At 45.5% G+C, this 64,916-nt stretch overlaps 1 protein-coding gene across 1 annotated transcript; it reads left to right on the top strand.

The window, feature by feature from the left end:
- Positions 1 to 17,423: 17,423 nt before the first annotated feature.
- On the top strand, positions 17,424 to 60,597 carry LOC137504603 (uncharacterized). Its single transcript, XM_068233186.1, has 5 exons — positions 17,424 to 17,497; positions 27,497 to 28,100; positions 47,777 to 47,899; positions 50,263 to 51,880; positions 60,515 to 60,597. The coding sequence occupies exons 1-5, from the start codon at positions 17,424 to 17,426 to the stop codon at positions 60,595 to 60,597; spliced, it is 2,502 nt and encodes an 833-aa protein (XP_068089287.1).
- Positions 60,598 to 64,916: the final 4,319 nt, after the last annotated feature.

The raw sequence follows: 64,916 nt of genomic DNA on the forward strand, positions 1-64,916 counted from the left end.
TGAATCCGGGTGATTGACCCAATCAAGGATCGGCCCTTGTGGTTCTTGAAATGTCTTATATGCCGAAAAATGCGGTATGTGAAAATTTGCAAAATATCAACTTTTAAAGGAAAGGAAAAAACTAACAACTGCTCAGGAAAATAAGAAAGTGAATACATTTTTTTAAATTCACTCATTTTGAATTACACCAATCCAAATTTTTATTGAGCAGTAATTGATTCAGATTTGTAGGGGTAAAGTTTGACAATATCCAATAAAGGTGTTAACATTCAGACTTACCTTTATCTTTAGTAATCACATACGTTATATGCATCACTTTTGCAAGGCTAAAGCAAAATCCTAATTATACCAAAGCAAAATCTATCAATAACTGGCTTGTATTTCCCATATACATGAAGTTCCCGACTTACGAACACCCAACTCTTGAACGACTCGCCATTATGAACAATACTAAAATGGGAACAAGTCAAAAAAATTCAAATAGACCTCATAGATTTTGAAAAATAAAATCAATTAAAAAAATTAAAGTAAAATGACATTTTGTTGTGGTACACTATACTATATAGAACGTTACAAATTCGAAATACACATTTTAAAGCAAACCTGTGATCCAGCCCTGGACAAAGGGGGACAGAAGTAGGCACAAATGGGGACAGGGATCACAGGTGGTACAGGGGGAGACAGTGAAGGCAGAAATACACAGTGGAGGTGCAGAGGGGAGGCGGCACAGATGGAGGCACTGAGGGGATAGGGACAGAGGTGACACAGTGGGGAGCAGTGGTGGCACAGAGAGGGACAATGAAGGTAGAGGGGACAAAGGTGACACAGTGGAGAGCAGTGGTGGCACAGAGGGGGACAATGAAGGCAGAGGGGGACAGAGGTGACACAGTGGGGAGCAGTGGTGGCACAGAGGGGGGCAATGAAGGCAGAGGGGGACAGAGGTGACACAGTGGGGAGCAGTGGTGGCACAGAGGGAGACAATTAAGGCAGAGGGGGACAGATATGACACAGTGGGGAGCAGTGGTGGCACAGAGGGGGACAATGAAGGCAGAGGAGAACAGAGGTGACACAGTTGGGAGCAGTGGTGGCACAGAGGGGGACAATGAAGGCAGAGAGGGACAGATATGACACAGTGGGGAGCAATGGCGGTACAGAGGGGGGCAATGAAGGCAGAGGAGGCCAGAGGTGACACAGTGGGGAGCAGTGGTGGCATAGAGGGGTACAATGAAGGAAGATGGGGACAGAGGTGACACAGAGGGGGACATTGGAGGCACAGGGGGGCACAGAGGAGGTACAGGGGACAGAGATGGCACAGTGTTCCGACTTAGTAACGTATTTATGTTAAGTAGGAACCTACAGTCCCTATCTCGTTAGTTAACTGGGGTCTACCTGTACTGCAATACGGAAGCAATGCTACATACTGTGCCTTCACAAGATCCCGGCTACTTAACATCTCAAAAATATTTCATGTTTTTACAGAATGTCTTGGAAAAATGACACAGACGTTAAAGAATTTGTCCTGCTGGGACTCACCAGTAACCCTTATGTACAGTGTATACTTTTTGTGGTCTTTCTGGTTATGTACTTGGCCATTTTACTTGCTAATTCTATTGTTATCCTGGCTACAATCACAGACAGCCGGCTTCACACTCCAATGTATTTTTTTCTTGTAAATTTATCCTTTGTGGACATCTTCTATTCTGCTTCCTGTGACCCAAGGATGCTACGAGATCTGTTATCATCCAAGAAAACCATTTCTCTTGCAGAATGTGTTACACAAATGTACATATCTCTTTCACTGGGGATGACAGAATGCTTATTCTTAGCCATTATGGCTTACGATCGTTATATTGCAATTTGTTTTCCATTGCATTATACTACAATTATTGCCACGACTGTATGCATCAGAATAGCTACGGGAGCATGGGTTTCTGGGTTCCTATTAGCCATTGTTATCGTTGCCTTGACATGGAGTGTAGATTTTTGTGGGCATAACCAAATAAACCATTTTATGTGCGAAGGGCCAAAAATCTTATCCTTAGGATGTGGAAATGTGAGAGTTGTCGAATTTGTCATTTATGTGTTTGGTGTCATACTTTTATTTATACCAGTTAGTTTCATTATCGTAAGTTATATTAAAATAATAGGAGCCATTTTAAAAATAGGTACAGCAGCAGGACGAAGAAAGGCCTTTTCGACTTGTGGTTCTCATATAATTGTTGTGACTTTATTCTATGGAGCGTCTATAGCTAACTATATGAAACCTCAGTCTGAATCGTCACTTGATACAGACAAACTTTTTGCAATTTTCTACTTTATGTTCACACCGCTGTTGAATCCGCTGGTTTATACGCTGAGAAATAAAGAGGTTAAATCAGCTCTGAAGCTTCGCTGGCTAAAGCAATGGCAGATAGGTCATAGAACAATATAGAACTTTCTCAGATCATAAAATTGGGAATCAGTTCTGATACTGATAGCAACAGAAGGGCGCCAGCAAATAGTTTTGTGAACTAACGGTCATACAGAAATTGACATATTTAGGAATGATTATGTCTGACCATACCACCAAATGCCTAGTTATAGGGACCCTGAGCTGTCAATAAAAATGAAATGAACCTTACCTGCGGCTTCCTCCAGTCCACCGAAGGCCAAAAGATCCCCCAGTGTCCTCCTGGCTCCTCACCTGGACCCGCTGGAGCCTCATTTCTTGGCGTCTTTCAGGCTGAAGGTCGGCAGTACACTACCTGGATGGGTATACTACGCGTCATCACACCAGCTGGCGGGACAGTCCTGCGCTTGCACGGTTTTCTAACTCTGAACTGTGCATGCAAAGGACTGTTACGCCAGCCGGCATGATGATGCGTAGTGGCCGGCGTGATGACTCGTAACGTGCCCATCCAGGAAGTGTACTGCTGACCTTCAGCATGAAAATCGCCAGTAACTGTGCCGCCAGCGAGACTGGGAGAGAAGCCAGGAGGACTTTGCGCCCTGTGGTGGGCTGGAGAAAGCCCCAGGTCAGTCCCAATTTTATTTTTATTGAAAGTTTAGGGTCTCTTTAAGAATTTATATCCTAAAAATCTACACGTTTTCAAAAAATGATCAAGGCTACATTTCTACTATGGAATAAGCTTTCCAATTAAAGCATACCTAAAATGAATTTGGTAAAATTAATAATTTTGTTTACATAATTATATGCAACACATTTCAAAGTATATTTCCATTAAAGGACCACTATGACAAACTGTAAAATTTAAATTGCAAGTGTATGTATATGAATAAAATGTACATTTCTCCCCAAGTAAAATGTGATATAAATTACTCTTCTCCTATGTTGTTGTTGCTTACAGTAGGCAGTAAAAATCTGACAGATCTGAAAGGATTTGGACTAGTCCATCTCCTCATAGGGGATTCTCAGACTTATCTTTAATCTTCACAAATGCACTCTCTGGAAATGATCTATACACAGTTGGCAGCAAGCTTTCATACTCACTTGCATGCTATTTTGGCAGTTGGACTGAGCAAGTTTTTTTTTTTTTTTTTAAGAGTTACTGTAATTGCTCTGATGCCTACATAGTCATATGTATATGATGGAGGAGTGTTAGAGCTAAACTAAAACATGCCAGTTACCACATTCCAAAAACCCAAAGACCTTTCAGGAATGGACAGGTTTTAGAATGCATTATTCGATTAGTCAACTTGAACACTCATTTAGAAAGGTTAAAAGAAGAATCTGGAAAAGTGATACACTTCTACAATACTAGATTGGTCTAGTGTAATGATCGCTGCTGCAGCAGCTATTACTGGAAGTATTAGTGCTGCAGCTCAGGCAGTTCTGATCTATTTCCATGCAAGTTGCATAGCTTTGTCTGTCTTTCCCTGCTGTCAGCTTGTGACTGATTATCATTCACCTGTGTGGGAATCTGCATGTCTGCTCCCATTGGATGACCTCAGTATAAAGATCTGCTTCCTGCAGGGTTTCCTTGGGTTTTCATAGCTTCAGCTTAAGCCTGTCTTGCTGTCGCTTTAGCCCCCGATCGTGTTTCTTGTTAAAGATACTTTGCTGGTCTTTGCATCATATACTGGTTCATTGCCAATATATATGCATACCAGCACGTTTATTATTTTCCTTGTATTTGTGTTACGTTAATATATCAGTGTTGCTGATATATACGTACACGAACTGTTTATTTCCTGTGTTCAGTTAGTCAGTTTTCCAGCACGTTTTGGTAGTTTGCGCGTACCGTGAACACCCGTGCTGAGCTAGTTATCCTGTTCCTGGTCCTGTTTGTGGATTGCGTTCATCTCTGCGAAGAGACAACGAATCCTTCTGAATCCTGTTCTGTTACTGTTTGTGGATTGCGTTCATCTCTGCGAAGAGATAACGAATCCTTCTGAATCCTGTTCTGTTACCGTTTGTGGATTGCGTTCATCTCTGCGAAGAGATAGCGAATCCTTCTGAGTCCTGTTCCCTGCGTTACTCCATTCCTAGTCAGCGTTCCTGCTTATGTCATATATCGGTTCATTGCCGATATATACATATGTTAGTCAGACCTTACAAATAGTTTCATTGATAGCTGTAATTGTAATACGCTAGGAAAACATACTTATTGTATATTTATCTGTGTTACGTTTATCTATCTTAATCCTGCTATTTTCTGACTATCCTGTCCTGTCTTTGTGAGGCACGCCATCGCCGCATCGCATTGGCTGCCTCATTCCAGTCTGTCTGGTTTTGGACGCTTGCTGTCGCTAAGTAGCCGCTAGCTAGCAAGCGTTCATTCTGTCTACCTGTTCTGATCTCCTCAGTTCTGGTTTATGCGCTCAGCGCTACTTTGCGCTGAGACGTTATAACGAAAGCATTGTTTGTGGCTGTCAGATCTGCACCGGCTCTGTGCGCCACAATCTCCTATTGGAGTCAGTCCTCCCCTCCACTATACTAGGGATAGCCTGTTTCCTGGTGCTAGTGTGTGTACCTCCTCCACGCCAGCTCATGCGTTGCATGCTGACTGTGGAGAATACACCACCAAGCCTTACATTATGAAAACCCCATTACCAATCCCCATTGTGGGGGGGATTCCCAGAAAGTATGACACTGTTAATTATGGTTCCTGTTCCTTTAAGAAATTTGAAGAACTTAGCTCTGAAACAGAAAATGAGTTTTTCTCTGAATGTGCCAGGTTCCTGACCAATCCTGATCTCCAAGCGACTCCTGTTTCAACCTGGGCACTCCAACTAAGTTATATTTTGTTTAAAGGGGAATTATTCCAGTGGGCATTTGATGTTCTCAATCATTCCGATTTGAAAGATAGACCGCTGGAATTTCTAGCGTTTGTGATCCATAACTGGTTGCGCATAGATCCATTGCCTTTTCCTCTTAATGAACTCCTGGCAGCAGGCCAATCAGCTGCTCCGTCAATTGCTTGCAAGAATGAGCAGCAAGCAGAAAGTGTTACTGATAATTTTCCTGCAGCTTTGAATAAATCACCAAAAACCGCAAGGTCAAAGGCAAAACGCAAACGTTCTAAGAAACGTGTCCAATCTGCAGAATCGTTATCCTTAGCGACTGAGACCTATAATGAGATTCTGCCATTAACAGATAATGAAATGCAATTGTCTTTCAGGGGAGTTAAATGGACTTATGAAACTACTAATGAACTTTCCTCCCTGGCTAGGGAAAATAAAGATTTTTGTTTAAAAGAATTATCTGAGTATGATTATGAGGAGATATTACAGAGTATTGAACAAATCAACTTATTTGTAAAGCAAGGAAAGTTTGCATACACTACAGTTCAGCACTTGCTACAGGTATTGGAGGTTCTTAGGAATAAGGAATCTGCCAATCACCTGCTAATTAACCCAATATATGTCCCTGCTACAATCATATCTGCAAACCATGATCTGCCTGTTAAGTATGCTTGGAATCCTCCATTTGAGAAAGGAGAGATGGAAGCTCTGGTCAATGAATGGAAGAATGATTCAAGTTCATTTTGTCAATTTTACAGTGCAAAAAGTGAATTGGTATTGAATGCATGCATTAAGTCTGCCTATAACCTAATAAAAACTGGTGTGTGTGAGTATGACTTTGTGGCTCCATTGATTGATGTGTGGGAACTGATTTTGGATGATTTTTTTGTGACTCCGAATTCGCAAATTTGGCGTTCTGACCCGCCTGCTTCAGCACCTTTGGCTGATTCAGCAGGTGATTCGGAGCTCTTTTTGTGTGAAATTGAAGTTCCTGCAATTCCACCCTGTACCATGGATAACTCAGTGTTACTTCCCAGTAAAACAGAAGCCACTGATACATTCTTAACCTTGCCCTGCGCAAATTTCTCAGCAGAGAATCCAGAGGTCCTGCTGACTTCCGAGTCCAGCCTAGCCAGTACTCATGACTCTTTGTTTAGTGAAACAGACACCAGAAAAATCTTGCCTGTCTCTGCAAACACTTCTGCAGAAATTACCTGTGTTAATAAAGTTCAACTCCTGTCTGATCCAGCAGATGCGCAAACATTGTGTCTTGATCTTCCTGTTTCTACACCTCGCTCTAGTTTCGTGAATAGCTCAGAGCATCTGCTATGTGAACCTGAAATCGCAGAATTATTACCTTGTTCAGAAAATTTTCCAATAAATTTGCCCTGTACCATGAATTGTGCAGTAGATCTCTCCAATGAAACTCAGGTCACAGAATCATTATGCTGTCCAGCAGGTGCTTCCATGGTTTTGCCCTGCAATATGGACTGTTCAGTGATCCTGTCCAGTGAAGCTGTGGTCGCAGAGTCTTATGCTTCACCCAGTATTTTGGATACTTTAAACCCTCTAGCAGAGGAGGCTGAAGCACTGCTTACCTCAGTTGGTGTTGCAGTAATATTCACTTGTCTAGCAGCTGTTTTGGAATTACAGTCTGCTCTAATAAAACTTGATGAATTTCTGCCCAGCAAAGCAGAAGCCATTGAAATATTGTCCTCGTCAGCAAGTGTGTCAGATACCTTGCCCTGTACACAGTCTGATTTAACCAATGTTGTTGAGTCCCTCTCCAGTGTTGTAACAGCCGAGGAACTCCAGCCCTGTCCTCTGAATGTTTCAGAAGTCTTGCCCTGTAACATGGATAATTCTGATTCTCTGGTCAAAATAATAGAAATCTCAGAATTTCAGTCCGGTCCGATGAGTGTTCCTGAAACCCAGCCCTGTATCCTGAAAGATTCTAGTTCTCTGGCCGCTGTGGCAGAGGTTCCAGAGTCCCCTTCCTGTCCAGGGAATTCCTCAGTTTTGCCTAGTCCAGTGGGGGCTGCTGCAATACTGACTTGTTCTGCAGCGCCTCATGAGCTCCAATCCAGTGTATTAAATGAGTCTCTGTCCAGTCCAGAGGTAGTTGTGGAGTCCCTATCTGGTTCAGTGCATACATCAGAAGATTTGTCCTGTTTTGTTGGTGCCCCTGAATCTGATTTGTTACTGACTTTGCTGGAATCTGCGACATCTAAGTCTGATCCAGCATTCTCGTGTAAAAGTCCAGTGGTTGCGAAGTTTAGTCATGATGATTTTTTTTTTGGCCAGTCCTGGTTTTGGTCCTGCCTTGGCTGACCCTGAGGCTCACAGTTCCTTGACATGCCCAGAGGTTTCTCTTGTGCCGGTGTGCCCAGATGTTCTTTGTGTGCCAGAATGCCCAAGTGTGTCTAAGGTGTTAGCGTGCTCTGATGCTTCCTTAGTGGGAACACGTTCTGATGTTGCCAGTCTGCCTGCATGCCCAGAGATGGTTCTGGTCCCTGAAAGCCCTGATATTGATGTTTGTCCTTGTGGCCCTGACTCGGGAATTGCCCTAGGTTCCATAGGGGTTCTTGATAGTTCTCCATGTGAGCCTAAGGGGCGTTCTGACATATGGGGATCTCTTTGGAGCTTCAAGGTGTTCTGGGAGGTCTCTGAGAAAACCTGTCCTGGTACCTTGGACTGGTTCAACAGTGGGTTTTGTGTTGGTAAAGACAGTACCGGTGGGCATTGCAAAGGCTTTGGCGTTTCTGAACGGTTCCTGGAAGGCGGTGGGTATCGCTCAGGGAATTTCGGAGGGCTTTCTTCTGGAAATCATGGTTCTGATGGGTGTCACACTGGGGCTTGTGGTACTGATGGGCGTGGTTCTGTAGGTTCTGGTTCTGATGGGTCCAGTCTTGTGGGGACTGATTCTGGAATTCGGTCTTGCCGGGCTGTCCCGGTCATCATGAATTATCAGTCAGACTGTTTTGTTGGGAATTTCGGTTTTGAAAAGCGTCTGGAATCCACTTTTAAAGGCGGGGGTACTGTAATGATCGCTGCTGCAGCAGCTATTACTGGAAGTATTAGTGCTGCAGCTCAGGCAGTTCTGATCTATTTCCATGCAAGTTGCATAGCTTTGTCTGTCTTTCCCTGCTGTCAGCTTGTGACTGATTATCATTCACCTGTGTGGGAATCTGCATGTCTGCTCCCATTGGATGACCTCAGTATAAAGATCTGCTTCCTGCAGGGTTTCCTTGGGTTTTCATAGCTTCAGCTTAAGCCTGTCTTGCTGTCGCTTTAGCCCCCGATCGTGTTTCTTGTTAAAGATACTTTGCTGGTCTTTGCATCATATACTGGTTCATTGCCAATATATATGCATACCAGCACGTTTATTATTTTCCTTGTATTTGTGTTACGTTAATATATCAGTGTTGCTGATATATACGTACACGAACTGTTTATTTCCTGTGTTCAGTTAGTCAGTTTTCCAGCACGTTTTGGTAGTTTGCGCGTACCGTGAACACCCGTGCTGAGCTAGTTATCCTGTTCCTGGTCCTGTTTGTGGATTGCGTTCATCTCTGCGAAGAGATAACAAATCCTTCTGAATCCTGTTCTGTTACTGTTTGTGGATTGCGTTCATCTCTGCGAAGAGATAACGAATCCTTCTGAATCCTGTTCTGTTACCGTTTGTGGATTGCGTTCATCTCTGCGAAGAGATAGCGAATCCTTCTGAGTCCTGTTCCCTGCGTTACTCCATTCCTAGTCAGCGTTCCTGCTTATGTCATATATCGGTTCATTGCCGATATATACATATGTTAGTCAGACCTTACAAATAGTTTCATTGATAGCTGTAATTGTAATACGCTAGGAAAACATACTTATTGTATATTTATCTGTGTTACGTTTATCTATCTTAATCCTGCTATTTTCTGACTATCCTGTCCTGTCTTTGTGAGGCACGCCATCGCCGCATCGCATTGGCTGCCTCATTCCAGTCTGTCTGGTTTTGGACGCTTGCTGTCGCTAAGTAGCCACTAGCTAGCAAGCGTTCATTCTGTCTACCTGTTCTGATCTCCTCAGTTCTGGTTTATGCGCTCAGCGCTACTTTGCGCTGAGACGTTATAACGAAAGCATTGTTTGTGGCTGTCAGATCTGCACCGGCTCTGTGCGCCACAATCTCCTATTGGAGTCAGTCCTCCCCTCCACTATACTAGGGATAGCCTGTTTCCTGGTGCTAGTGTGTGTACCTCCTCCACGCCAGCTCATGCGTTGCATGCTGACTGTGGAGAATACACCACCAAGCCTTACATCTAGACTCTATTTTGTATGCAGTTCAGAGAGTATCAACTCCTTCAATGTTGTTCCATATGCATAAACTTGTGATTGTGGCATGACAAGAAGCTAAACAGATTTGTAAAGTTAGAAAAATGGCTAAAAGTATTAGAGACACAGAGGACTGGCAGGCAACTGGCATTGCTTACAAGGAAATAAACCTGGCAGCCTCCATACCACTCTCACCTTGGGTTTCCTTTAATAAAAGGTAACTATTTTTTAATAAGGGGTATTTTTTTAATTGTATTTCTGTGTGTTATTTACGTTTAACCATTTGTTAGAATGGGCAAGGGGTACTAATGTACTCTTGCTATTAAATGAAGCTTTATGATTCCACCAAAAGTCACCCTTTTGGCCCACCATCACATGTAATATTTACTCCCATCTCCTCCCAGGCATTGGAGGCAAGGATAAGCTCCTTTCAATCCGGCAGTCCTGTGAAGTTTCGCTACCGCGATACTTCACCAAGAGCCGCTACTATGAAAATTAACAATGAGGAAGTCAACCACTTACTGCAGACTTCTCATACCACTATCTCCCCCCTTGACCCTGTCCCTTCTAATCTACTCCATCCTCACTTCCTGGATTTGGCCCCAGTCCTCACTGCCCTGTTTAACCTCTCCCTATCCACAGGCACCTTCCCCTCAGACTTCAAGCAGGCCACTGTACTACCCCTGCTCAAGAAACCCTCCCTCGACCCCTCACTACCCTCCAACTACTGCCCTATCTCCCTCCTCCCCTTTGCCTCAAAACTCCATGAGCATCTGGTTCACAAATGCCTGACCCAGTGCCTCAATGCCAAATTCCTGCTAGACCCACTGCAATCTGGATTTCAGCCTGCCCACTCCACCGAAACAGCTCTCACCAAAGTGGTCAATGACCTCACCTTAGCTAAAGCCAAATACTCCATTCTACTCGTTGACCTTTCAGCAGCTTTTGAAACAGTGGACCATCTCCTACTCCTCCAGTCCCTCCAGTGCATGGGAATTCATGACCTCGCCCTGGCCTGGCTCTCATCCAACCTATCCAACTGCTCCTTCACGACCTACTTCAATGAGTACTCATCACCCCCAACCACCTCTCGGTGGGAGTCCCCCAAGGATCGGTCTTGGCCCCCTACTGTTCTCCCTATACACATCCTCCATTGGCAAGGTTATCTGCTCCATGGGTTTTAACTATCATCTGTATGCAGATGACACCCAGATCTACCTCCACACCCCTGAACTATCCACCACTACCATGGACAAGGTTTCCTCCTGCCTAATAGCCATCTCCTTCTGGATGTCCGCTAGGTTTCTGAAACTAAATCTGGACAAAATGGAATTTATGATCTTCCCACCCCGGCCATGCCTGACCCTCCCGAGTGTGAAAGTCACTGTTAACCACACTACCATTCTCCCTACCTCTTAAGCCCTCTGTCTGGGTGTCACCCTGGACTCCGCATTCTCCTTCTCCCCCCACATCCAAAACCTCACAAAGTCCTTCAACTTCCTCCTCTGTAACTTCTACAAGAACCACCTTTTCCTGACCTCTGTCACCATTAAACTCCTCATCCATGCCCTCATAAATTCCCGCCTTGACTACTGAAATGCCCTTCTGTCTGGTCTCCCTATGACCTGTATTGCCCCGCTGCTGTCCGTCAAGAATGCGGCAGACAGAATTATCCACTCCTTCCATCGCTCCACCACAGCGGCTCCCCTCAGTGAATCCCTTTACTGGCTTCCTATTCAGTCCAGAAAAAGGATTCAAGATGCTGTGTCTGGCCTACAAATCTGTTTACAAAACCTGCCCAACTTCATTTCCGATCTTACTCACTTAGCTGCTCACTCACTGTACACCCAGCCTATGGATCTGAGTGAACTCTTGCATGAACTTGACTTACCTATTATCCATGCTCCCATCCAGTGACTGACTAAGCATTACCTTGTACTCCTACTGTGCTGTATGATCTGGTTTGCATGTATTCCTGTATTGTCTTATTGCTTTACATCACCCCTTAATATTGTCTGTAACCTTAACTAAAGTCCAGTGCTGCTTAATATGTTGGCCCTTTATAAATATAATAAATAAAATAAATAGTAGCGGCTGTTAGTGAAATATCGCAGTAATGATACACCACAGGACCAACCACATTCAACGTTACGTGCGTTGCTAAGGAAGCAAAGCGCGTAACTAAGGGTAGGCACACTTCTACATAGCAGCGAGTGCTGCTAAGTAAAGTGTGGATTAGCGAGCACTACTACACATGTCTCTTAAAGGGGAACTCTGTAAGCAGAGTTTCAGACTACCAAATAATCTCCCCGCTATAGGGAGGCTAAAGGGTGCAATGTTTGAGTGGCAAATGCGGAAGTATATCAAAGTTTAAGAGTATATTGGCATGGGGCAGAGGTAGCCATAGAGTATGCAAGGTCTGGGGCGAGTGTGATATACCTAGAGATGTAAGTGTAGGTCATCTACCATACCACCACGCTCACGGGCTTGTCCACTTCTAATGCAGTACGCCTTATTATTGTTTAAAAACAATTAAATTGGTTAAAGGCCATTAACCAACCAATAAACTGGAGTTGGGTACTTAGCTGGCTCAGGAGCTAGGGATGGGTACTAGGCTAGCTGGGGTGCTACGGATTGGTACCAGGCTGGCTGGCTGGGGAGCTAAGGATAGGTAGAGGCTGGATGGGAAGCTTGGGATAGATACAGGCTAGCTGGGGAACTAGGGGTGTATACCAGACTGGCCGGGGATGGGTGCTAGGGTGAATGGGGAGCTGGGGAGCTCCCCATGCCTTTTCTGCACCACCACCAGGGGACAGGGTGATATATGTTGTGTCTGTTGGCCTGACTTTTCTGGCTGACTCTGATTCTGTTGGTGGTATTGTGGAGTCTTTACCTGTTTAGCAAATTCCAAACTATGATGCTCCTGAGTCCTGTGAGAGGTTGATTGTCGCAGACTCACAGTGGTCAGTGGTATTTTGCGTGCCCATGGCCGGGAAAGCTATGTGCATGACGTTAATCATGATGTCAATGCGCAGGGCGCTCTCATTCGTGGGCATGCAATCAAGGATGCGTGCGCCACTGGGTCAGCAACTGAGCGTGAGCCGACCAATGAAGAATGGGGCTCTCAATGCAAGCACAGTGGGCATGACTGCGGGGCCACCTTCAGGTGTGGGGCTGAGGCGATCACCCCACTTGCCCCCCAATAAGGTCGCCTCTGCATGGGGGTATCAATGAAAAGAAATCGTTATGTTTAAATAGTTAAAATGTTTTTCAAGGTGCTGGCAATTTTATTTGCTTTTAAGGCTTTTGATGTAAATGGTTAAGGAGTGCTCATATACTCTTGCACAGGCAACCGGTATTGTTTAAAAGGAAATAAATATGGCAGCCTCCATATGCCTCTCCCTTCAGGTCCTCTTGAAAAAGTGGCTAGGCCGCGATACGCGTGGAGGAGCACTCGAGGGGATCCTTTCTCTGACTTCACCTGTGGACTGGTAATTATTTCTTCACATGCACAATTAACCAGAGGATCCAGTTCAAACTCCTAACCCTAATCTACAAAACTCTCCACAATCTCTCTCCCGGTACATATCGTCACTCATTTCCAGATACAAACCCAATCGCAATCGCAGATCGGCACACGATCTTCTGTTGTCCTCCTCTAGAATCACCTCACATTCACGCTTACAAGATTTTGCACGCGCTTCACCCCTTCTCTGGAATCCCCTCCCACAACACATCCATCACTCGCCAACCTTTGCTACTTTTAAACGCTCTCTAAAAACTAATTTGTTCCGACAAGCATATGTGCTACCTTAAGCCACTTCCCTTTGTCCTAAGACCAAATTGCACTCCTACTAGGTATCCTAAAACACACTGCCTTTATATATTTTATCGTATACTACCCCTCCTCTTGTTTCCCCCCATTCCCTTTAGAGTGTAAGCTCACAAGGGCAGGGCTCTCTCCCCCTTTTGTGTCTTGGAAATCATTATACATTTTATTCATCAGGTTACTTTTATCACTGTCATTACCAATTCTGTATTTTGTATTCTGTATGCTGTATCATTTTTTGTATTTTGTCACTAATTATGTATCTTGTATATTAGTGTACAACATTGTCTGTATTATTATGTACCCCATGTTTGTTTCTTACTTTGTACAGCGCCACGGAATATGTTGGCGCTTTATAAATCAATAATAATAATAATAATAGTAATGCTCATTCTCATACTTGCAGCGTTGGTTGGCATTAGTACTTTTATATCATTGTAGCAATTTAATAATTTTTTTCAGAGGTCATTTTTTATAAATGTTTGCACTGTCATTCAGTGTCTGCAGAATATCTGGTCTATGATATATAGCATTTGATGTAGTCATGGGATTGTTGCATTTAACTGGTTTGGTGTGTTTATTTACACATTATATTACCTTGTTTACTGTCCACTTACGGATATATTATTGGATGCTTGTCTTCCTGGTGATTGCTAACATGATTGTCAGCATCCCCTGAGTGCCTTTTTGTATATTTTTTAAGTGTTTTTAATCATGTGTTAAATAAAGGCTTTTGTAACTTTAAAGCGGAATATAACCCTGCATTTCAACTTTGCTCTAAAATATTATTTACAGCATATTATATGCAAAAAGCATTTTTTTTTACTAGACCAGCATTGGAAGGGTTAAACACAGAGGTTTAAAGTTCCATGGAGAGATATGCAGAAGTTCAGATAGATACATTCTATTTAGTTGAATGTATCTATTGATAAATGTTACACACTCTTTGGCTGTCCTCCAAGCTCCTTCTCAGTGAGAGAGAGTGAGTCACATTCAACACTTAGATACATTTATGTAAACAAAATGTATCTATTTCAGCTTCGGATGCGTCTGCAGAAATCTCCAGGAACTTTAAAGCCCTGTGTAACCCTTCCAATGCTGGTCTAGTAAAAAAAAAATGCTGGTTGCATATAATATACTGTAAATAATGTTTTAGAGCAAAGTTGAAATGCAGGGTTATATTCCGCTTTAACATTTACTGGCTTCATATTTATCCTCAAACAGATGCTCTTTTCTTTTTGGTTTTGGTTGCTTATCTTACATCTGCTGAGGCACCCATCATGGTGTATTGCTGTAGACTCAGCTTGTTTTGGTAATGCACTTCTGATAATCACTTATCTCAAATTAGGAGGTTGTCTGAAAGCAAGCAGCGGTAAATCAGGAAAAACTTCCTTGAGGTGTTTGTCTTTGTGAAGTATCGCTTGCAGGGCTTTTGATATATTCCTCAGTGTCTTTAATCTTGGGTTGTAGGTGACCACTATTGGAACTCTGTTGTTTTCAGTCTTTGGGGGGTACTTTAAATGTTCCACTCTAGATTTTAACGTTGCTCTGTGTCATCAACGATTTGTGGATGATATCTCTGATCTATGACTATATTACATAGCGACATAAGTTGTCTGTCTCTGTCCTCTAAATTAGAACATATTCGGTTATTTTTCAGAGCCTGGCTGTAAACAATAGATTTTTTGGTGTGTTACCGGTGGAAACTATTCCACTTGAGGTAAATATGCCGGTCACTTGGTTAACGGTAGATGGATGTTTGTAAAAATCTATCTTGTATATAAATTGTGGTATCCAGGAAACTGACATGAGAGGATGAAAAGTTGAGAGTTAACTTGATGTTCTTGTGGTACTGAGATGTTTTTGTGGAATTTGATTAATTCTTCCTGTGATGCCATCCAGATAAATAGGATGTCATCTATTAATCTCAAGAAATCCCATGGTTTAATTTCACAAGTTGAAAGGAAGTTTTCCTCCAACCTGGCCATAAATAAATTTGCATACTGGGGTGACATCCTACTTCCCATAGCACTGCCCATTGTCTGTAGATATATATCATTACCAAATGAAAAATAGTTATGACTTAGTATATATTTGATAAGTTGTAGTGTGGGCTCTGTTGGTAGATCATTCAGCTGAAGGAAATGTTGGCAAGCTGCAATACCGTCCTTGTGTGGAATGTTAGTATAAAGGGATTCAACATCCATAGTAGCCAGGATAGCACCCTCTGGGATCGGACCCATGGCAGACAATTTGTTAAGAAGGTCAGTGGTGTACTGGATGTAGCTGGCTATATTCCCTACCATGGGTCTAAGAATGTTTTCTACCCAGCCAGTGTCCCCAAACCAGAGATGGTAGGTCGACCTGGATTTCCTTCTTTGTGTATTTTTGATACGATGTAGAAGGTGCTTATTTTGAGATTATCTGGTATTAATGTAAGTGTGTTAGATGATACTGAGGAAAGTTCATTAAGCATATTCTACAATTCCCTTGAGTATTGTAGCGTGGGGTTTGTTTCTAGTCTTTTGTAGTAGGTGTTGTTGGAGAGCTGTCTGTTTGCTTCTTGAACCTAGCTGGATTTATCCAAAATCACTACAGCTCCTCCTCAGCTGGCTTAATTACTATGTTGCTATTGTTTTTAAGGTTCAGTGTTGTTTTTCTTTCTTGAGTGCTGAGTTTGTAGAGTGACTGTTTTTGCTTGTCCAGTATCTCCAATTTGATTCTTTTCCTGAAGTTGTCAATATACTCTTCTAATTTCTCGTTCCGCCCTGATTTTGGTGTCCAGGTATTGGTTTTTTTGGTTTTGCTATTCACAGGTTTGGTGTCTTCAAATGATGAATAATTAGGTCTGGTGTGAAAAAATTCCTTTAGTAGTATTCTCCCAAAAAAATCTTCCATGTCACTACAAAATTCTATATAATCAAATCTTTTGGTGGGGCAAAAAGTGAGTCCTTTAGATAGAACAGCTAATTCAGTCTTGCTTGGGTTAAAGCTGGACAAGTTAACCACAGGTAAAAGTTTGGCAGTCTTAGGCTCTGAACTGGGTTCACTTGTATCATTCTCCAGAATGTTTTCAGCTTTGAGTCTAAGGTTGTGGAGTTTCATTATTTTGTTTTGGATTAAACAGTTCTGTAATTGTTTGTAGAATATCTGTAATGTAGATTTAATGCTTTCTGGTGACGGTCCTTGCAGCGTAGAATAGAATAAACGTATATTGTCTTGGTTAATTCTCTTTTTGCTGTAACAAACCTTAATGAGATGATTCCTGATCCTTTCCGCTGTTCTGAAGCAGAGTCACTGTGAAAAATGGGTGTTGAAGGTATGTTAAATTGGGTTTCTGATAGTAATACCTTTCTTTCTTGCACTTTGATAGAAAAAAGATGTCACCATCTAGTTGTGCCAATTTCTTCAGTAGGGTCTGTACCAGCCACTGCTCAAGCCTGCCGTGGTCCTTGGGGAACACATGAAGTATGACCTCTTGCTGTCCATTATTGTAGTAGGAGTTGCAGGTCTTCAAAATGCAGAAAGGCATTCTGGTGTGTTTACCTGCAGAAATAATATAGTTGTAATCAATGGAAAATGGCACGTTATGTTATTACACAAACTAAATTTACAAGTGTAAGTGGATAGTTGGTTAAAGTGTACCTGAGATGAAAATAACTAAAGTATTTACAGGTGAAACTCGAAAAAATTCTTCCATTTACTTCAGTAATTCAACTCAGCAGTAAAATCAGCTAGGGAACACAGTAACGATACATATGGAAAGAGGACAAGAGTGCAAACAAAGAACGGGAGATAAAAAAAAAACAACATAGATGTCTTATTCAGTTATCTTTTAGCTTGAGTTGTTTTCTTCACAGGGAATATTTTTAAATCTTATCTTAAAAATAACTTTGAAGCACTTGGCAACTTATTTTCATTAGCTTCTAGTTTGTTGGGGGTGGGAAAACATGTCTTTCACAAATGTGAAGTGACCTGTAAAATAAAAATTAAAAAAAGATACTCGCTGTCAGGCCTGTAGGAATATCCACCCATGAATCAGTTCCAATGCCCCAATCTACCTCCACACGCTTCACCCTATGTGGCGCGTCACCACTTGAACGACAGGTGAGAGACAACACCTACCTGACTTCGGTTACACCCAGGCCTTTAGTGTGCAAGGTATTGGAGCTGAATGCAGGGTGAGCAAATAAACTTCCAGGCCAAACAAGGATTCAGAGTTAGCAAAGTCCAGTAACAGTCCAGGGTCATATACAGGTGATCAGATATATTGCAGTACAGGAGGGCTAGGCAAAGAGAGGTCAAAAACGTATCTGAGGTCAAACCAAGCAGCAAACAGTCATAACGATAATCCAGGCAAGAGGTCGGTTCAGGCAGCAGGCAAGGGAGGTCCAACAACAGGCAGAGGTCAAAATCCAAGTAATCCAATACAACAATTCAATTCAATTCAATTCACTTTATTGTCATTGTGTAACACAACGAAATTACTTTTCATGACAACCCCACGGTGCATATAGGGAACATAGTGATAGTAACAAGGAAGAGAAGAAATTATACAAGTATGCCAGATATTACAGATGTTTAAACAATTTGTACACAGTGTTAATTATTTCAGAGAGGATTCAGAGTTTATCAAGTTTATGGCGGATGGGAAAAAGCTGTCTTTCAGTCTGTTTGTGTGTGTACGGGTTGATCTAAAACGTTTACCTGATGGAAGGAGCTCAAACAAGGCATTTCCAGGGTGAGTGTTGTCTTTGATAATGTTTTTGGCCCTTCTCAAGCTGCGAGTATTATACAAAAGTTCCAGTGATGGTAGTTCAGTGCCAATAATGGCTTCTGCTGTTTTAACAACTCGCTGCAGGGCTTCTCTAGTAGCCTTCGTGCAGCTGTTGTACCAGGCCGTCATGCAATTGGTCAGAACGCTTTCTATAGTGCATCTGTAGAAATTAAGCAAGACAGCGCAGTACAGTGCACTCAGCAACCAGCAAGCTAGACCTATCACGGGCCATATGCAAGTGTCACAGCAAGGTTTAAATACTGACAGCATCCAATCAGTGGCCGGCCACATGCACACAACAGCCAATCACACTCAGGCATTAATCTTGTTTAACTACCTGCGGACCGCCGCAGTATGAATCTACGACGGGCAGAGGGCGCTGCGGTTCTGACCTGACGTAAGCTCTACGTCCCATTGACCGCGCGCCCCCGCCCATCCCCGGCGCTGTCCCCGCTGCAATGTGCTGCCCTGCCACCTCTATGACGGCAGAGCACTGTGAGCCGGGCAGGAGCCATTTTCATTGGCTCCTGTCCCTGTCATTCATGTAAGCCGTTCCCATTGGCTTACATGGAGTGACAGGGTCAGGAGCCAATGAAAGCGGCTCCTGACCGGCGCACAGCACTCTGCCGTCATAGCGATGGCAAAGAGAGCAGCCTGCGGCGGGGACAGTGTGGCGTGACCGGCGGGAGCGGTGGATTTTAGCAGCGATTCGCCGGGAATCGGTGGTTTACTGAACCAGCACCCTCTGGTCCTTAACCACCTTAGCGGTATGGACGAGCTCAGCTCGTCCATTACCGCCAGAGGGTGCCGCTCAGGCCCTGCTGGGCCGATTTACATGAAATAAAGAGCAGCACACGCAGCCGGCACTTTGCCAGCCGCGTGTGCTGCCCGATCGCCGCCGCTCTGCGGCGATCCGCCGCGAGCAGCGGCGAAAGAGGGTCCCCCCAGCCGCCTGAGCCCTGCGCAGCCGGAACAAATAGTTCCGGCCAGCGCTAAGGGCTGGATCGGAGGCGGCAGACGTCAGGACGTCGGCTGACGTCCATGACGTCACTCCGCTCGTCGCTATGGCGACGATCTAAGCAAAACAAGGAAGGCCGCTCATTGCGGCCTTCCTTGTTTATTCTGGGCGCCGGAGGCGATCAGAAGAACGCCTCCGGAGCGCCATCTAGTGGGCTTTCATGCAGCCAACTTTCAGTTGGCTGCATGAAATTTTTTTTTTTTATTTAAAAAAAACCCTCATGCAGCTGCCCTGGCGATCTTAATAGAACGCCAGGGTGGTTAAGGGGGCAGAGGGTGCTGGTCCCGAAGTGGTTAAAGAGACTCTGTAACAAAATTTTCAGCCTTATTTCTTCTATCCTATAAGTTCCTATACCTGTTCTAATGTGGTCTGGATTACTGCAGCCTTCTCTAGTTGCACTGTCTCTGTAATATAACTAATCTTCTTTCCTTTGTCAGGCTTTGTCGACAGGAATGGAATGCTGCCTCAGCTGTGATAGCGAGAAGTTATGTGTACCCTCTGCAGGCCCCCTGCAGCCTCTGTGTGTGTGCTTTGTTTATCCCTCACAGACAGGCCTCTGCTCTCTGTTTCAGCTTGTCATGCTGAGAAACTGTGAGAATCCCTGACAGGAGTGCAGATAATTCACTGGTAATAAAAACTTGTACTATACTGTAACATGATATATATATATATATATATATATATATATATATATATATATATATATATATATATATATATATATATATATATATATATATATATATATATATATATATATATATATATATATATATATATATATATATATATATATATATATATATATATATATATATATATACACACACACACACAGGGAGCGCAGAATTATTAGGCAAATGAGTATTTTGACCACATCATCCTCTTTATGCATGTTGTCTTACTCCAAGCTGTATAGGCTCGAAAGCCTACTACCAATTAAGCATATTAGGTGATGTGCATCTCTGTAATGAGAAGGGGTGTGGTCTAATGACATCAACACCCTATATCAGGTGTGCATAATTATTAGGCAACTTCCTTTCCTTTGGCAAAATGGGTCAAAAGAAGGACTTGACAGGCTCAGAAAATTCAAAAATAGTAAGATATCTTGCAAAGGGATGCAGCACTCTTAAAATTGCAAAGCTTCTGAAGCGTGATCATCGAACAATCAAGCGTTTAATTCAAAATAGTCAACAGGGTCGCAAGAAGCGTGTGGAAAAACCAAGGTGCAAAATAACTGCCCATGAACTGAGAAAAGTCAAGCGTGCAGCTGCCAAGATGCCACTTGCCACCAGTTTGGCCATATTTCAGACCTGCAACATCACTGGAGTGTCCAAAAGCACAAGGTGTGCAATACTCAGAGACATGGCCAAGGTAAGAAAGGCTGAAAGATGACCACCACTGAACAAGACACACAAGCTGAAACATCAAGACTGGGCCAAGAAATATCTCAAGACTGATTTTTCTAAGGTTTTATGGACTGATGAAATGTGAGTGAGTCTTGATGGGCCAGATGGATGGGCCCGTGGCTGGATTGGTAAAGGGCAGAGAGCTCCAGTCCGACTCAGACGCCAGCAAGGTGGAGGTGGAGTACTGGTTTGGGCTGGTATCATCAAAGATGAGCTTGTGGGGCCTTTTCGGGTTGAGGATGGAGTCAAGCTCAACTCCCAGTCCTACTGCCAGTTTCTGGAAGACACTTTCTTCAAGCAGTGGTACAGGAAGAAGTCTGCATCCTTCAAGAAAAACATGATTTTCATGATTTCATGCAGGGCAATGCTCCATCACACGCGTCCAAGTACTTCACAGCGTGGCTGGCAAGAAAGGGTATAAAAGAAGAAAAACGAATGACATGGCCTCCTTGTTCACCTGATCTGAACTAGAGATGGGCCGAACGGTTCGCCGGCGAACGGTTCCCGGCGAACTTCGGTGGTTCGCATTCGCCTCCCGCAGGCGAACGTTTCCGGAAGTTTGGTTCGCCCCACAATGCACTATGAGGGTCAACTTTGACCCTCTACATCACAGTCAGCAGGCCCAGTGTAGCCAATTAGGCTACACTAGCCCCTGGAGCCCCACCCCCCTTATATAAGGCAGGCAGCGGCGGCCATTACGGCCACTCGTGTGCCTGCATTAGAGAGAGTAGGGCGAGCTGCTGTCTGTCTCTCATAGGGAAAGATTAGTTAGGCTTAGCTTTTAATGGCTGCATACCTGTTCAGTGATCCTGCCACTGCATACCTGTTCTGTGAACCCACCACTGCATACCTGTTCTGTGATCCTGCCAATGCATACCTGTTCTGTGAACCCACCCACCACTGCATACCTGTTCAGTGATCCTGCCACTGCATACCTGTTCTGTGAACCCACCACTGCATACCTGTTCAATGATCCTGCCACTGCATACCTGTTCTGTGAACCCACCCACCACTGCATACCTATTCAGTGATCCTGCCACTGCATACCTGTTCTGTGAACCCACCCACCACTGCATACCTGTTCAGTGATCCTGCAACTGCATACCTGTTCTGTGAACCCACCACTGCATACCTGTTCTGTGAACCCACCCACCACTGCATACCTGTTCAGTGATCCTGCCACTGCATACCTGTTCAGTGATCCTGCCACTGCATACCTGTTCTGTGAACCCACCCACCACTGCATACCTGTTCAGTGATCCTGCCACTGCATACCTGTTCTGTGAACCCACCCACCACTGCATACCTGTTCAGTGATCCTGCCACTGCATACCTGTTCTGTGAACCCACCACTGCATACCTGTTCTGTGAACCCACCACTGCATACCTGTTCTGTTCAGTGGACCCGCCACTGCATACCTGTTCTGTTCAGTGGACCCGCCACTGTATACCTGTTTAGTGAACCCGCCACTGCATAACCTGTTCTGTTCAGTGAACAGTTTGGTGTGTCAGTGTGAAGCAGTACCTTAATTACACTACCTGATTGATGTATACACATGCAAGATGTTTTAAAGCACTTTAGGCCTGTCATTTAGCATTCAATATGATTTCTGTCCTTAAAACGCTGCTTTGCGTCAAATCCAGATTTTTCCCCGGGACTTTTGGCGTATATCCCACTTCGCCATGCCCCCCTCCAGGTGTTAGACCCCTTGAAACATCTTTTCCATCACTTTTGTGGCCAGCATAATTATTTTTTTTTTCAAAGTTCGCATCCCCATTGAAGTCTATTGCGGTTCGCGAACTTTAACGCGAACCGAACCTTCCGCGGAAGTTCGCGAACCCGGTTCGCGAACCTAAAATCGGAGGTTCGGCCCAACTCTAATCTGAACCCCATTGAGAACCTGTGGTCCATCATGAAATGTGAGATTTACAAGGAGGGAAAACAGTACACCTCTCTGAACAGTGTCTGGGAGGCTGTGGTTGCTGCTGCACGCAATGTTGATGGTGAACAGATCAAAACACTGACAGAATCCATGGATGGCAGGCTTTTAAGTGTCCTTGCAAAGAAAGGGGGCTATATTGGTCACTGATTTGTTTTTGTTTTGTTTTTGAATGTCAAAAATGTATATTTGTGAATGTTGAGATGTTATATTGGTTTCACTGGTAAAAATAAATAATTGAAATGGGTATATATTTGTTTTTTGTTAAGTTGCTTAATAATTATGCACAGTAATAGTCACCTGCACACACAGATATCCCCCTAAAATAGCTAAAACTAAAAACAAACTAAAAACTACTTTCAAAAATATTCAGCTTTGATATTAATGAGTTTTTTGGGTTCATTGAGAACATGGTTGTTGTTCAATAATAAAATTATTCCTCAAAAATACCACTTGCCTAATAATTCTGCACTCCCTGTATATATATATATATATATATATATATATATATATATATATATATATATATATATATATATATATATATATATATATATATATATATATATATATATATACACACACATACATACACACATACAGTGGGTTGCAAAAGTATTTGGCCCCCTTGAAGTTTTCCACATTTTGTCATGTTACTGCCACAAACATGCATCAATTTTATTGGAATTCCAATTGGAAAGACCAATACAAAGTGGTGTACACGTGAGAAGTGGAACGGAAATCATACATAATTCCAAACATTTTTTACAAATCAATAAGTGAAAAGTGGGGTGTGCGTAATTATTCGGCCCCCTGAGTCAATACTTTGTAGAACCACCTTTTGCTGCAAATACAGCTGCCAGTCTTTTAGGGTATGTCTCTACCAGCTTTGCACATCTAGAGACTGAAATCCTTGCCCATTCTTCTTTGCAAAACAGCTCCAGCTCAGTCAGATTGAATGGACAGCGTTTGTGAACAGCAGTTTTCAGATCTTGCCACAAATTCTCGATTGGATTTAGATCTGGACTTTGATTGGGCCATTCTAACACATAGATAGGTTTTGTTTTAAACCATTCCATTGTTGCCCTGGCTTTATGTTTAGGGTCATTGTCCTGCTGGAAGGTGAACCTCCGCCCCAGTCTCAAGTCTTTTGCAGTCTCCAAGAGGTTTTCTTTCAAGATTGCCCTGTATCTGGCTCCATCCATCTTCCCATCAACTCTGACCAGCTTCCCTGTCCCTGCTGAAGAGATGCACCCCCCCCTCCGAGCATGATGCTGCCACCACATTTGACAGTGGGTATGGTGTGTTCAGAGTGATGTGCAGTGTTAGTTTTCCGCCACACATAGCGTTTTACATTTTGGCCAAAAAGTTCCATTTTGGTCTCATCTGACCAGAGCACCTTCTTCCACATGGTTGCTGTGTCCCCCACATGGCTTGTGGCAAACTGCAAACGGGACTTCTTATGCTTTCTGTTAACAATGCCTTTCTTCTTGCCACTCTTCCATAAAGGCCAACTTTGTACAGTGCATGACTAATAGTTGTCCTATGGACAGAGTCTCCCACCTGAGCTGTAGATCTCTGCAGCTCGTCCAGAGTCACCATGGGCCTCTTGTCTGCATTTCTGATCAGCGCTCTCCTTGTTTGGCCTGTGAGTTTAGGTGGACGGCCTTGTCTTGGTAGGTTTACAGTTGTGCCATACTCCTTCCATTTCTGAATGATCGCTTGAACAGTGCTCTGTGGGATGTTCAAGGCTTTGGAAATCTTTTTGTAGCCTAAGCCTGCTTTAAATTTCTCAATAACTTGATCCCTGACCTGTCTTGTGTGTTCTTTGGACTTTACGGTGTTGTTGCTCCCAATATTCTCTTAGACAACCTCTGAGGCCCTCACAGTGCAGCTGTATTTGTACTGACATTAGATTACACACAGGTGCCCTCTATTTAGTCATTAGCACTCATCAGGCAATGTCTATAGGCAACTGACTGCACTCAGAACAAAGGGGGCCGAATAATTATGCACACACCACTTTGCAGTTATTTATTTGTAAAAAATGTTTGGAATCATGTAAGATTTTCGTTCCACTGCTCATGTGTACAGCACTTTGTGTTGGTCTTTCAGGTGGAATTCCAATAAAATTGATTCATGTTTGTGGCAGTAATGTGACAAAATGTGGAAAACTTCAAGGGGGCCGAATACTTTTGCAACCCACTGTGTTGTGTGTATATATATATATACCGTATATACTCGCATATAAGCCGACCCGCATATAAGCCGGCCCCGCAACTTTTACCTGAAAAACCAGGTAAAAATGATTGACCCCCATATAAGCCGGGGGTAGGAAATGCTGGCCGCCTTATTCCCCTAGTGTGTCCCAGTATAGCTAGTATAGTGCCCAGTATAGCTAGTATAGTGCCCAGTATAGCTAGTATAGTGCCCAGTATAGCTAGTATAGTGCTCAGTATAGCTAGTATAGTGCCCCAGTATAGCTAGTATAGTGCCCAGTATAGCTAGTATAGTGCTCAGTATAGCTAGTATAGTGCCCCAGTATAGCTAGTATAGAGCCCCAGTATAGCTAGTATAGTGCCCAGTATAGCTAGTATAGTGCTCAGTATAGCTAGTATAGTGCTCAGTATAGCTAGTATAGTGCTCAGTATAGCTAGTAAAGTGCCCCAGTTTAGCTAGTATAGTGCTCAGTATAGCTAGTATAGTGCTCAGTATAGATCGTATAGTGCCCCAGTTTAGCTAGTATAGTGCTCAGTATAGCTAGTATAGTGCTCAGTATAGCTAGTAAAGTGCCCCAGTTTAGCTAGTATAGTGCTCAGTATAGCTAGTATAGTGCTCAGTATAGCTAGTATAGTGCTCAGTATAGATCGTATAGTGCCCCAGTTTAGCTAGTATAGTGCTCAGTATAGATCGTATAGTGCCCCAGTTTAGCTAGTATAGTGCTCAGTATAGATCGTATAGTGCCCCAGTTTAGCTAGTATAGTGCTCAGTATAGATCGTATAGTGCCCCAGTTTAGCTAGTATAGTGCTCAGTATAGATCGTATAGTGCCCCAGTTTAGCTAGTATAGTGCTCAGTATAGATCGTATAGTGCCCCAGTTTAGCTAGTATAGTGCTCAGTATAGATCGTATAGTGCCCCAGTTTAGCTAGTATAGTGCTCAGTATAGATCGTATAGTGCCCCAGTTTAGCTAGTATAGTGCTCAGTATAGATCGTATAGTGCCCCAGTTTAGCTAGTATAGTGCTCAGTATAGATCGTATAGTGCCCCAGTTTAGCTAGTATAGTGCTCAGTATAGATCGTATAGTGCCCCAGTTTAGCTAGTATAGTGCTCAGTATAGATCGTATAGTGCCCCAGTTTAGCTAGTATAGTGCTCAGTATAGATCGTATAGTGCCCCAGTTTAGCTAGTATAGTGCTCAGTATAGATCGTATAGTGCCCCAGTTTAGCTAGTATAGTGCTCAGTATAGATCGTATAGTGCCCCAGTTTAGCTAGTATAGTGCTCAGTATAGATCGTATAGTGCCCCAGTTTAGCTAGTATAGTGCTCAGTATAGATCGTATAGTGCCCCAGTTTAGCTAGTATAGTGCTCAGTATAGATCGTATAGTGCCCCAGTTTAGCTAGTATAGTGCTCAGTATAGATCGTATAGTGCCCCAGTTTAGCTAGTATAGTGCTCAGTATAGATCGTATAGTGCCCCAGTTTAGCTAGTATAGTGCTCAGTATAGATCGTATAGTGCCCCAGTTTAGCTAGTATAGTGCTCAGTATAGATCGTATAGTGCCCCAGTTTAGCTAGTATAGTGCTCAGTATAGATCGTATAGTGCCCCAGTTTAGCTAGTATAGTGCTCAGTATAGATCGTATAGTGCCCCAGTTTAGCTAGTATAGTGCTCAGTATAGATCGTATAGTGCCCCAGTTTAGCTAGTATAGTGCTCAGTATAGATCGTATAGTGCCCCAGTTTAGCTAGTATAGTGCTCAGTATAGATCGTATAGTGCCCCAGTTTAGCTAGTATAGTGCTCAGTATAGATCGTATAGTGCCCCAGTTTAGCTAGTATAGTGCTCAGTATAGATCGTATAGTGCCCCAGTTTAGCTAGTATAGTGCTCAGTATAGATCGTATAGTGCCCCAGTTTAGCTAGTATAGTGCTCAGTATAGATCGTATAGTGCCCCAGTTTAGCTAGTATAGTGCTCAGTATAGATCGTATAGTGCCCCAGTTTAGCTAGTATAGTGCTCAGTATAGATCGTATAGTGCCCCAGTTTAGCTAGTATAGTGCTCTACGTCTGCTTCTGGCATCTGCTTCTACGTCAGCTCCGCCTGGTGCTCAAACACCTCTGTACTGGCCAAGAAATGCACACCAGAACTTGAACTCCTCCTCATCAATTGCAGGCCAACCTACTCGCCCAGGGAGTTCTCCTCCTACGTCCTCGTGGGTGTGTATATCCCTCCTGATGCAGAGGTAAATGCTGCCCTGCGTGATCTCAGTGATACCATCATGCAGTGGGAGACGGCCCTCCCGGACTCGCTGTTCATTATCTTGGGGGATTTTAACAAGGCAAACCTCCGCAAAGAGCTGCCCCGCTTCCATCAGCACATCACCTGCCCCACCAGGAGTGCCAACACCCTCGACCATTGCTACACGGCCCTGAAGGATGCATACAAAGCGACACCGTGGGCAGCCCTAGGCTCATCTGACCACTGCATCATCCACCTGGTACCTACTTATAAAAGGCGCCTGGAAACCTCAAAACCTGTCACTAAGTCCTCCAAAGTGTGGTCAAGTGAGGCTAAACTTCAACTTCAGGCCTGCCTTGACTGCACAGACTGGAAGGCGCTGGAATCGCCTAACCTGGACGAGTGGGCAGACAATGTATCCTCGTACATTAGCTTCTGTGAGGACTCCTGTATCCCAACAAAAACCTTCAAACTGTATCCAAATGATAAACCGTGGTTCTCAAAAAGACTACGACAACTACGTCGTAGCAAAGAAGCCGCACATAAGTCCGGCAACCAGGTGGAATACAAGAAGGCAAGAAACGACCTAAACAGAGAACTGAGGTCCGCTAAGAGGGGCTACGCGGAAAAGCTGGAACAGAACCTCTCCTCAAACGACTCACGAGCCGTGTGGAAGGGACTGAAGGCTGCCACCAACTACAAGCCCCCCCCTCAGCACGCCACACCGAGCTCTGAGCTTGCCGAGAGTCTCAGTGACTTCTACTGCAGATTCGAGAGTCAGCCAGCACCTGCAGGACTCCCACAGCCACCTGCACAATCTGCCACGGTAGCCCTAGGCCCTTACTCACCCCCACCATCAGTGAGGGAGGAGGATGTACTGAAACACTTGCTAAGGCTAAATGCTAGGAAAGCCTCAGGTCCGGACGGTGTGTCGCCAGCCTGCCTGAAAACCTGTGCTCGCCAGCTCGCTCCCACCCTCTCTTCCATCTTCACGAGGTCCCTCCAGGAAGGCAAAGTTCCTGCGTGCTTTAAGAGGTCTGCCATTATCCCGGTCCCCAAAAAGCAGGGCATCCTCGACCTCAACAACTTCAGGCCCGTGGCACTTACATCCGTGATCATGAAAGCTTTTGAAAGCATGGTGCTACCTCTCCTTAAGCACTCTACTGAGGGACTGCTGGACCCGCACCAGTTCGCGTACAGAGCGAACAGGTCCACAAATGACGCCATCAACATCTGCTTGGAGCACGTCTATGATCACCTGGATAGACCGGACTCCTACGCCAGGATCCTCCTACTGGACTTCAGCTCAGCATTCAATACTATCAGCCCTAAAATACTTCAGGACAATCTCGCTGCGCTAGGAGTCCACCCCACCCTACGCCTGTGGATCACGGACTTCCTCACCAACAGGTCCCAGGTCGTTAGGTTAGGCACCATCTCCTCACAACCTAGGATCACCAACACAGGGGCCCCACAAGGCTGTGTCCTGTCGCCGTTCCTGTTCTCTCTGTATACGAACAATTGCAAATCCACTTCGGACTCGGTAAAAGTAATCAAATTTGCCGATGACACGACCATTGTGGGTCTCATCACCAAAAACGATGAGAAGGCGTACCGCCACCAGGTCGAAAGCATATGCAGCTGGTGCAGAGAGAACGGTTTGGTCCTAAACACAGCAAAAACGGTGGAGATGATTGTTGATTTCAGGAGGAGCGCTTCTACCCCGCCTCCAATCCACATGGATGGCATGGAAGTGGAAAGAGTCCCCAGTGTCCGCCTACTGGGCACAACTATCTCCAATGACCTGAGGTGGAACACCAACACGACCTCAACACAGAGGAAAGCCCAACAGAGACTTTTCTTTCTCCGCCAACTGAAAAAGTTCGGTATGGCCCAAAAACTGCTGACAAATTTCTACTCAGCCACGATCGAATCCGTCCTATGCTCTTCCATCCTGGTCTGGTACACCAGCTCCTCCGCCAGCGACAAGCTCAAACTGCAGAGGGTCATCAAATCTGCAGAGAGGATCATCGGAAGATCCCTTCCCACTCTGGACCTCCTCTACCACTCCAGGCTGAACACCAGAGCATTAAAGATCGCCAACGACCCCTCACACCCAGGCTACCGCTTCTTTAATCAGCTCCCCTCGAGCCGGAAGCTCCGGTTCCGATCCATCTACACCAGGACCTCAAGACATAAGAACAGTTTCTTTCCCTCTGCTGTCAACCTCCTGAACTCTCGCCATGGAAATGCCTATCCCCACCCCAAAATACCAAGACGCACTGAGGCACTTTGCACATAGCTCAAGCGTACTTTTTTTGGTTGTTTTTTTATTGTATTGTAACTTATGCCATTGTCTCCCTCTGCATACATGTTCTTTAATGCTCTGTTTTTCTGTATAATGTTCTGTTACTACTGCATGTCCTCTATCTGTAACTACTGTGTACCGTGTATCAGTACCCTGTAAGTGCCAAGCCCAATTCCGGGCACGACCCAGTCGTGCTTGGCGAAATAAAAGTTTCTGATTTCTGGTTTCTGATTTCTGAGTATAGATCGTATAGTGCCCCAGTTTAGCTAGTATAGTGCTCAGTATAGATCGTATAGTGCCCCAGTTTAGCTAGTATAGTGCTCAGTATAGATCGTATAGTGCCCCAGTTTAGCTAGTATAGTGCTCAGTATAGATCGTATAGTGCCCCAGTTTAGCTAGTATAGTGCTCAGTATAGATCGTATAGTGCCCCAGTTTAGCTAGTATAGTGCTCAGTATAGATCGTATAGTGCCCCAGTTTAGCTAGTATAGTGCTCAGTATAGATCGTATAGTGCCCCAGTTTAGCTAGTATAGTGCTCAGTATAGATCGTATAGTGCCCCAGTTTAGCTAGTATAGTGCTCAGTATAGATCGTATAGTGCCCCAGTTTAGCTAGTATAGTGCTCAGTATAGATCGTATAGTGCCCCAGTTTAGCTAGTATAGTGCTCAGTATAGATCGTATAGTGCCCCAGTTTAGCTAGTATAGTGCTCAGTATAGATCGTATAGTGCCCCAGTTTAGCTAGTATAGTGCTCAGTATAGATCGTATAGTGCCCCAGTTTAGCTAGTATAGTGCTCAGTATAGATCGTATAGTGCCCCAGTTTAGCTAGTATAGTGCTCAGTATAGATCGTATAGTGCCCCAGTTTAGCTAGTATAGTGCTCAGTATAGATCGTATAGTGCCCCAGTTTAGCTAGTATAGTGCTCAGTATAGATCGTATAGTGCCCCAGTTTAGCTAGTATAGTGCTCAGTATAGATCGTATAGTGCCCCAGTTTAGCTAGTATAGTGCTCAGTATAGATCGTATAGTGCCCCAGTTTAGCTTGTATAGTGCTCAGTATAGCACTCAGTATAGCTAGTAAAGTGCCCAGTGTAGGTAGTATAGTTGCCCCCCTGCCCCCACCGCCGCTGCTATTACCTGCCCGCATCTTCTATTCCCCTCTCCGTGCTTGTAAACAGTCACAGCAGCGCGCCCGGCGCTGCTACTGTGACGACGGCGAGCCAGGAAAGAGCGGTTCCCATAGTAACAGGACGCTCTTTCCTGCCTCGTCACAGTAGCAGCGCCGGGCGCGCTGCTGTGACTGTTTACAAGCACGGAGAGGGGAATAGAAGATGCGCCAGGTAATAGCAGCGGCGGCGGCCGTGGGGGGGGGACCCGCGGACCAGCGGAGGGGGGGGACCTGCAGACCAACATGACTCGCATACAAGCCGACCCCCCAACTTTTGACCCCCTTTTTGGGGGTCAAAAATTCGGCTTGTATGCGAGTATATACGGTATATATATATATATATATATATATATATATACACACACACACATATCACTTCCTGGTTAGCGGTCATGTTTTTTGTTTGTAAACACTGCCTAAAACTGTCGATTAAAAGCCAGGATTGCGTCAGGGAGCAGCAGAAACGGCAAAGAGGAATCCAGGAGATCACAGTGACTTGATTGGTATGTTTTTTAATTGTACAAATCGGACAATACAGATTCTCTTTAAGTATCATCTGAGAGAGAGATCAGCTGAAACGGGTGGCAATACATGTCAGCTGAGTAACCAGTACTAACCAGCAAAACATCCTGACTGTGTCTCAGCTATAGCATAGGGTTAAGAGCTCTCCACAGATACAGAAGAATCATAAAACAATGTCCCTTAATACATAAACATTTCCAAAGTCCATATAAAATTCCTCCCAGAGTCCTTGGGTGTAAGGAACTTCACCAGTGCTCCCAGTTGTTACAATGACACCCAGTGCTCCTTCACCATATACTCAATAAAGCCTCTCACCACAGGTCATGGCTGACCCAGCACAGACCAGCAAGTAACGCTCTGCAGATACCATCAGCGTGTTCCTCCAACAGCAAAATTCCTAAGACTCAAACATGGCCAACATAGTGTAAAACCGCTTTTTATTTAAAAAGTTAAAAGGTAGTGCACTTACAAAGTTTCAGAAAGTCAATGTGCAGATTAGTTTTTCCTTGAGCTCATTCAGCGTCCCTCGCTCTTTAAGCTCCGCCCGAACAGAATGAATTAATAAGATTTAATAATAAGGCAAATGTGCGTATCTAGGGTATGTACTAGATTCTAAACAAGAGAAAAGATAAAAGTTATAATTTTATTAACCCTTAATAGTACACAGAAAAAACACAATACATCATATATAATCACACAACAGGGTGGACAAGACAATAATAAAAACACCCTATAATCAGGGTAGGGTGGCTGCAAAGATGCGTAAAATTATATGTGACGGCATAGTGGCAGCTAGCAGCAGGTAAATAACGTATAAATGTATAATATCATGAATAATAAATATATAGGGTAACTAGGAAAGTGCAATTTACCAAGTACAACACAATAAGAGTATAGTTAATACATAGGCTCCCATCACTGATTCTTAATAAGAAAGAGACATTTGATACAAACCACTGTGGTGTAGCCAATCATTTACAAACCATCAAGTATATTCATCCATATACTAAAGTGAGTATCAATAGTACAATAAAGCATGTAGCCAGGATGTATAACAATAATAGTGAAACTATAGAAAGCCAAAAGTGATAAAAAAGAAGGAATACCATGGACCTAGAATACAGCAAAGAGTCAGTCCTATGGTCCAATAAATAAGGAGTGCCCACACAACGAGGAAAAGAAAACATGACAGGTAGCAGTGTCTCTGCCAATTACTTGCTTCCGAGCTCCACGCCAGTGCCCAGTAATGCGCCGCAGCTACCCTCAGAACGGAGGTCTGACATGTGTGTCGCCGGCAACCCGCCGGCTTTCTCAGAGACCACGCCCCCTATGTCGTACACCCCCGCATTAAGCACGTCATTTCCCTATACGTCACATGAAGGAATGGAAAGATGCTGCGTAGCTACGCAGCTTGATTGTCTGAGCGGCGCCGCGTTGCCATAGCAATGCGGCAGGCGCACCGCCAATAACCAATAGGGAAGGAGTAAATACGTGGGGGACAGGAAGTAGTAATGAATAAAAACAATTGTACACATAGTTTCTACATACTATAGTGGAAAGACCATTAATAGATAATATAGCACTATGAAGATATTAATTCAATCCATAATCTCAAAATATCACAAATCAAATAAGTGAGTCTCGTTGGTATGTTGTCACTCAGCACATCCCATAAGTCATAGGCGGAGACGTTGCCATCTTGTGGAGAAAGTCTATAATGCAGGTAAAGCAAGAAGCACAATAACATTAGTTGCTGAATATTAAAGTCTAGCAATCACCCTTCATAAAAAGGTAGGTAAATCCAGTCATCCGGACAACAGGGCCAAAAAAGGAGGTAGACGAAAGGCACAATTAAAGAAGCTGAAAAATAACAAATAATAAAACCGGAAAATTTGGGAAGCCAAGTTAAGGGTGGTAATTGTATCAGGAGGCATAGAGGATGAAGTCATGGGACGAAACTAGTTGGGCGGAGCCTAAAGAGCAAGGGACGCTGAATGAGCTCAAGGAAAAACTAATATGCACATTAACTTTCTGAAACTTTGTAAGTGCACTACCTTTTAACTTTTTAAATAAAAAGCTGTAATGAATAGCGGAGATGCCGCCGCATGGGCAAGCGGCATGGCGGCCATCTCCGCGTTCCAGCCGGCGGCTTCTGCCGCGCAGTTACATGCTGCTGGTTCACCTGGTCCTTCTACTGCACACAGATTGAGAGCTACGCGCGCGTGGGCCAGGTGACAGGACCTTTATGCTAGCAGAAGGGGAGTCAGCTGATCAAGCCGGTCAGCTGACTCCAGCTATGCTCCGGATTGGCTGAGTGACTGGGGCGGCGCTGTGGAGCGCTCTGGGTATATATATAGGACTTGCCTGTCAGTTGCGAGTTGTCTGCTGTTGCGAATGCTTACGTGTGAGCGCTCAGACCCCAGTCAGATCTTACAGTGTGTTAGAACCAGCCGGAGCTGGGAATTCACACTTAATCAGATTCCGTTGATAGCTTTGAAGTACTATTATATTGTAAGACTTGTGTATCATTCTTTAGTCTAGTTCCCAGGTCTTGAAACCAAGGACTTCACACCTAGACTAGGATTGTTATATTACTATTGTTTGTCTGTTATGATCTCTCGCTTTCCTGACTACCCTCTTGCTTACTGATTCGGTACTTTTGCCTATCTGATAACCGTTGCCGACCCTGCCTGTACCTTGATACCGAATCAGTCTTCTGTACTTTATCTGTCCGTACGTTGCTGACCTTGCTTGTCTGACCTTTCTGCCCTCACTAGTGGGTCTTGCCACTAGTGAGGGAATTCTTAAGGGCTGTCACCTAACCCTTAGGTGAACAACCTGGCTGTACTGTCTGTGACGCTTGCTCCTCAGGTGTCTGTTAGCTGCTCGCAGAGTCCTATGATCACCTGCTCCTCAGATCATCTTGCAGCACAGTCAGTGGTCCCTGGCCCTCAGAGGTCTACTGGCTGCAGTACAGTCTGATTCCCTGCTCCTCAGGGAATCCTTGGCTGTAGTACTGTCATAATCACTCATTCCACCAGTGACCACCCTTGCAGCACAGTCAGTGGTCCCTGCTCCCCTGGTGTCCACTGGCTGCAGTACAGTCTGATTCCCTGCTCCTCAGGGAATCCTTGGCTGCAGTACAATCTGAATTCCCTGCTCCTCAGGGAATCCTTGGCTGCAGTACAATCTGAATTCCCTGCTCCTCAGGGAATCCTTGTCTGCAGTAGTGTCTGTATCTCCCGCTCCTCGGAAGATAACTTCTCCAATTACTGTTGCACCAAACACAATACCACATTAGGTGTCCTGTGTCTAGCTATACTAGTATTATTGGTGATTCTGCAGATCACCACATAATCAGGTATAGCATCTGTATTATTGGTGATACTGCAGATCACCAATAATCAGAAAAATATGTGTTGCTGACACCAATCGTTACAAAAGCGGGTTTTCACTACGTTGGCCATATTTGAGTCTTAAGATTCTCGGTTTTGGAGGAACACGCTGATGGTATCTGCAGAGTGTTACTTGCTGGTCTGTGCTGGGTCAGCCATGACCTGTGGTGAGAGGCTTTATTGAGTATATGGTGAAGGAGCACTGGGTGTCATTGTAACAACTAGGAGCAATGGTGAAGTTATTTATGCCCCAGTCATACAGTATTACACTATTGCAGTGCCTTTCTGTTTTCTATGTTTGGAGTATTCGAGAGGAGAAAAGACCACATTGAAAAGATCCTGTATACTGGCTGGGCCAGAAGCGCTGTTTGCTGATCCTGAGAAGGGCAGCCCTAATATCTGGTGAGCGTATAGTGTAACCATTTACCACAGGAAGATTGGGAGAAGTTCCTTACACCCAAGGACTCTGGGAGGAATTTTATATGGACTTTGGAAATGTTTATGTATTAAGGGACATTGTTTTATGATTCTTCTGTATTTGTAGAGCTCCCTGTTATTACTCCCCATATTTTATACTTAAAGTGACACACGCACTTAAAAGACAGGAGCGACCAGGAAATATAAGCGGAACAACTGTACAGCCATTAGGGCATATAGTGGAGGATGTTGTCTGGTTTTAATAGGGTTAAGAGCATTGCCTCCGACGTGAGAGACAAGGGCTCAATCCCAGCCAGGGTCAGCATCCATATATTATTGTTTATTACATAAATCTCTACCTAAGTGTCAGCTGACTCTACCTCTGTCGCCGCCTCAGACCATACTGAGGCCGAGAGGAACGATCCCTTACACTCGCCTATTTAGAGGGCATGCTCTGGATCACATAGATCCTTCCTGTCCTCTCTACATACCCTCAATCCACTGAAACTTCGCACCTTACAATCTCCTCAGAAAGCTTTGGAAGCACTTGCACCCCTGAGTGCTTCCAAAGACAGGTGCATCCGTACCGCACACGCATGCATGACCTCAGATTTGCACAGTACGGATCTGCTCGGCCTTGTTCACACTAGGTACGTTTCTGTGCGCTTTCCACAGCGCACTGCCCTGTGTGTTCTAGAAGGTATTGATTTTCCCATGTAATTAAATGTGCCTGGTTCACATCTATGCGCTGCGCTGAGCTGAGTTACAAAAAGATAGTGTTGCATGCATGTCTGTGCATCGAGCTGTATAGCACACCTCAATGCAAGTGAATGGGTGTGCTTTTTCAGCGCATACAAGCGCATGTGTTTTTACCCCATTAGGAAAAATACATTTACATATGAAAACAAAGCTTTATTGACAACTGCTACAATAAGCAAAACATGCTTAAAAAAAGCACACCGTAACGAACTGAAATGCGCACAAGTGCATGCGTTTTATCATGCACTTTTACATGTTTTTTAACGCACCCAATGTGAACGAGGCCTCAGGGACATGATTACTTCTGAAGCCTTAACAAGGACTCTCAAAGGCCTATAACTTCAACGGGGAGGGACAGTATGGAATAAGAGCAAGGAAAGAGGACCTTGAAGGTCTAAGTGATCCAGAGCTTTGCCTCTCCATTGGTATCTAACTTTTTTTTTAATTGACTAGGGGCCCTACAGAAAAAGAGAGTGAACAACTAATGATATAACACAAACATGCATAAAAAAACAAGACGTGTGGTAGAAGATTATACTGGAGGTGGAGAAGATGAGGAACAGAGATGGGAGGGTAGAGAGGTGAACATTTATTTTTCTATACAACTTTACCTCATCAGATCTGTTCAAGCAGTTGGCTCTGTGCATCAAGGTCTGTACCAAATACCTGAAAACAAATATATTTTAAAAATTGTTTAAAAAAAACAAAACATTTATTGGCCGTTTGCACTCTACACGCTCCAAGCAGTTTCAAAACTTTGGTTTAAAAAAAATCAGGCGTTGAAACTTGGGCTATGCTATATCATGCAGGAAATGCGCTGCAGCATGTCCCAGTCCAGCCTCTCTCAGTGGAAACTCAAACTAATGAGCGTACTACAGGAAGTGACATCACAGGTCACAGGGAGTTTTCTGTCAACGATTTCCTTTATAACCAACTTTGCTTCCTGCCGTGTGCACTGCATGTACTGTAAACACAGCATGTAACTGACACTTCAGTCCTCCACTGGTTTGATCATCAAGCTATTTGAGAAATTCAACTTTAATTCCAAATTGCAGTGTTTGCAACTATTTTGGTGGATAGACTGCTCATAAACTCCTTCTTTCGGAATGAGTAATCAGCTGCACTAAGCATGAGCCATTGTTACAGGTTTTTAAAGAGACTCTGTAACAAAAATGTCATCCTTTTTTTCTACTATCCTACAAGTTCCTAAACCTATTCTAATGCGCTCTGGCTTACTGCAGTACTTTCTACTATCACCATCTCTGTAATAAATCAACTTATCTTTCCCCAGTCGGATTTGTCGCCCTGTGTCTGGAAGGCTGCCAACTCTTCAGTGTTGTTGATTTGTTATGCACGCCCCCCTCTACGCTCCTCTATGCACACTCCCATATGTGTTATTTACATTAGGCAGCGTCTCTGCTCTCTTATCAGTGAGAGAAGAGAGCTGCCTTTTACAAGATGGATTAATCGTCCTCTGCTAGGCTGTGAAAGGAGCTGGGCTGTCACATACTGAGGAATTACAGACACCAGCAGAGCTTTCTGCAGGAAGAAACAATCAGCCTCACAGCCTGTCACTAGTATTCAGTGGATGAGAGCTGCAGGGGGACAGAAGGTAAACACACAAATGATCTCTTGAGATTCAAAAGGAAGGCTGTATACAGCCTGCTTGTGTATGGATGTATTTTCTATGTAAGGGCATACTGTACAGGTCCTTCTCAAAAAATTAGCATATTGTGATAAATATTATGATGATTTTGGCATACAGCTCATGAAAACCCAACATTCCTATCTCAAAAAAATAGCATATTTCATCCGACCAATAAAAGAAAAGTGTTTTTAAAACAAAAAAAGTCAACCTTCAAATAATTATGTTCAGTTATGCACTCTATACTTGGTTGGGAATACTTTTGCAGAAATGACTGCTTCAATGCGGCGTGGCATGGAGGCAATCAGCCTGTGGCACTGCTCAGGTGTTATGGAGGCCCAGGATGCTTCAATAGCGGCCTTAAGCTCATCCAGAGTGTTGGGTCTTGCGTCTCTCAACTTTCTCTTCACGATATCCAGATTCTCTATGGGGTTCAGGTCAGGAGAGTTGGCAGGCCAATTGAGCACAGTAATACCATGGTCAGTAAACCATTTACCAGTGGTTTTGGCACTGTGAGCAGGTGCCAGGTCGTGCTGAAAAATGAAATCTTCATCTCCATAAAGCTTTTCAGCAGATGGAAGCATGAAGTGCTCCAAAATCTCCTGATAGCTAGCTGCATTGACCCTGCCCTTAATAAAACACAGTGGACCAACACCAGCAGCTGACATGGCACCCCAGACCATCACTGACTGTGGGTACTTGACACTGGACTTCAGGCATTTTGGCATTTCCCTCTCCCCAGTCTTCCTCAAGAGTCTGGCACCTTAATTTCCGAATGACATGCAAAAGTTGCTTTCATCCGAAAAAAGTACTTTGGACCACTGAGCAACAGTCCAGTGCTGCTTCTCTGTAGCCCAGGTCAGGCGCTTCTGCCGCTGTTTCTGGTTCAAAAGTGGCTTGACCTAGGGAATGCGGCACCTGTAGCCTAATTCCTGCACACGCCTCTGGATGTTTCTGCTCCAGACTCAGTCCACTCCTTCCACAGGTCCCCCAAGGTCTGGAATCGGTCCTTCTCCACAATCTTCCTCAGGGTCCGGTCACCTATTCTCGTTGTGCAGCATTTTCTGCCACACTTTTTCCTTCCCACAGACTTCCCACTGAGGTGCCTTGATACAGCACTCTGGGAACAGCCTATTCGTTCAGAAATTTCTTTCTGTGTCTTACCCTCTTGCTTGAGGGTGTCAATGATGGCCTTCTGGACAGCAGTCAGGTCGGCAGTCTTACCCATGATTGCGGTTTTGAGTAATGAACCAGGCTGGGAGTTTTTAAAAGCCTCAGTAATCTTTTGCAGGTGTTTAGAGTTAATTAGTTGATTCAGATGATTAGGTTAATAGCTCGTTTAGAGAACCTTTTCATGATATGCTAATTTTTTGAGATAGGAATTTTGGGTTTTCGTGAGCTGTATGCCAAAATCATCAATATTAAAACAATAAAAGGCTTGAACTACTTCAGTTGTGTGTAATTAATCTAATAATATATGAAAGTCTAATGTTTATCAGTACATTACAGAAAATAATGAACTTTATCACAATATGCTAATTTTTTGAGAAGCACCTGTACATCAACCTACACCCGGTTTTGGTGGCCATTTTCTTTGTAAACAAACTTTTTAAAACTGTTTTTGACTACTTTTAATGCAGCGGGGAGCGGTGAAATTGTGACAGAGGGGAATAGGAGATGTCCCCTAACGCACTGGTATGTTCACTTTTGTGTGATTTTAACAATACAGATTCTCTTTAACTAATTTTTGCTTTTTTTTTTTTCTAAAACAACAGCATTTTTCCGACTGCTACATTGAGGCCTTGTTCACATTGCGTTCGGCTCCCGTGTCCGTCCACGGTGGCCTTATTTTGAGGCATTTTTCCTTTCCGATTCCCGGCGCTTGGGTGGGCGATTTTTTGGGGGGTTAGCGGTTTCCGACGTGTTCTTCCCGAGTGTTTTGGTAAATCACTCCCTGACGCAAGTCAGGAAGTGAACTCTGATCCGGAAAAACGCGAACGCAATAGCTCCACAAAGCGGTTTTGTGAGCGTTTTGTGTTCTTCCTACACCTCCCATTATAGCAAAAACGCCCTAAAATGGCTCAAGCACCGCTTTTAAAAACTGACAGTGCACTGAACGCTCTAGTCTGAACTACACCATAGCACAACATGGTGTAAGTGCTTTCTGAGCGTTTTTGGAAAAAAGTCAGCGCTTAGATTTTCCAAAAAACGTCTCTAAAGTGAACAAAGTCTAACAAAAGAGAAGGAGTCATTTTTAAATACTCCATTTCTTATTAGCAGTTTAGCGTCAATCGGTCCTAAAAGCCACTTTATTGGTAGTCTGTGCCGACCACCTTAGTTCAACATTAGGAAATGGTGGGGTCTTCAACTCCCTGCCTGACACTTTTTCTTCTGCAGATCGACACTTAGGAAATAGAATTAAATAAATAAGAATGCTTCCAGTTCATGGCTCCTGTAGGTTCCTGGATGTGAGACTACACTAATTGCTGACCCATGTGCCCTGTCATGCGTGCACCTGCTTGTGTCGTGCTCACACATTTTATAAATGAAGCAATACAATCAGTAAAGTTGACCTTTTTTTAAGTTTATTAAAATTACAGTATCAAATTAAAAAATATAATTTTTTTTTTGTGTCAGCTATACCTGGCCTTAAAGAGGAACTCCAGTGAAAATAATGTTATAAAAAAAGTGCTTCATTTTTACAATAATTATGTATAAATTATTTAGTCAGTGTTTGCCCATTGTAAAATCTTTTAAATCCCTGATTTACATTCTGACATTTATTACATGGTGACATTTTTACTGTTGGCAGGTGATGTAGCTGCTGCATGCTTTTTTGGCAGTTGGAAACAGCTGTAAACAGCTATTTCCCACAATGCAGCAAGGTTCCCAGACTGGAAACTGCCAGGAGTACGTACTTTTCTTGTTTCTTGTGGGAGGGGTTTCACCACAATATCAGTCATACAGCGCCCCCTGATGGTCTGTTTGTGAAAAGGAATAGATTTCTCATGTAAAAGGGGGAATCAGCTAATGATTGGGATAAAGTTCAATTCTTGGTCGGAGTTTCTCTTTAAAGGCCACACGAGGTGAAAAATGCAATCTATCTTTACTTCCCTGGGGCTTCTTCCATCCCCTACAAGTCTTCTGGGTCCCTTGCCGCAGCTCCGGCGCTCCCCGATGTCCCGCCCATACCGGATCGGCACTTCTGCGCATGCACGTTTATGGCCACATTGCACTTATCACATGCAACACTTATCATGTGAAAAATATGACTATAATAAATGACTATGATACATTTACTTTGACGGCATAGGTATTATACATGCTTTTGCCATATCAACAGCGACACCGCAAAAATTCTAAAATTATCAGGAAACTAAAGGGATAAAAACCTCAGAACCTGAAGAGGTTAACTGAGTAAATGAAAACGGTTGTTACTTGATGCGATTCTGGATGATCCTCGTGGTTTTAGATCACATCCTTCTTTATCAGTAGGTCCCATAGTAATTAACAGCAGCATTACTATAGGGGGCCACTAGAGGGAACCTTTTTACTCTTTTTCTAACTTAAACCACTATAGGAAGCATTGCCACATTCAATGTTGTGTATTCAAGTCCAAGTGCAGTGTTTTTATTTTTTTTCCTTTTTTTTAATAGGCATGTAAAAAAAATGTAAAAAATAATCAAATTGGAAAAACAAGCTGTTTTTATGAAATGCACAAATACAGTAGAGTCCCAGTCATCTGGAATTTAACTAACCAGAAGTCTCAACCAACCAGAACAAATTGCCGACATTACTTAGCGGTGAAGGACAACTTCTTGGCTGTTTGTGGGCTTCTCAGTGCTTAAAGAGAACCTGTACTCTAAAATTCTTACAATAAAAAGCATACCATTCTATTCATTATGTTTTCCTGGGCCCCTCTTTGCTGTTTCTGCCACTCCCTGCTGCAATCCTGGCTTGTAATTGCCAGTTTTAGGCAGTGTTTACAAACAAAAGACATGGCTGCTAACCAGCATGTGATGGGCTGAGAGGAGCTCAGTCTGTGACTCATACAGAGCCTGCAGGGGGCGTGCAGAGGGTGTGTATAACTTCTACTTATTACAGAAGAACAGCACATTCCAAGAACAGCACATTCCTGCCTGAGCCCACAAAGGAAAGATGATTAGATTATATAACAGAAAATAATACAGCCACTGTGCAACTAGGAAAGGCTGCAGTAAGGGCCGGTTCACACTTGCGGTTCTCTGCCAAACGGACCGGATGACCTGACCGGATCCGGACCGGAACCGTACGGTTCTGATCCGGATCCGATCCGGATCCGGTCAGTTTGCATCAGGTGTTCATCAGGATGCGATCCGGATCCGTTTGGCAAAAGATAGTAGAAAAGGAATAAAAATGTTGGGGTCTGGGAGGTCAGCAGAAGGTGGACCTGTGGAATCAGGCCCTCCGCTGTTTAGCACTCACCTCCACCTCCGACATACTGCCAACATCTCCAGCACGTTTAAAATCACTGCTGCTCCACTCCAAAATGCTTGCCCATGTGTCCCCATCCAAAATCGCCGCTTCAATACGCATAGGAAGTGGGGTAGAACATCCGGATTTTTAGCCAGTGTGTTGTGCGCTCTCCGGTTCTCATAGCTTTGTATTGGCCGGATGGTGCAGTCCGGCTCCGCCCCGGATACGGCTGCCGGAGGAGCCGGACCAAAAAATAGCGCATGTTGGAACGGACGCCGGAGTCCGGATCCGGCCCGGATCCGGCCCGGCTCCGGTCCGGCAGAACGGACGCATGTGAACGGACGCATAGGCTTTCATTGCTATGCCGTGCGTCCGTTCCGTCCGTTCTGCAAGCGGTCCGGCTCCGGCACGGCGATTCCGGACGGCCACCGCTAATGTGAACCGGGCCTAATCCAGACCACATTAGAACAGGTATAGGAACTTATAGAAGAAATAAGGCTGAACATTTTGTTACAGAGTCTCTTTAAAGACTGGGTTCCACGGCTCCCCCAAGGTGAATATACTGATAATCACTGAATTTTACTATAAAAAAGGTCTACTACACCAATTCCCAGATCTACATCTCCTTTCACAATCACCTTCTACCTGCTCAGCCTGCCTGGAACCACTCCCACCCATCATAAGTCACGCCTCTCTCCTAAACGTGATGTCATCGTCTGGAAAAATAAATAATTGCTATTAACTTCAAAACAAAAGCAGCACAAATCTTTATTTTTGCGGCACAAAATGGGCACAAACAAAGCACTAACCAAACATACTAGAATTTTTGCTGATTGTAGGGGGGCCAACTTCACACAGCCCAAATGAGCGCATTGTGCTCTTTTCTCTCTCGTGTTGCAGAACACCCCTTACTCATTTGCCAACGGCCTCCTCTCTCCATGGAACAGTACACACTGTTGATCGCCCAATTAAGACCATTGGTTAATCGCCCAATGGAAAATTGAGCAATGCATGGGCACTTTTACAGGCAGATCCCGCCCTTGCAATTGTCTCTTTAAAGGACCATTATCCCAAAAAGTAGGCAGTTAAAATGTGACAGAACCGACAGGTTTTGGGCCAGTCCACCTCCTCATGGGGGATTCTCAGGGCTTTCTTTGTTTTCAACAGCAGTTGCAAAGTATAACTGACAAAATAGTGTGAGTAGGGAGGCTGGCTGGTATCTTACTATTATGGCAGGTAAACTGCCATTCAGGAAATGCTGTTGAAAACAAAGAAAACCCTGAGAATCCCCCAAGAGGAGATGGACTAGTCCAAAACCTGTCGGTTCTGTCAGATTTTAAGTGCCTACTTTTTTTCGCGATAGTGGTTCTTTAATGTCAGTGAGGCACTGGAATGGCTCAGATTATTTGCCAGGGATGAAGCCAGAGGGCTGACGAGACAGGCGGCTTATAGGGAGGATTAGGGAAACTTTATGAGGCATTTAAATGGTGACTGATCCCAGCTCATTACTACATTCATTCTTTCCCTTGCTAATAATCTGCTATGAAACATGATGGCTAGAAACTATTATTGTTCATTATATGACACCTCCCCGGCTTGTAGCGCCCTCAGGCTGCATTAAAGGGACTCTGAAGCGAATCTAAAGATAAAGAAACAAACAACAAACAAAAAAAAGCCAGATGCTCACCTAAGTAGCCTTCGTCTGGCTTATATCCAGACGAAGGCTGCAAGGCCGAAAGCTTGCTTATTTTTATTCATTTTTAGTTAGCCAATAAATGGTCCTGATTTAAAACTTCTTGCTTTTACTGATGGCTAACACGGTACAATACCCTACTCCTCACCTAAGTAGAGGGCAGGCTCTGGGTCCTATAAAGCCTTCCTGTTCCTCTTCTGGTCCTGTCGTTCTTGCGCTGCCTCCCCCATTAGCAGCCTCCGATGGGTCAGAGGCTGCTCTCTGCTGCTGCAGGAGGCATTGGCAGTCTTTGGGAGCCCGAGTGCTCCGTAGTGCGAATTCGCGCAAGCACCCTCTTTTGCGCACTTGTACATGCGCAGTATGGAGCCGTCGCTCTTCGGGAGTACTCGGGCTTCTGAAGTAGTGTTGTCCGGATCATGAACGATTCAGATCTTTGATCCGGATCTTTTTTGTGAGTCGAATCATCCGGATCATCAGAAATGAACGATTCGGTTCACAAAGGGGGTGGAGCCAGGAGCGGCACGCCCCCCCCCTCTCAGCGGGCAGGGGGGTCCTGGAAGCAGAGCAGAGATGGATCGCTCTGTTGGAGGGGAGCCAGGGACAGGTAGATGAGAGAGAGGGGACATGGGTGCCACTGCCAGATATGTGTAGAGCACACATACTTGCTGTAATGTGCTGCTGATTTTAGGCTGTCTGTTCCGTAGTGCTGCATAGTGAACAAATGGGAAAGTTTTGGCTCAGAAGCACAGCTCAGTAACTTTGCAGACAGCGTGCTGGGCTAGAATGACAGGGCAGGCACTGTGATTGCAGTGCAATATGATCCTCCTGCACTGCTCTAAACAGCTGCACTTATCTTCTCCCTACATTTATGATGAGTGTTCGAGGTGAGAAAAGGACACATTGGGGAATGCTTTCTTTCACTGTGAGACATTTGCATTCAAAGTATACAGATGAACATATAGGTGAAATATATGTAAAGCATATGATTGCAACATGTGGGTAATGTGTGCAAAAAAAAAAAAACATTTCTGCTCTCTGCTCACCCCTCTTTGTCCACTTCCTCCCTTCTCTGTTCACTCCCTGCCCTTCTCTGTCCATCTTCTCCCCTTCTCTGTCTGTCCACCTCCCTCCCCTTCTCTGTCCACTGCAGGGAAAGTCCTGTCCTGCTAGTCATTTCCCCCCCAGAATGCTTCCCTAGTAAAATGATTCGAAGATTCAGTTCAAAGATCCGGATCTTTTCAATGATCTGATTCAAATCATCCGAATCATTGAAAAGATCCGGACTTCCCATCTCTATTCTGAAGACTTCCAAAGCCTCCCGTGGAGGAAGATATAAATGGAGGAGACTGTGGTGGAACAAGGGGACCAGGAGAGGAACAGGAAGGCTTCCCTCTCCAGTTATTTATTTTTTTAAAATTTGCTTCAGAGTCACTTTAACCACTCTGCGACTGCCTAATGCAGGATGGTGGCCGCAGAGTTCTCTCTTGTTCCTCCAGGACGCACTGGTGCGTCATCTCGGGATGCACAAGATTAGCAGGGAATGAGCGCTTACGCGAGCACCCGATCACTGCAGAGGAACAGGGAGACGGCTGCGTACAGCCTGCCAGCAGCGACCGGAGCTGGCAGTGTGATGAAACGCGGAAAAGCCGCTGTCTCTCAAAGTGTTTCCGCGTCCAGCAGGGCATCACAACGCGGAAAAACCGCGGCATGCCGCTTAGGCAGAGCAGCGGAATCCGCATTGGGAACGGCGGAATCCGCATTGGAAGCGGCCCCCACACGCGGTGCTCAAGATACATTGCAAGACAGTTCTGGTGTGGCTGGGACTGATAGTCCACCAGGATTCAGAGTGACACGCGCGCGCGCACAGAGACAGAGCTTAAATAACAGCCAGAAGGGAGTCAGCTGACCAGGCGGGTCAGCTGACATTTTCCACTACTCTCATTGGTCCAGCAATTAGGGAGGTCCTGGAGAGGTCCTTGTGTATATATACTGCTGGCTGTTCACTTGCTCTTTGTCTGGCGTTGCGATCACATACGTGGGAGCACCCAGATCCGTAGTCAGATCCGCAAGTGTGCCGGGACCAGCTGGAGCTGTAATCCTACACTTAGCTAGATTCTGTTGATAGCTTAAAGTACTAGTTTGATTGTGATTATCTGTTATGACTTCCTGCTTGCCTGACTATTCTCCTGAATCCTGATCTTGTACCTCGATATTTCTGATACCCTGTTGCCGAACTCTGCCTGTACCTAGACTCCGCCTCTGCCTTATGATCTTGTACTTTGTCTGTCCGTGTGTGTACGACCTGGCTTGTCCGACCTCGAGAACCGACCTTACGCTTGGAGGCGGTTCCTCGTCCTGTCAGTGACATCTCCTCCTGAGTGTCACTCTCAGACTATCCTTCCTACTGTCAGTCTGACTCCTCCCGTCTTGGAGAGCTCAGGTCTGCAGAAGGAATCTGTGCAGTACTCCTTGCTGCACTGAGGCCTAGTCCTCTATGTGTTACTGTTACACCAAACACCACACTCTACTCAGGTGAACAGAGGTTAGCTAGTATATTGGATTATCGGTGAGACTGCAGATCACTTATAATCTGGTATACGTCTGTATTCCCCGTGATACTGCAGATCACCGGTAATCAGACCTCTCTGTGCTTCACTTATCGTTACAGAACGCCAGACCAATAAACTGATGGACGCACGCGCTGACCCTCTGACCGTGCTTGCCACTACGGTGGATACTATCCATCAAGCACTGGGCCAGCACAAAGCTTTGATGCCCTAACAGGCTCTGTGCAAACCCTTCAGACGTCAGTTGATTCGGTGCGATCCCCTCCTAGTGATGACATACGTATGCCCGTACCTGTTAAGTTTTCCGGCCACAAGTCTGACTTCCGGAATTTTAGGAGTAGAGTGTTGTCGTACTTCGAATTGAGACCCCGATCCTCGGGGACTGAGACCCAACGGGTCATTTTTATTAAAACATTGTTAACCGGTGACTCCCAGACCTGGGCATACAATCTGCCTCCCACCGATACTGCTCTGACCTCGGTAGAGGAATTTTTTAAGACTATGGCCGTGATATACGACGACCCTGACCTTGCGGCAACCTCTGAGCGGAAGCTCAAACTTTTGCGGCAAGGCAGAGGGTCGGTCGAGGATTACGCGGCAGAGTTTCGTAGGTGGTCTATTACCGCCAGATTTGACAACTTTGCTCTGATGGATTATTTCTTGTCTGGGTTGTCGGAGGAGGTCTCCGATTTGATGTTAACTTTACCCGAGCCCAAGACAGTCGATGAGGCCATATCATCGGCCATCCGAGTCGATCGTCGACTTCGCCATCAGAGGCAGGCTAGGGGCAGTCACCGTGTCAGGGTGACTTCGTATGCGGTACCTTCTGCTGCATCCTCAGTTACGGCATCCCCGCCTGTCTCACCCTCTCCGGCCTTGCCTCCACCCGAGCCAATGCAAATTGGTCGATCAAAACTGACCCAGGTGGAGCGGAGGCAAAGAATGACAGAACGTCTGTGCCTGTACTGTGCAGAGGCAAGACATAGGGTGCGAAATTGCCCTAACAAGTCGGGAAACGAGTTTGCCTAGGAGTAGTGGGGGGTGACACCCTAGGCACACAATTTTCACCCCTTAAAGAGAAAAAATTGCTTCTCCCCTGTACGATTACATGGGAGAATAAGTCAGTAGCCACTGAAGCGTTTGTCGATTCAGGCTCAGCGGCTAATTTTATGAACCTTGAATTTGCTCAGGAGTTGGGTATTCCCCTCATTCCAGTGAGTCCCCCCATTCAGGTCACGGCAGTGGACGATTCCCCTCTGCAACGGGAGTGCCCACTGTCACAGACCCCGGAGGTAAAAGTCGCCATAGGGGTACTGCATGGGGAACAGTTACGGTTTTATGTGTTACGTATGTCCACCTCCACTATTATCCTAGGCATGCCGTGGTTGCAAACTCATTCACCTCAAATTGACTGGGCCACGGGTCAGTTAACTACCTGGTCACCTCATTGTTTCCGACGGTGCTTGGGAAAGTTGACATTGGGGCAAACCAGTGTTCAGGTGGGAGGTGTGCCAGATCAGTACTCCGAATTTTCTGATGTATTCTGTCCCAAGGCAGCTGACAAACTACCCCCACATCGCCCTTTCGACTGTCCCATCGATCTCCGTTCAGGTTGTGTACCTCCCCGGGGACATTTGTACAATTTGTCGGGGCCCGAGAAATTGGCCATGCAGGATTATATCCGTGAGAATTTGGCCAAGGGCTTCATTCGGCCGTCCCGGTCACCCGCTGGGGCAGGTTTCTTTTTTGTTAAGAAAAAAGATGGGGGCTTACGGCCATGTATCGATTATCGGGGGCTTAATAAAATCACTGTGAAAAATCGCTACCCGCTGCCATTAATAGATGACCTATTCACACAGGTCACGGAGGCTAGGATATTCTCGAAACTAGATTTACGAGGGGCATACAACCTGGTGCGCATCAGAGAAGGCGACGAATGGAAAACGGCCTTCAATACTCCGGACGGGCATTACGAGTACCTGGTAATGCCCTTTGGGTTATGTAATGCCCCGGCCGTTTTCCAGGAACTCATTAATGAGGTCTTTAGGGAGGTGTTGGGGAAGTTCGTTTTAGTTTACCTTGATGACATCCTTATCTTTTCTAACAACCTCTCTGATCACAGAACTCATGTCAGATGGGTTTTGAACAAACTGAGGCAGAATTTGTTATATGCTAAACTGGAAAAGTGCATTTTTGAGGTCACGTCAGTGGCTTTTCTGGGATATATAATCTCCACCTCGGGCCTATCTATGGACCCTGCCAAGGTCTCTGCGGTCTTGGAGTGGCCGCAGCCGGTGGGGTTAAAGTCCTTACAACGCTTCTTGGGTTTTGCAAACTACTATAGAAGGTTTATTAAGGGATACTCCACAGTAATTGCACCCCTTACCAGTCTTAAAAAAAAAGGGGCAGACACCACTCATTGGCCTCCCGAGGCCTTACAGGCATTCGCTACTTTAAAGGGGTTGTTCTGCTCAGCGCCCATATTGAGGCACGTGGACACTTCTCTCCCGTTCATAGTTGAGGTAGACGCCTCAGAGATTGGAGTGGGGGCTGTGCTGTCTCAACGTTCAGGTCTTCAGGGGAGATTACACCCGTGTGCCTATTTTTCACGAAGGTTCTCTCCGGCAGAGAGAAACTACGATATAGGCAACAGGGAGCTCCTAGCCATCAAACTAGCATGAAAAGGGTCATGAAAGGTGTGGAGATATATTGAGGTGCTGATGATATTAAGGATAACAGGAACATATTCTTTCATTTTTTTCTGCCAGAAGGGAGCAGGTTACCTTGAGTTGCTTGGGGCAAGGAAATGGGTGATTGTCTTGACCATATCAGGTGCTTTGAGTCTGTATGCAGGTCCTCTGAGAGTGCTAATGGGATTATCTGTCTGACTGTTTGAACTCAGGAGACGGCCCATTGTCTCAATACACAAAGCCAGAGGACCAGAGTCTGGAGACTAACACAGAAACGTTTGAAATGTACATGACAGGCTATTAGAAATGGGTGAAGTCCTGTTGATACCATTTTTTACCTGTGGAAATTAAATCATTAGTGGAGGTGCTATAGTACCCTTTTCATGTATGTGGATCTCTGGAAATCCCATTTATGTCTGAGAACTGAGACAGGAAAAAGCCGTGTCAAGTTTTCACCTGGAGTTGAAAGGCTCACTTCACAATCTTTGATGTATGGACTTTTAACTGGAAATGGAATATGTCTGAGATTTAATTAAAACCTAGTTCCTCCCTTCCCCAAGGAAGTTGCAGCCTACAGGCGTAGCTCAGAGTATAAAAAGCAGAGGCGGATGCCTAGTGACTGTCTTCTCTCGGAGGTAGCGAATAGCTAGGGAGGATCGCGACTCCTGGTCGAACCGGCGTCCTCCCGTCAAACAACGTTCTAACCTAAGCTGGTAACGTTCTTTTTTCCCCCGTTTATTTCTACGCAAATATCCGTGTGTGTTATCTTTGTAACCTCTTATTTTTGTAACTTTTATCTTGTAACATTTTTACTTTGTTTTTTGTAATCTTTTTGTATATATTAAGTTCTGCATTGTTCTATGTTTTTCTAGAATATTAAATTATTATTTAATAAGTTTGACTTCTGCCGTACTAAACTAACACTCATAGCCTAGAAGAGACTGAAGTGTAACCGTGTATAAGTTTCATGCCTAATTGTACGCTTGAGCAACACTACCGTATGAAATTGTAATTGCATTGTGTGTGGGGGCGTTTGTCATACGTTGGCCTAAGCGCACAGCTGACCCAACGTACGAACAACGCCAGTGCGAGTAGCGACAGCAGAGTGGCTAACAGTATCGTTCGGAACGACTGTTAGTGGGTCTTTGCTTCACGACAGTGTAAGATTGCAACTGTGTGTGTGTGGGTGCGTGGCGCTCTCGTATTTGGCCTAAGCGCAGAGCTGACCCAAATACGAAAACGCAGATTGCGTATTGAGCACTCGATAGCTGAGTGAACGTGTCTAGCAACGCTAGTGGTGGCAGTGGGAAGTGTTTGAGGGGTTCCAGCCTTGTTTGTAGCTTAAATAAGGCTGTTCCCCGCTTAATCTGGTCAAACCCGCAGTCGGGAACCGTATACGCAGGCGTGCCGCGGGCCGGTTCTTGACATAATTGGCTGGCAGTGGTGGGAACGTTTAGTACATTAGTACGCAGTTTAGCTCGCTATTCTGAGTACTAAAGGCTGGAAGCTTGCTAGAAGCAACTAGCCTACAGAAGTCTACTCAGTGCAGAATCTATATACGTTTTTTTTGTTCGAAGATACACACTTGGTGTTTGCTTTCCCTTCCCCCCTTTTTTCTTTTTCTTTTTTGCAACACGATGGCTCAGAAAGCATCCAGCTATGCAAGGCAAAACAAAGAGATACTACTCAATCTGTGTGAGCACAAAGGCATCGAGACGGTGAGCGGCCAGACTAAGGAGCAGTTAGTTCGTGCGCTCGAGGAGCATGATGAGGCAGAGCGAGCCCGTGCTTCAACGTCAGCGGATGCAGCTCACGACACGCCAGAGGAGGAATCGCTCCCGCCACAGAATGCGAGTGGAGACGATGTCCTGGATGATCCACCGAACACGGAGATGACATCTCTGGAAGCCGACCTACAGCTACTAGGTTCGGCTGAGCCCGAACTGCGCCTAAAGCTGATTCTGGAACATCGGCAAGCAGAGAGGGAAATACGACAAGCCCAGAGGGAACAAGCTGCCCAGCGACTCCAGGCCGAGAGGGAAAGTGCTGAACGGCAACACCAGCTGGAGCTGGCTAAACTTCAGCAGCAGAACCGGTCTGCTGGACCCGCAGAACGCGAAGGTGAGCGAGTCCACAGAATCCCCCTGGATAAGTTCCCCGCTATGGACAAGGACTCTGACATAGACACTTTCCTACAGGGGTTTGAAAGGACTTGTCGGCAGTATGGGGTGCCCCGTGAGCAGTGGGCAAGATACCTCACACCGGGGCTGAGAGGCAAGGCCCTGGAGGCGTTTGTGAGTCTCCCCCAGGAGGAAGAAACAGACTTTGAGGCGATTAAGAAAGCCATTATTGCGCGATACCACCTCACGCCAGAGGTGTATCGCAAACGTTTCAGGACAGTGCAGCGAGGTCCTAATGACAGCTACCTGGATCATGCTTGCAACCTGCGCACTGCCTTCCAGCAGTGGTTAAAAGGACTGTCGGTTGAAACCTTTGATGCCCTGCAGGAACTGATAATAAAAGACCAGTTCCTCCACACTTGTCCTGTTGAGGTCCGGCAGTTTGTACGGGACCGAGAGCCGAAGACCGTGGATGAGGCCGCAAAAGTTGCGGATGCCTACACGTCCAATCGAGCATCTGACTTTCGAAGGACTACGGCGCCCAGCTGGAAGGGAGAAAAGCCTGCGAGACCTTCTCCTCTGAGCACCCAGCGAAGCCAAGTCCCGCAGCCGCCTGGAGGTAGAACAGCCACCGTTGACACTCGGAGATGTTTTGCCTGTAACAAACCGGGTCACATCAGTGCTACGTGCCCAGAAAAGAAGAAGGAAGCCCCAAACTCTGGCGGGGCCCGGAATGCGTTGTGTGCCACCAGGAATGCAGGTAGCTATGCAGAGAATCTGCAACCTGTCACGGTTGGGGATACGGTTACCACCGGTCTAAGAGACACTGGAGCAGAGGTGACTCTAGTGCACCCCCAGCTTGTGAACCCTGAGGAGTACATTCCTGGCAAGACTATGGCTGTCAAAGGAGTTGGGGGTGTCACCCCCGCCATACCCACCGCCTTGGTCCACCTGGATTGGGGGGCCGGCAGCGGAATGAAAGAAGTGGGGGTAACGGATGCCATCCCCACGAACGTTTTGTTGGGTACTGACCTGGGACGGTTAGTGGCCCGGTATGAGCCTACTCCAAACCCCATGGAGCCTGCATCCCCCGCAGAAGTTCCGGACTCTGGCAAGGTACTGTGTGATAATGCTGTGCAAGCGGGGAGTGCCGGTGAGGCCCCAGGGGCTACGGACTGTGTACTAGGAGCCAGCCCTAGTGAGTCTCCAGTGCTCAGGCCTGGAGGGGGACACGTTGTTACCATGAATGCAGATAATGTTGATGTAATATGTGATGTGTTGCATAATGACATGTGTGCGGTGAACGCTCCGTCAGCTGCAGTGGTGACCCGCAGTGCTCACCGGGCTGCAGCAGACGAATTGTCCACTGAAGGTGCTGATGTCACTGGGTCGGGCTCTTCCACTTCAGAGCCTGGCTCTGAGGACCCAGAGGCCTCTCAGTTTGCCGCCCCCCTGGTGCCTGTGGCCGACAGCGCTGAGTTCTCCGAGGCTGTGCGACTTGATAGCAGCCTGGAAGAGCTCAGGGGTCTTGCGGACAGGGCACCGGTGGAGGGCGACAAAGTGAGGGTGTACTGGGAACACGGCAGACTATACAGAGAGGTTATTCCCTCTGAGCCGTCTGAAGTGGAGGAGGCCGACCGGCAGTTGATTGTTCCCCACAGGTACAGGGAGCAGCTATTAAGAATAGCACATGAGGTGCCCCTGGCTGGTCACTTTGGGATCCGCAAGACCAAATCCCGGCTTGCCCACAATTTTTATTGGCCCCACATTGGGACAGATATTGCTGATTTTTGCCGGTCTTGTGTCGCCTGTCAGCGGGTCGGCAAAGCCGGTGACACCGACAAAGCCCCACTGAGGCCCTTACCCATAATAGAGGAGCCCTTCCAAAGGGTTGCTGTTGACATAATTGGGCCTCTAGCGATACCCAGCAGCACAGGGAAACGTTTCATTCTTACGGTGGTAGATTATGCCACTCGCTACCCTGAAGCTGTAGCCCTGAGCTCCATACGGGCAGACAAGGTTGCGGACGCATTGGTGCGCATTTTCTCACGGGTCGGTTTTCCCCGTGAAATGCTCACCGATCACGGCCCGCAATTCATGTCGCGCCTAATGGAATGCCTCTGTAAACAAATGCAGGTAGAACACATCATGGCCAGCCCTTACCACCCCCAGACAAATGGGTTATGTGAGCGGTTCAATGGTACTCTGAAACAGATGCTAAGGGTGTTTGTTGAATCGCAAGGGAAAGACTGGGAGCGATACCTGCCCCACTTACTGTTTGCTTATCGTGAGGTGCCCCAGGCATCCACCGGGTTCTCGCCCTTTGAGCTATTATATGGGAGGAGGGTACGCGGACCCCTCGATCTCATTCGAGAGGTCTGGGAGGGGCAGGACATGGGTCCCGGGGTCTCCATAGTGGAATACGTTCTAAAGTTCCGGGAAAAGATGGACACCCTGGTGGGGTTAGTGCGAGAGAATCTGACTCAAGCCCAGGCCACCCAGAAGCAGTGGTATGACCACGGGGCTAGGGAGAGAGTTTATGAGGTAGGTCGCAAGGTATGGGTCCTAAACCCGATGCGACAGAATAAGCTGCAGGCCGCTTGGGATGGGCCCTATACCATACATAGGAAGATTAGTGATGTGACCTATGTGGTCGCGCTGGATGACCGAGGTAAGCAGCTGAAAACATACCATGTAAATATGTTAAAGGAACATCATGCTAGAACCGCTTGCGCTCTCCCTGTCTGCAGTTTGCTACCGGACGGTGAAGCAGAGGCCCTGGTTGACATCCTGGCATCCACCCAGGAAACCGACTCTGTTGCCGAGGTGCAGATCAATCCGGAGTTGACAGCAGAGCAGCAGGCTGGGCTATCTGATGTGCTGACCCTTTACCGTGGTACCTTTACAGCCCGCCCTGGTCTGACCAGCCTGGCTGTACACCATGTTGACACCGGAAATAACAAGCCGGTTAGACAGTCAGCCTATAGAGTCTCCCCTGAGGTTCAGGCCCACATCAGCAAGGAGATTGAGGAAATGCTGTCACTAGGGGTGATCCAACGGTCGCACAGCGCATGGGCATCACCTGTAGTGCTAGTACCCAAACGGGACCAGACCACTCGGTTCTGTGTAGATTATCGAAAACTAAATTTGATAACTGCGTCAGATGCTTACCCAATGCCGAGGGTCGACGAATTGTTAGATAAGCTAGCGGGCGCGCAATATCTAACAATCGTGGATTTGAGTCGGGGATACTGGCAGGTCCCTCTAACAGCTGAGGCACGGGAGAGGTCTGCCTTTATCACCCCCTCAGGTCTGTTTGAATTTAATGTAATGCCTTTTGGAATGAAAAACGCCCCGGCCACCTTCCAAAGGGTTGTAAATGGTCTCCTGGAAGGTTTGGAACACTGCGCTGTCGCCTACCTAGATGACATCGCCGTGTTTAGCGCCAACTGGAACGACCACTTAGCACAGCTGTCACAGGTTTTGGGGCGCATCACTGCAGCAGGACTAACAGTCAAGCCTAGCAAGTGTCAGATCGGCATGAAACAGGTACAGTACCTGGGACATGTGGTGGGGGGGGGGGAGAGCTTCGTCCAGATACGGGGAAGGTAGATGCCATTGTGTCTTGGCCCACCCCCCAAACGAAGAAACAGATTCAGTCCTTCTTAGGAACGGCTGGGTACTATAGAAAGTTTGTCCCCAACTACAGTGCCCTCGCCAAGCCATTGACAGATCTCACCAAAAAGAAGCTGCCCAAGCAGATTCTCTGGACGCCAGAATGTGAACAGTCATTCACAGCTCTGAAGAGGGCCCTAGCCAGCCCTCCCGTGTTGCAAGCGCCAGACTTCAGCCGACGGTTTGTGGTCCAGACGGACGCCTCAGCCTTTGGCCTGGGTGCTGTGTTAAGCCAGGTAAACCAGACTGGGGAAGAACATCCGATTCTGTATTTAAGTCGGAAGCTGCTACCCCGGGAGGTAGCCTACGCCACCATAGAGAAAGAGTGCTTGGCAATTGTATGGGCCCTACAAAAGCTGCAGCACTACCTCTATGGTCGCGTATTCACGGTCGTCACCGACCACAACCCTCTTAGTTGGTTACATCGGGTTTCTGGTGACAATGGAAAATTGCTGAGATGGAGCTTGGTTCTCCAACAATATAGCTTCACCATTCAACATAGGAAGGGGAGCAATCATGGGAATGCGGACGGGTTGTCCCGTCAAGCAGAACCAACAGTGTAGGTGCAGGCAAGATGATCTGGGAAGATCGTCTGCCTTGCACCAAGTTAACGGCGGAGGTGTGGAGATATATTGAGGTGCTGAAGATATTAAGGATAACAGGAACATATTCTTTCATTTTTTTCTGCCAGAAGGGAGCAGGTTACCTTGAGTTGCTTGGGGCAAGGAAATGGGTGATTGTCTTGACCATATCAGGTGCTTTGAGTCTGTATGCAGGTCCTCTGAGAGTGCTAATGGGATTATCTGTCTGACTGTTTGAACTCAGGAGACGGCCCATTGTCTCAATACACAAAGCCAGAGGACCAGAGTCTGGAGACTAACACAGAAACGTTTGAAATGTACATGACAGGCTATTAGAAATGGGTGAAGTCCTGTTGATACCATTTTTTACCTGTGGAAATTAAATCATTAGTGGAGGTGCTATAGTACCCTTTTCATGTATGTGGATCTCTGGAAATCCCATTTATGTCTGAGAACTGAGACAGGAAAAAGCCGTGATCAAGTTTTCACCTGGAGTTGAAAGGCTCACTTCACAATCTTTGATGTATGGACTTTTAACTGGAAATGGAATATGTCTGAGATTTAATTAAAACCTAGTTCCTCCCCTCCCCAAGGAAGTTGCAGCCTACAGGCGTAGCTCAGAGTATAAAAAGCAGAGGCGGATGCCTAGTGACTGTCTTCTCTCGGAGGTAGCGAATAGCTAGGGAGGATCGCGACTCCTGGTCGAACCGGCGTCCTCCCGTCAAACAACGTTCTAACCTAAGCTGGTAACGTTCTTTTTTCCCCCGTTTATTTTTACGCAAATATCCGTGTGTGTTATCTTTGTAACCTCTTATTTTTGTAACTTTTATCTTGTAACATTTTTACTTTGTTTTTTGTAATCTTTTTGTATATATTAAGTTCTGCATTGTTCTATGTTTTTCTAGAATATTAAATTATTATTTAATAAGTTTGACTTCTGCCGTACTAAACTAACACTCATAGCCTAGAAGAGACTGAAGTGTAACCGTGTATAAGTTTCATGCCTAATTGTACGCTTGAGCAACACTACCGTATGAAATTGTAATTGCATTGTGTGTGGGGGCGTTTGTCATACGTTGGCCTAAGCGCACAGCTGACCCAACGTACGAACAACGCCAGTGCGAGTAGCGACAGCAGAGTGGCTAACAGTATCGTTCGGAACGACTGTTAGTGGGTCTTTGCTTCACGACAGTGTAAGATTGCAACTGTGTGTGTGTGGGTGCGTGGCGCTCTCGTATTTGGCCTAAGCGCAGAGCTGACCCAAATACGAAAACGCAGATTGCGTATTGAGCACTCGATAGCTGAGGGGAAGTGTCTAGCGAACAGCTATTGGTGGCAGTGGGAAGTGTTTGAGGGGTTCCAGCCTTGTTTGTAGCTTAAATAAGGCTGTTCCCCGCTTAATCTGGTCAAACCCGCAGTCGGGAACCGTATACGCAGGCGTGCCGCGGGCCGGTTCTTGACAAAAGGGTCCATCTGTTTGTTTTCTTTTGGTGATTATAAAGTTATTAGACTAATAGTAAGTACCATCATACATATTACAAGGCATTATGATATTACCTGTTCACTCTTCCAAGGTAAAACAATTCCCCAAGTTAGCCCCCCCACCCCACCTACGATAACTAACCCCCCCCCAACATTCCCTTTCTCATCTCTCTAACTTCAGGCTTATGGATTTTCCCCATGTCCCCGGCATGGGTATGAATGGTAGGATATTATGTGATTGCTATTTAAGGTATGTCAGTGTGTATAGCTAGTGCTCCAAGGGTGCCTAGAAGATCCTCTGTGGCATACCATCCCGTATATTTAAATGGTTCCATTAGAGATACTATTTCAGATCTAGAGAAGGTGTTGATAATAAAAGGCTTCCAACGTTTGAAGAATTTCTTTGAGCATTTTTCCTTATGTATTAGAGCGTCCAGCTTTGCCATTTTGAAGAGATCTTGCAGTTCCGCTTTAAGGTCCCAGATGTTTGGTGTAGTTGGGTATATCCATCTATTAAAGATGGTCTTTCTTGCTGCACATATTATGACATGAGCCAGTTCTGATGGACATTTAGAAACTTCTCCTGAGTCTGCTAATGGAGGCGAATAATTGAAGAGACAGAGGAGATAATCCAACTTCATCTTTTTGTGACACACTTTATTGATAAATTTGATGACTGCTGACCAGTATCTTTGAATCTTAGGACAGAACCAAATGCAATGTACTAAATCCGCTTGGGAGTGTTTGCACTTAGGACATTGAGCCTTATAGGTAGATGGTGGGTTTTTATACTTTATATTGAATGCGTATTTTGCATAATGGATGAATAGAAAATGTGACTCCCTCCATGTTTCATTGGAGATCAATCCTCTAAATTTATTATTGCCTTCTAGTATTTTGTCCCCAAGGATAGGATCAGTGAAGTGTTTGCTCCATGCTTTATAATTATTAGTCAGTAGCTGTTTTTTTTGAGTGTTCAGGAGGGCTTGATGTGTAGCGGATAAGGATGCCTTGTCTCCTTGAGCATTAATGAAGGTGTCAAAAGAAGTAATAGTTGCTATAGGCCGGATATCTGTTAGTTGTGCTCTTACAAAGGATCTGATTTGTGCGTAAAAGAGAAAGTCACTTCGAGGGATTTGATATAGTTGTCGAATTTCAGTAAAAGTTCTCCAAGTGTGATTAGTTAAATTGAATAGTTGGCCTAATTTACATAGTCCCACTTTCTCCCATTTTAAGGAGGTTTCATGTTGCATGCCTGCTGTAAGATTTGGAGTGCCCCACAAGGTCAGAAATTTTGATATTCTCCATGGTAGATTGTGGATTTTACGTGTCTCCCTCCAAGCAAGTATCGTGTCTCTCATTAGGATGCTATTTTTGAGACGTAATGGTAAGTGGGGCCAGGGGGCATGTAGCAAACCTACTGGCGTCCACGGTTCAGATATAGCAGCTTCTAATTTATAGTTTGAGAAAACGGAGGTAGAGAATAACCAGTCCCTTACATGTCTTGTCAGGCAGGCTATGTTGTAGCGTCGGATATCGGGTATCCCCAGTCCCCCCACATCTTTAGGCAAGAATAATTTTTTTAGTGATATTCTGGCTTTTTTATTTTTCCAAAGGAAGGACACGAAGGTTTTGTTGATTATTTGTATATCTTGGTGCTTAAATAGTAGTGGTAGGACCTGCATAGGATAGAGTAATTTGCCAAAGCTTACCATCTTAAGAAGAGCAGCCCGCCCCATCAGGTTAAGTGGCAGATTAATCCATCCCTTAATTTGTTGGGTCACCTTTTTAATCAGCGGAGTGATGTTTAAGGTGTATAGTGAGTGGGGGTCAGGGAGAATCTGGATACCTAGATATGTAATAGGTCCCTTGGTGACGTGTACATTTAGATTAGTGTTGGAGGTGCTAATTCCCATGTGTGTTAATGGCATGAGTTCGCTTTTGGTGCTATTTACTTTAAATCCGGAGACCGTTCCTATTTGATGTATCAGGTGCAATATATCTGGGACTTGTGTAACAGGGTCCTTTAGAAACAGGAGTATGTCGTCAGCAAAAAGCGCCTGAGACACACTCCTGTCTCCTATGGTAATACCTGAGTTAATTTGCATTAACAATCGGGCCAGGGGTTCTAGTGAGATGTCAAATAGCAGGGGGGAGAGTGGGCATCCCTGGCGGGTGCCCCTATAAATTTGAAAGGATTCTGAAAGAAATCCTGGCATGTGTATCCTTGCTTGTGGCTTAGAGTACATTTGTCTTGTCAAGTTCAGGAAGGCCCCGGACAATCCCATCCTACAAAGTGTCAGGTCCATCCAGTCCCAATGAACAGCATCAAATGCTTTTTCAGCATCCAATGTCAACAAGGCTGAGTGTTTAAAGGACTGAGGGTAGGCCTTTACATGTCCCAAGACAGCTAGAACCTTCCTGATATTGGCTACCGCAGAGCGCCCTTTTATGAAGCCAACTTGGTTAGGGTGTATTATTTTAGGGATAATATATGACAATCTCGTGGCCATAATTTTAGTTAGAATTTTCATATCCTGATTAATCAGCGATATTGGTCTATAAGAGTTTGGTGATAACAGGTCCTTTCCTTTTTTGGGTATTAGTTTGATATGAGTTGTTTGTCCTGATTGTGGATAACCTTCTCCTCTTAATATTTTATTGAAAAGCTTACAGAGGGTGGGTGTAACTTGGTCTTTTAGGGTTTTAAAAAATTCTGCTGGGAGACCATCAGGGCCAGGCGCTTTATGGTTGGAAAGAGTTTTGATGGTATTAATAATTTCGGCCTGCGTTATTTCGCTATTTAGTTCTTCAAGATCCTGTGCGGATAGTTTGTTTAGCCTAGCTTTGTTTAACCACTCCTCAGAAGTTTGGGTATCAGTATATTGGGGTTTAGCGTATAACTGTTCGTAATATTCCCGGAAGGTATTAATAATGTCTTTTGGGTGTCTAGTTATGGTTCCTGCTTTACTACAGATTTGTAGTATTGGTTCTTGCGGTGTGTTCCCCTTGGCTATGGCGGCTATCAACTTTCCAGATTTGTTCCCATATTTAAAGAAAAAGTGCTGTTTGGAGGTTTGTGTTTGCATTTCTTTGATTTTAAGCCATTTATCTACTTCCAGTTTACATTTAAGCCATTCCATTCTAGTGAGAGGACTTGGGGACACCCGATACTGTTGGTATGCTGATCTGACTCGAGAGACCGCTTCTATATATGAGGAGTGAGCCTGTTTTTTTTTATGAGAGACGTGAGCTATTATTCTCCCTCTGAGAACTGCTTTTGCTGTGTCCCAGTATAGGAATGGGGTGCTGGAATGAGCTGAGTTATCGGAGGCATATTCCTCCCACCAGGTTTGAGCTAATGCGTGGAATTCATCATCCCCATAAAGATACGATGGAAATTTCCATATTATGTCTGAACCCCTGGGGATTTGTTCTCGTAGTTCAATCGTTACTGGCGCGTGATCAGAAATTAGGATATCATGTATTGTGGATTCTATCAGTTTTGGAATTAACCTTTGCCCCAAGAGAAATAGGTCAATGCGTGAGAAAGAGGAATGAGGTGGGGAGAAAAAGGTATATTCCCTGTCGTATGAATGTAGGTATCTCCATGAGTCGATGAGTTTGAGGTTTTGGGCAAGGTTAGCTAGAGGAGTTACATTGCTCCTTCCTTTTCTATGCCCTCCTCCCTCCAGTTTTGTATCCTCAGTTATATCCATCACCTCATTCCAGTCACCACCCAATATTGTTTTGCTTAAGTCCTCAGTCTGCAGTCTCTCGAGCAGTGCAGCATAGAATTTAGCCTTACCATCATTAGGACCATATACATTATATATATTTAAATATTCGCCTGGAAGATGTACGTGAATCGCCACACAGCGGTCATGGGCATCTGAATATAGGTGTTCAATTTTTCCCTTAAGCGTTTTACTTATCAAGATCATGACTCCTGCTTTTTTCCCCACTAATGGTGACCCTAAGCAGCTCCCACCCACTCCTTCTTCATGTACTTATGGTCCTCGATACTCAAATGAGTCTCTTGCAACAAGGCTATGTCTATATGGAGTTTTTTAAGATGTCTCAGGATCTGGCCTCGTTTAACAGGGGACCTCAGGCCTTTGACGTTCCATGAACATATTTTAAGTGTCATTTAGTGGCATAAAAATTTTAAATGCAGCTATTGCGTGTACATCTTCCATGCACCCGAGCACAAGACAATATTGCATGCAATCACATATATCACGTACGGTCTGTAAAGCAGAGAGATGAGATTCAAACCAAAAACCCTTAACTTTAAAAGAAAGATAGAGTGTCTTACCACCGATCTGAATAAACAGCAAAAGTGCTGTGAACAGCACGATCGGTGGAGACAATCGCTTTAGAGAATAGGTGAAGGGCCTCACAAATAGTGTATGGACTTCACTTCTTCCCCACATACGTCAAAAATAGCATCCTCGCCCCTAAACCCATATTAACATACGCAGCAGTATGAAAATTATTGTATTTGCAAAAATCAGATTATATACTCAAGTGTCCCCAGATTGTTGAGACGAAGGCAGAATAGGAGATCCTGGGTTTTCCCTTGGTGGGCTTTGGGGTGTAGCGGGTGGGTTTCTCCTTCCCGCCTCGGGAGACCTAGAGAGCGACTGAAGAAATTTGCCCGCTTCTTGTGGGGTTTTGAAGGTAAGGATTTGGCCTTCCGCATCTGTAATTTTGAGTAACGCTGGGTATAGTAGTGCGAATCTCACTCCCCTCTTCACCAAGGCAGAGCATACCGGAGTGAAAGTCTGCCGTTTACGTGATACCTCCATGGAATAGTCATTAAAGATGCGTATCTTGGCTCCTTGGTATTCCAATCCCTCTTCCATAGCTTTGTAGGCTCTGAGGAGTCTGGCTTTGTCTGTGTAATCTAGATATTTTACCATCACCATCCTCGGTAGGGCTTTGGTTTTGTTGGTTTGCTTTAGTACTCCGACTCTGTGAGCCCTTTCTGTTTTACATGTACTTTGTATGGATAAAAGATTCGGGAGGATATCTTCACTAAATTCCTCCAATGCTTCAGGCTTGATGCTCTCCGGTAGGCCAACAATCCGCAGATTGCTGCGACGAGAGCGGTTCTCTAGATCTTCTATTCTCGAGCGGTACGTTTCATTTTGTCTTAACGCTTCTGAGAGATCTTTGGAGGTGGCAGCGAGATCATCTTCACACTTTGAGATACGTTTTTCGGCCTCTGCAAGCTGTATCGAGTGCGTGCGTACCTCGTTAGTAATGGCCGCCAGGGATTTAGTAATCGCTGTCTCTATGGCGTTATGTAGGTCTGGCATAAGACATTTGGCCACTTCTTTCGCCATTTGTTTATAGCGATTCGCTGTAGGTGTCTTCCTAAGGCGTCTCTCCTCTCTGCCTGAGTCTTCCTCCCATTCTTGCTGTGAGGAATCCTCCGTAGCGTAGGCCTCAGGGAGCGCCATCTTGTCTCGTATTTGTCCGCTCTCCACTTCTCCCTGTTTGGCGGACGCTCGTGTCAGGTAGCGATCCATATGCTTCCTTTGAGCTTTGGGGGGGCCCCAGGGCACGTGGGGAGGCAAGTACCAGGTTGCTTGATGCAGATTTGCCTGCTGCGTAGGTATTAGGTTCGGCGGAGCTCCGCTCTTCTCAACCTTCCATGTAGGCGCCGGAACCGGAAGTCAGCTGATCATCCAGGAAGCAATTTATGGAATAGAGAGTCAGCTCCTTGGCTCAGAGCAACGTACAGGAAGGAAACTCCTCCCCGTTCTAACACGTCACACCACCAGTGTGGGCAGATTCCAAAGAGGAAGATGACAGCGCTCAGCTCCAGGTTCACATTCTTAATTACGTACACTCCAGGTAGTAAGAATACCAAGGCGGATGCACTCTCTAGGTGTTTCGAGCCAGAGACAGCACAGCCCTCTGTTCCTGAGACCATTGTTCCACGAAACTTGGTGTTAGCCGCTACCGAGACTTGGAAGGACTGGAGGGAAACTTTGGGTCCTTTCCAACAGGATGTCCCGGAAGGGAAACCTGAGGGGGTTTTGTTTATCCCGTTGCCCTTCCGTCTCCAGATCTTGGAGATGGTCCACTCACACAAGAATGCGGGACATCCTGGGGCATCTAGAACGCAGGATTTAGTGGCCAGGTGTGCGTGGTGGCCTTCCCTAGCAGCTGACTGCAAAGAGTTTGTCAGGGAATGTGCAGTGTGCGCAAAAAGCAAGCCCTCCCGGCTGGCATCTGTAGGTACTCTGCAGCCTTTGCCCACCCCGAGCGAACCTTGGACCCACTTGTCCATGGATTTTGTGGGGGAGCTTCCTAGGTCGGAGGGAATGTCGGTCATCTGGGTGGTAGTCGACCGCTTTAGTAAAATGGCCCATTTCGTGCCCTTGAAAGGACTCCCCTCGGCCCAGGAATTGGCCGACCTATTCATCACCCATATCTTCCGGCTGCATGGCATTCCGGAAGACATAGTATCCGATCGGGGAGTCCAGTTTGTCTCAAAATTTTGGAGGGCATTCTGTCACCAAATGGGCATGGGACTGTCATTTTCTTCGGGCTACCACCCACAGACAAATGGCCAAACGGAGAGGGTCAACCAATCATTAGAGCAATTTTTAAGATGTTACGTTGCTGAAGCGCAGAGTGATTGGGTCAAATTTTTACCGTACGCAGAATTTGCGCACAATAACTTAAAGAGTTCCTCCTCGGGTTTCTGTCCATTTCAGATAGTGACTGGGAGATTACCTAAATTCTCTCCGTTACCGATTGCGTCCAACCCATTCCCAGCCTTGGAGGCCTGGCAGAGGTCATTTAGGGACATGTGGTGGACCATAAAAGATAATCTAGTGAAAGCATTTCAGAGTCAGAAAGGTCAAGCGGACAAGAGACGCTCTTTAGAGTGGAGGTTTCAACCAGGAGACTTGGTCTGGGTGTCCACCCGCCACTTGACCTTGAGACAGCCCTCAGCCAAGTTGGGGCCCAGATTCGTGGGCCCATTCCGGGTAGCAAAGAAAATCAACAATGTCACATATGCCATTGATCTCCCTACGAGCATGCGTGGCGTTAGGTCCTTCCATGTATCCCTACTGAAACCTGCAGTTCATGTGGGTCTCAATCCTCCTCCTCCGGTAATAATTGATGATCGACCGGAATATGAAGTCGAGAAGATTTTAGATTCTCGGGTAGTACAAAATTCTACACAGTATCTGGTACATTGGAAAGGGTATGGCATTGAAGAGAGGCAATGGGTACCTGGGAACCGCATGCATGCGGATGAGTTAGTGAGGGAATTTCATGTCTTACACCCCGAGAAACCTGGTAGGAGTTGTCCGGAGTCCACTCCTCGGGGGGGGGTACTGTGTTGAAACGCGGAAAAGCCGCTGTCTCTCAAAGTGAGGCGGCTGTTTCCGCGTCCAGCAGGGCATCACAACGCGGAAAAACCGCCGCATGCCGCTTAGGCAGAGCAGCGGAATCCGCATTGAAAACGGCGGAATCCGCATTGGAAGCGACCCCCACACGCGGTGCTCAAGATACATTGCAAGACAGTTCTGGTGTGGCTGGGACTGATAGTCCACCAGGATTCAGAGTGACACGCGTGCGCGCGCACAGAGACAGAGCTTATATAACAGCCAGAAGTAGTCAGCTGACCAGGCGGGTCAGCTGACATTTTCCACAACTTTCATTGGTCCAGCAATTAGGGAGGTCCTGGAAAGGTCCTTGAGTATATATACTGCTGGCTGTTCACTTGTTCCTTGTCTGGCGTGCGATCACACATGTGGGAGCACCCAGATCCGTAGTCAGATCCGTAAGTGTGCCGGGACCAGCTGGAGCTGTAATCCTACACTTAGCTAGATTCTGTTGATAGCTAAAGTACTAGTTTGATTGTGATTATCTGTTATGACTTCCTGCTTGCCTGACTATCCTCCTGAATCCTGATCTTGTACCTCGATATTTCTGATACCCTGTTGCCGAACTCTGCCTGTACCTAGACTCCGCCTCTGCCTTATGATCTTGTACTTTGTCTGTCCGTGTGTGTACGACCTGGCTTGTCCGACCTCGAGAACCGACCTTACGCTTGGAGGCGGTTCCTCGTCCTGTCAGTGACATCTCCTCCTGAGTGTCACTCTCAGACTATCCTTCCTACTGTCAGTCTGACTCCTCCCGTCTTGGAGAGCTCAGGTCTGCGGAAGGAATCTGTGCAGTACTCCTTGCTGCACTGAGGCCTAGTCCTCTATGTGTTACTGTTACACCAAACACCACACTCTACTCAGGTGAACAGAGGTTAGCTAGTATATTGGATTATCGGTGAGACTGCAGATCACTTATAATCTGGTATACGTCTGTATTCCCCGTGATACTGCAGATCACCGGTAATCAGACCTCTCTGTGCTTCACCGATCGTTACAGGCAGGCTGTAAAAAGATAAACAAACCACCCTAATCA

Source organism: Hyperolius riggenbachi, chromosome 4, assembly GCF_040937935.1.
Source record: "Hyperolius riggenbachi isolate aHypRig1 chromosome 4, aHypRig1.pri, whole genome shotgun sequence".
NCBI classification, from domain to species: Eukaryota; Metazoa; Chordata; class Amphibia; order Anura; family Hyperoliidae; genus Hyperolius; species Hyperolius riggenbachi.

What these genes read in the sequence shown, in the direction of transcription:
- LOC137504603 (XM_068233186.1), top strand. Translation starts at nt 17,424, where the DNA reads ATGAATCAGTTCCAATGCCCCAATCTACCTCCACACGCTTCACCCTAT. An exon ending in CGTCACCACTTGAACGACAG is followed by an intron (nt 17,498 to 27,496) that starts GTGAGAGACAAC and finishes GTTCTCAAAAAG; the next exon opens with ACTACGACAACTACGTCGTA. An exon ending in TGTGCAAGCGGGGAGTGCCG is followed by an intron (nt 51,881 to 60,514) that starts GTGAGGCCCCAG and finishes TCTTGCAACAAG; the next exon opens with GCTATGTCTATATGGAGTTT.